Below are 72,089 nucleotides of genomic sequence, written 5' to 3'. Positions count from 1 at the left end.
TTGCTATAAAGACTGTGCTGGCATTGGCTTTTCCATACTATGAGATAACCACAAGTCCTGTAGTAAGTTTTTCTACTGAACCACTCTTGTTACTTAGAAAAGATGCTTTAAAAAGAAAAACAAATCAATTTAATCCAAAAATCAGTTACTCAGATCACCTCTGGGAGAAAATAAAATGAAAAGTGATTAGCTTGAATAAATCTTGGCCAAGCTTTTAAATTAAGTTGACATGAGATTACTTATATTTCTGTATTTGTTGAGAAACACACTAAAGGACATTGCTATAAACAACTTGCTGAAGCAGTTGGAGGCACTGAACCACCTGATGTCCAGGGCACTGCAACCTATACTGCAGACATTATCAACGTTGTAAAACAAAGGGCTATCTGCCCCACAACCCCTGGGTTGTGTACTTCTTGATTGGAAACAATGGTGACGAATCATGTCAATAGTAACTGAAATTTCCCACGCATCAGTGCAATTACAGTATTAGAAAATCCTTCCTAACATCCTAAGCTCTCCAAAGAGAGACGAACAGGTGCCATTTCCTCCAAGGTTTTGGCTTTGCTCAGTTTTTCCTGTGTCAGGTGGCTGGGAAGAAAAAAAAACCTGTTCAAAAGTTCTAATAAAGAAAAAAACCTATAAGAGAAACCACATGGGAGGTCAGCCTTTCCATAAGCAAACAAAGAAAAAGAGCATGGACCATCTCTCTCTGAAGCAGGAACGCTTCTTTGCAGTACGCTAAGAAGTGTTGAGCTCTACAGAACGAAGACTGCATGTGAGTAAAAGACTTGTGATCTGAATACCGCATAGCGTAAAATAAAGTACTTCGTATTTCTGTGTAACAACATAGGTTTTATGTTTACTTCTATGAAAGGCTCTGAGCTGCATCCAAACACGATGTATACAGAAAAAGCATGGATTTTTTTTTTTATTGTTGTGTGATGTTTTTACTATTCTAAGGCCCATGAAAATCAATAGTGCAATATACATTCATTTCAAATGAGATACTATATTGCCAAAATGAATATAACAAATATAAAATATACCGCTGCTTCTGCCCAAGTGCCTTAGTTAGTGTTGCTTTGGATCATAAAAGATATTTCAACTATTTAATATGCACTGTATATCTATAGGACATTTCACTGTAGACCCCGAATACTGGATGTTACTACAGCGTACTTGTAATGTCAATAACACACACTACATGAATTCCTAAAGTTTTAAATAGCAGAAGAAAATGTGAAATACTTTTGGACTATTACTCTCTAGCAAGGAAAAATAAAATACAACGTTCCATGTGGACCACATCCTACAGTTAAAGAAAAACATCAACCAGACTTCTGCTCCAATAAAACTCAATGGAAAGCACTCTAGTTGTATTTAGACAGCTCAGAACTTGCTAACTCTGAAGCTGGCTTAAAATCATGCAGCACCACATTCACATCTTGAAAAACTGAAATTTCAGAACTTTTCCAAAATGACAGAATGAATGATTTTTTGAAGCCAGTTTTAGCTATCTTGCCCTTTTCTACAATAATATTGACAATTTTTATTTAAAAAGAATATAATAATAATATAATAATAATAATAGGCTGTTCTGGATCTTTAAAGGTGTCACTACAGAAGATGCACTGTGAAGCAGCTCTGGTCTTACACTATCATCGATCTAATAGTCCATATGGATGTTGTATTATTTGACATATAAGCTGATATGCTCAAAGCGTGGACTCTAACAAAATCTTTATAAATCAGCAATTTGCTGTTTACAATTTCCTGTGGGGGAATAAACTAAAAAATTGAAATGAGGGTTGCCACTGCTATGCAAAATTTCAACCTGTTTATGATGGGAAATAGAGGAGGTTGTTAAACCCCAAACATAAAGCTTTGTAAATGCTCGCTAAAAATAATAGGCAGTAAAACAGCACATTAAAACGCTACAGTAAAATCTCTTGTTAAAGAGTCGTTACTCTGCGTGTAAAATGAGTGTTTTGAAATGCAGTCACTATTTTGATTATTCTAATTTCAAAAACAGACACCGTGATCTAAACTGATTTTGAATTCCAAATCATGGTCTTTACAAAATATGTAACATAGAAGGCCCCTGAACCCATCTAAGATGCTCTCGTATCTAAAAACGCCTCAGACTTTGATTTAACTGAACTTTAGAGTTAAAACTGTGCCCAGTTTTGTGTTCTGCAGCTCAAGATAGTCAGGGAACTTCTAGAGAAAGTCCAGCAGAGGGCCTCAAAGATGATGGGAACCTGGAGCATCTCATATGGAAGAAAGGTCTGAGAGACCTGCACAGCTGGAGAAGACAACTGAGAGGGGTTCTTATCAGTGCTTATAAAGATCTAAATGGTGGCCGAGAGCATGGGGTCAGGCTCTTCCTGGTTTTGTCTAGAGACAGGACAAGGGGTAACAGGCAGAAACTGGAACATGGGAAGTCCCATACTAGTGCAAGGAAGAACTTTGTTACTGTCAGAGTGATGAAGCACCAGAACAGGCTGCCCAGATAGGTTGCGGAATCTCCTTCTCTGGAGACATTCAAATCCAACTGGGCATCCAGGAACCTATCCCAGGTATCCAGGTGCTTCTGAAGGACTCCTGCAGCTATCTTCTCTTTCTCCAGCATTAAAAATAAACATAAAACCCACTGCTGACATGTCAAAAAGAAGATCAGTTAGGGCAGAAAGAGCCGTGTGCTTTCCGTGGGGTGTGTACCCTTATATAAATCCACTAGCATATGAAACAATATCTAAAATAACAAACATTGCTCTGTTTTAACCCATATCTTTGTGCTTCAAAAAGCACAGGGACGTTCCCAGTAAATTCTGCCATTTTCCAATCTGCACAGAAGTCATTTTTAAACAAGCAACATGCAATTTAAAGCAAAGAGTTTCTTAGTGCAACTTTATGCAAGAATTGAGCATATCATGAATACTGCTGAAAGATTGTTCACATTATTCATTTTACACCAGAATGTTCCCTTATTTTTCAAATCAATGAACTTGCTGGGTTTGGAAATGACTCCAGAAAGGAACTGTACCCTCTCATTTAACTCTACTCCCTTTAAGAGCATTTACACCAGGGAACGATCTCCTCAATAAGCATTTTTGTTTAGCTCATTTCCCTCCTTCCTATCTGTATGCATTAGACTGAAGCACTGCTTGTTCATAACTTGAGCCACCTCGTTTGTAGCTACATTAATGATGCAAAAGCATGGGATATAATGATCAGGATGCACGTGTAGCATAGACATCAAAGATTATCCAGTTAAAAAACACAGAAAATAAACAAAAAATTCCTTTGACCTTTGTGTCGAAGTTAGAGATGATCATTCTGCCCATTTATAATTTACAGCCTGAAGCAGCACAGCTCTCATTTCCTTTTCTCAGCAAGAAGAAAAATAAACTCTTGAGTAGTGATACAGAAAACAGGGAAATACTATTAATGCATTTTGACTTGTGCAGTCCAGGGCAATGCACTGGAAGCATCTTTTCATTACACCGTGTGAGAAATCATTTTATATCCATGAGAAAGCATGTTAAAGAGCTGCAATGGGAACACAGTGTGAAACTAGTAGTGTGTTACTACACATTTGCTGGCTTTACCATGCACGGATTTCCTCACTCCATAATCAGGTCATAATGCTATCTAGAAATTTTACATGCATTGCTTCCACAGTGTCTATGTTAGGAGCATATACCAGCAAACCATGCTCTGTTTATGGAGCTATGGATTAAGCTAAATCATAAACGGGTAGTTCTGGGATGGAGTATGCATGCAAAGGAGCTGATGTAGCTACTAAGCTCTTCATTAACTCCCTGTTTTATTTTATAAGTCTTCTGGGTGTTGGCAAGGATTCAGATTTTTGTGCCAGTGTTCTACCTATCAGTGCAAATCAGCATTATGATGCCTTCTCCGGCTCTCATCTTTAAAAGAGAACAAAGAACACAGTTCACAAAGAACACAGAACGGAAGCAGACATACTATGCCTGCAAAGAGAACTTCCCAATGGAAAAGGGAGTTAGAAGGCCAACAAGAGCCACCTAGCTCAGCTTCTTGCAGAAGAAAATCCAGAACCGCTGGCAGACTGAAGAATATCCCTACCACATCCACTCCATGTGCTCATGGTTTTAAGACCATAGAAGCACACTACGATGTGATACACAAAGAACGGAGGTCCACTGCATCTCCTATATTTTCCCATTAACACTAAATGCATTAAGTAAATAACTCACAAAGTCTCAGGAGTCAGGCTGAAAAAGACTGGTCTGAAGCTGGGAACAAACTGCACGTGGCCTCAGTTACAGCAACTTGACCATGTTTGATCAGCATCTCCTGCTGTGTAGGTGAAGGTCATAAGATGCCGCATTACCAAAGCCAGCTCCACCCTGCACTCATGTTTCAAAACCTTCTTTAAAAATAAAATGGAAAAAAAGTGACAGCCAAATCCCAACAGACCTAAAGTGCCATTTCACTATATAAAAATCTCCAGCTTGACTGTTTAGTTCTGGATTGAGGCATATTCCACTACAGAGTGCAGTAAGGACAGAAGCAGCAGCCAGGAATCGTGTCCTGAGGAGGAGCATCTCCTACAACACTCAGACTAACACAAATCCCAGGACTTGAGTTTGTATGAACAAACTTGTACCACCTCACAAAGCCATAACACATACTACTATGCAACCACTATTAGGAAACTGGGAGCAAGTGAGAAAAGGACTAAGGTAGAATGTATGCTCCCACCCTCCCAAAACACACACTAACAACATACAACACTGCATCAGCTTCCAGGGGACCACCTGCCACAGGGGTGATGTTGAGGCACATGGAACTGGATGACATGAACATAGATTACACCAGTCTGAAAGTAAGCTCACTTCCCACAATGCACGACTGCATTTGTTTGGATTCAATGCCAAAATTTAGAACAAATAGCGTTGGGAATCAGCTCCCCTAAAGAAAGCAAGTAGCAAAGACACTCATTACTTTACATAGCATATTTTTGGCTCACTGACTGAGTTTGAGGAGTTTCAATTTTCTTTACTATCACAGACTTCCCTGATCACAAATGAGTAATTTCATCGTTCTATGCCTCCAGCCTTCAGATCCAGAAACACTGCTCAGTGCTGCCCTAACTCTCTGGTGAGTGGTGAGAATATACTCGTTAACATGGTTTCACATACTTAGTAATGAGGTTTGTGTAAGGATGGAGAAACAGATTTCCTTTGAGTATTTTATACTGATTTTTTTTTAAATACAGATGGGAAGAGGGAAGCTGTAGGCAGTGGCTGATGCCACTCTTTCTCCTCCTCTCGGCCTTTTCCCAAATTACTCTCTCAGGCTCAAAGGTTGTTGCCAGTCTCAGGTTTCTGCGGAGTTCAGAATTTAATATTTTCTTGATCCATGTCATTTAACAGGCTTTTACAGCAAGAAAAAAAACAACAAAACCAAACAGTGTGTATATATGCATATGTATTTCCTTTGCTTATTTCTGCACATTTTACAGCTGTTCTGAAACAAAACAAACTCACACAGTAAGACAACATTATTTGACTTGCTTGAAACTAAGGCTTGCTAAACAAACTCCCATTAACCAAGCCTGTCCCAATCTTCCTGCACACCAAAGCAAGGTCTTGCTTCAACCCAGATCTCCCTTGCTTACATTTTATGTGGGCTTGAGGAGTCTGTGTAATCAAATTGAAGAATAATTGGGAAGTTAACACCCAGTTTCACATGGAGATGCAAAATACAAAGGATTTTAAGCCTCACGTACAGGTGAAATACTTCACATGCTGTGAAGCTGTCAGTTAAGGAGTGCTTTCTATAAGGAACATACTGTTGTGAGGATTTGCATGGGGAGTTAGCAACCAGCCCATTAGGCACTGATAGTATTTGGAAACCTAACTCTCACTGTCTCCTTCAGTAAACCTTGTCAGGATTGTCAAAGCCATATTAAGGAACCCTCCTCTCCAAACCCCCCTTACAACTATTTAGACACCCTTACCGCAAATGAACAATCCTTATCACAAAAGAACAATATCCATTGCTCTTTTCCATGCAGTAGCTATACTTTATTTTAAGCAGGATCTGTTTCTAGAGAATTGATAAAGCTTTTGAAGCTCAGGCAGTTATTAGCCTCACACTTGTGTATTTTCAGACTTCCAGACACTGTGATGCTTTTCAATTTATTACCTAATTATTAAGCACATGCAACTTGTGAGCAATGCCATTTGTTATTAACAGACCAGTTTCTTAGAGCTTAGTGGAATAACAAGCAAAACCTTATGAAAAGTTGTTACTGTGGAAGTAGTAACTTTTCATATTTAATATCAGTGAGGCCTTACTTTGGAGAAGGACCAAAGAAAAATGATTCAATTATGGGCTAATAGTGTGATATTTCTATTAAGCAGCCTGCGTTTTTAGTATCAGAAAAAAGAAAACTTTGAGGACTGTCTTGGTTTAAAAAAAAATAATTCATTTTCTGCCTAGCATCACATTTTTTAGACCATTATAATGAAAAGCCAGTTTCATAACAGAAATAACAGACATTTTTTTCCCTTCAAAAGTAACCAGTCAGCTCTCAGCTCCTGTGCTCTCAAGGGTGGGGAATTCAATGCAGCTATTGCCACAATTAGAGAGACTCTTGGGTGAAAAACCAAGGCTGTTCAGTCAATCAAGCACAAGGTGATTTAAGGCCGGTAGGTATTTGAAGACAGAGGTTGCAAATGCTCCTCTTGCATCGATTTTTTTCCCTTGTTAGTCTTTTAGGCTCGACACAAGTGGGAATACACCAATTTCAACATGTCCCTCTGCATTACCCCTCCAGGTTAGAAGGAAAGGAGATGGAGCACACTTCTGCAGCAAGAGACAAAGTGCAGAGGAAGAGGCACGGCTGCCACATCTCGAGTGCAATCAGGGCCAGGAGGACCAGCAATTCTGCACCAAACCTTGTGATAAGGGACGATAACCTCATTTACCATCAGGTGAAAGGAAAGCATGATGGAGCAACAGACAAAATTGTGGGCTGGGCAAAGTTCTTGCAAAAAAAAACCCAACAAAAACCAACCCCTCTAAGGATAATGAATTAAAAACTTAAATCAGCTTATGAATAACTATTAGCACAAAGTGCTCATATATCTCTGGCACTAGAGAAATATCAGATCTGTGAAAAGGGGAAATACAGCCGACAGTTTGCTAACACACTTAGTGGGGGTAAAAATCAAATATTCTCCCTAGCACCAGAAATTAAAAATCAAGCAGGGAGCCAACTCACATATAGATATATTAATAACATTCTCAGTGATTTTTATAAAGTATTGAATAGTTCCCAATTATATTATGGTGGTAGAAAAAGCATATTACATTCTTTCAGATTTCAGTAAATTTTTCTAGGCTGTTTCAAATAGATTAAATTAAACAAGAAGCAGAAGCAACATTCCCTCCAAGAAATACTTCTGTTAGTTCTGACTTAAAGGAGACTTGGATGATTTTCATTATTATGATGCATTTACTCTACAGCCTCCTCAATCCCTTAAATGAATCTTTGAGGACAATATCTAGATAGATTTCTAAATAATAAATGTACCTGACTGAACTATTATATGAAAATTTAAAGATCTGTGAAGATGCGCTTCCTTCAGTCCCTGTTGTTTTTGAATATAGCAATCACAATATTAATGCGAGGCCGTTATCATACTGGAATCCTTATTAGCTAAAATGCAAGAGTTATCACCTCTGCTCTTTGCCTGAAACAAAAAGCAATCTACATTAGATGAGGGGTTTTGTTCTAAATGTATGTCAGAGATTAAAACTAATTGAATTCAAAGTTCTAAGCATCAGAATAGTTGCAATAGAATCATATAGTTGTATTACAAAACATTTATCATCACTAAATGGGACTGAAAGACTCAAACTGATGTTATTGAGCTGAAGTCTAAGACAAGAAATTAAGGGAGCTCACAGATTGGATTCAGACTTGGAGAAAGAAGGGGACAAGAGAGGAATGTGCAACGTCCCTCCCAGTATCTCACTTCTCTTCAGGCACCAGAGTGAGCACAGGTATTTGCATGGAGTCACAGCCCATCCCGAGCCTGCTCATAAAATCATCACAGAATGACTTGGGTTGGAAGGAACCTCAAGGATCATGAAGCTCCAACTCCCTCCCTGCCCCACATGCAGGGCCACCAACATCCACATTTAATTCCAGCCCAGGCTGCCCAGAGCCCCATCCAACCTGGCCTTGAACAGCTCCAGGGATGGATGGGGCATCCACAGCCTGGTGGCTTTCCTTCCATTTTGCTGTATGACACCAATGTGAGTGCTGCCTCTCTGGAAGCTCATTCAGCTGGAAGGAAACCAGCTTGTTGCCTTTCCTTAGTGGCAGAACTAAGGCACAGCAGAAAAGCACATTTAGAACTACCTGTCTCAAAGAGGAGAATGGAGGCACAAAGAGCAAGCAGCTAACAACACTTATCTTTTGAAGTGGGAAAAAGAGATTACAGCAGCCATAGACTTCGAGAAGAGCCCCAGGACCTCTTCCTTGCCTAGTTAATGGGGATGCAAGAGTTGCCCTTAGGCTACATTCACCTTTCCACCAGCCTAAACCTGCTGGGTTCCTTTCATGTGTTCAAGCAGTTGTGTCTTACACCAAATGATGAGAAATGCTTCAGGCTTCAGATGGGAAATTGCCCCTGTGAGAAGCATAGACACCTCCCCTCTCACTTCCAAGGGTAGAGGTGGGAGGGGGCTGTGGCAGAGCAAAACAAGTGGTTTGTGTCCTGCCAGCACGGTCCAGAAGGAATGACCGAAAGTAAATTGGAATTGGCTCTGATCCATCACGTACATTGGTATTGGCAAATGAATACCATAAAGAACTAAAAGAATTTGACCAATATCAAGAAAAAGAACACTGTAAGAAGAATGCTTGAAAAGACATTTCTTCATATTGCTGGAGTTTTGGACAAATGAAAAAGCAAGTCATCAGGCCGAAGTTTAAATACACATAAAATCCCCAAATCTGCCTGTAAGATCTGTAGATGTCTACTGCCAAAACCACCAATGCTATAAGTACTGCTTGCAAGAATACATGACTCAGAGAGGCTAACTGCTTTTGTTTGCCTGTTTATCTCTGCTTATTTCAGCATTTTGATGCCTACAGTCAAAAGCAGATATCAGTTCAGCACCGTGCTTTTTAAAACCCCTGTACTTGAGAAATAGAAACGGAACCACGTCTGATTTTCCACATGCTCTGATTCTTAAGAATTCAAAACTTAAAGGTCTGTGTATCATGGGAGGACACAAAGGGAATGATAACAGCGCATCACTTTCACACACACTCCAGCTGCACTATAGGGGATGCATACTGGATATACAGCAACTTTACTTGTACATAATCCCTTGAATTTACAAGATTCACAGGCCCCCTCTTGCAGACCTTAAAACCTAAACAAGGCAGTATGACAACACATAAGCAAACACCTTCAAGGAGAAGAAAATGGGAGGATTATTTAAAATGAGAAAAGAAGCAAGACTGCTTGAAGATGAAGCTTAATTACAGGGGAGGATTTGAAGGAAGATAGAAAACGCTTGACAAAGAACAAGCTAAAAATCATGGCAGTGACATAAAAGGATGAACAGAGCAGAAAAGATGAAAGTGGGAATAGGTGATGTGAATGCACATTAACCTCTTTTTTGTCCCAAAGACTTATTCCAAAGTTAAAAAGTACTACTGGATATTTGCCATTCAGCTGGTGCATACGAGAACACACCCCTGCAGGCCCATCATGGGTCTAGACTGGCCTAATAAATCACTTGTCCCAAGACAATGCAATTAAGCCTAATTAGCTGATGCCTTTATTCCTAAACAGTCTTTTCCCAAGGGAGGTATTAACTTTTGGTTTCTAAATTAGCTCAAGGATCTAAATTGCTCTCATCTCCTTGGCAAAGAAACAGTTTGTTTCTACCTCAATACAGAGCACTTCACCCACCCTGGGGACACTTGTTGCGCTCCAAAAAGACGCTGCCTATACATCACTCCACAATTTGGATGCACTGGGACTACGACAGGCCCTTCTGCACACAGCAGCACACACACTATCATCTGTGACCCCTGACTTCCCATTGCACCGTGTTCAGTGCAGAGTCCTGGAAGTCTCAGCATTGCTTCTTCAGATCAACCTGGCCAGACCAAGGTGCTCTACCCAGTTTTCAGCAGTGTCAAGACATTCAGATCTGATAAGACTCCAAGGGCAACAATCAGAACATCAGCCCACTGCTCACAGAATCATTTTAACCAACTTTTCTGGCACTGTAGTTATAAAGCAACCTTCCCAACATTTCTGTTATTCTCCCTCACTCCTGACAATAATCACCTCATTCCAAAGCTATATTGCTCTCAACGACAAAGAAGCTTCAGCTACTTCATTTGGGGATTAAGCAGCTCCAGTTCTAAAAGGGATAATATGGTATCTCTCCAGAAATCGAGAGGATAACTAAAGGAAAACAACCAGATCTACCAACCTGAGAAGGAACTGAACAACTACTTTCAAAATAGAGCAAATGGGAAGAGAGTATCTGGCAGGTGGGTGCCAGGGAGAGGAGGGAAGGGGAGACCATCAGGCACTGACACAGCTTACGTTTATCCCATATCACTGCAACAGTTCACCTACTAAAAGGAAATGCAGGTCTACATAAAGAGACAGAGAGAAACCTTTTGTGTTCTGGTATCTTCAATTTTCATGAAGCCCAAAGAAAAGAGATCTAAGAGAAACAGTTGATTTTTCACCTCTACGTACGACGAACTCATCTGAGGCTATCTTGTCCTTCCCAAAGGTACTATGAAATGGTTCCTTTTATTTCTTCTTGCTTTCCTTTTTAACATTATAGCAAAAGCCAACGTGATTTGGACGTCAGCTGCTTCCTGCACACACAACACTTCTTCACATCACTTCAACTTTTTATTTTTAACCTCTACCTGCTGCTAGTCTGTGCTGAAGTCTTGATAAATCCTTTTGCTTTAAACACTAGGCCGTGTACAGTTCTCATTTAATCCTCTGCCAAGTCTTATCTATTATTCTCCTGACTGCTTTACATATATTTATTTCCCTTTCATCTTTCAAAATTGTGCCTTACTTTTTTCTTACAAGGATTCAGAGAGGACTTTTTTTCTGCTCCTATCTCAAGACTCCGCAAGTTCGTCCCCTCCCCATCCCTTATGTCAGCTGACAGCAGGGTTAAGCTCACCATGCATCCACAGCTGATAAGAATACCTGACTGCCGCTGTGCCATCCATTCTATCCAAGCTTGCAAACTTTTACATCTCAGTAAAGAATCATTAAGGTTGGAAAAGACCTCAAAAGATCAAGTCCAACCATCAACCCATCCCGACTATGCCCACTATGTCCCCAGTGCAGCTAACCTGCATGGCAAACTATCATTATACTTTTCATAAATGAAGAAGTTGAGGACTGGAAAAAAAAGGCTTCTCCAAGCTCAAAGTGCAGCTCAAGCTCATTTTCAGTATTAGTTTGTCACCTTAGTGCTGCCGGTTCCTTGGAAATCTCCCCTTTGCAACACAACAGAATTCAAATGGAAATTTGGTGGGGTGAGATCAGTATGCAGACAGTGGTCAATGCATCACCAGTGTTTCATAGCTCTGCCCAGGTCTACTGCCACAGAAATGGCTCTAGCACAATTAGCCAAGAGTATATTGCTCTGTGATATATGTGATATAGATAGAACAGGTACTAAAAAAGAGCCATTCAAGTAATAAAATAGACTTCAAGGAGCTGAGATCATGAGAGAATAGGGATATATGGGGCCCATATATGTCAGATTGATTAAATTTTAGTACTGTGGAAAGAAAGATAGTGGACTAGTGAAGGACTACCCAAAATATTCAGGTACAGATGTTAATTAGGGTGGTTACAACATGTAACTTTTAAACCCATGGCCTTGCTATGAGTCAGAGGACCATACCTAGCTAAGCTCGAGTGCAAGATAGTGTTTGCAGTGGCCCTGTCTTCTGTGGGAAGGCTACTATACAAATTACTACATATGCATATATGCATAAAGAAAGAGTACAAAATGCAGCAGTTTTCACTGTTTTCTAGTCCAAGAAGCAGACTCTGGATGGAGCAACATCTGTGGGGAATATACCAGCCATGGCTGCAACACCAACATCCATTTGCTTCCACTGTTCATATTAGCAAGAATGAGCATGAGGAAAAAAAGCACACAGAGAAATAAAGGAAACCATAAAAAACAACAACAAAACACCTCTATGTGCCTTTGATGAAAGGCAGCAGCTGGGCTTAGGAGTATCTATATAAAGAAATTTGGATTAAGTTGTTTAATTCCCACTAAGTACCTAAGTTCTTTTTGCCTCAAAGTAACAGAAAAAGGCACTTGGCAAACATTCTGGGTTTGCCTCTCTGAATTATGCTCAGAACATGTGTGTGTGTATATATATACATATATAATATTAAAATACAATACATAATTCCAATAGATAAATAATAACCTAGTCAATAACCTCCAGAAAATATAAAGTTTGAAACAAATCCATGGAAGTGGGTTAAGTGACATTGATAATACTGATCACAACCAAAAAAAAAACAGTATTTCAGGTGGTTTAAATGATGAAGGGCTATCAGGTGAAATGGAACTTAATTAGCCCTTATGTATGGATGTGGTGGAAGTAAAGAAACCGTTTAGTGCTTCTGTTTTGAATGAAGCTGTCTGGCCACTGGGTGTCATCCTTGATTCAGACGACAGCCAAAGACTTTTTTTAGATTCAACATAAAAACTGCAACTTCCAGAGCAGTTAAATTCCACTCTATTTGATTGTACAACATACAGCAAATTGCTCTGCATTTAAATCAGCTATAAAATTGAATACTTTGACAAAGACAAATTCTCCTTTGTCTCACTGTCTTATTTGGAAACCTGAAAAGGCTGGTTGGTGGGGAAAAAAACAACGCAACCAGGGTGTATTAGCTACAAACAGTTTGGAGAGTCATTATCAAATCTTAGGAAATATGAAATAACTATGATTAAATAATGCAGAAGGTTTATACAGGAAGCCTGGAATAATATTCTTAATTGAGTCCCAGGTTGAAAAAACTGCTTCATACAAGCATTTGTATTTGAGGCATTCAGCATTCAGATCCGATACACAAGTTAATGATTATGTATGAAGAAGCAGGTTCAGGAAAAACTAATTTAAGCCCTTCCCTATACTACCAAGCCAGTGCCCTCCCTGCAGTTCCAACATTTCATCAAGGAGGATGAAAGACTGAAAGTTCTTGAGGCTTTTTTCATTCTTTCCATTACTCTTCTGTGATTTCCACCTGGTCCACTTTTTCCACTGCTGCCCAGCATCCTCCCTGCACCCCACAGCCAAGGCTGGAGGCCAGGAGACCAAGCCTGCACCTGCTGACTAATGGTGGAGTAACAGACACCTTTCCAGCAGCACTATCCCAATATCTGGAATGTTTTGCCAGCATTCACACGTGAAGATCAAATCAGCTCACAGCAGGTCATATGTCATCCTAATGAGTTTTCTGTTATGGGTGACTGAGAAGAACTTACCAGCGTTATTTTGTTATCTCCTGGGAGTCTAGACAGTCTGAAACCAACACATAGCACAGCGAAGCTGTTTATTATAATATTATTTCTCTGAAACCTGATTTAGTTTGCCTTCCTCAAGCTAAAATAAAAGCAAATTCTCCAAGCATTAAAGCCAGAATGCGTTTACATTTGTCAATGCATTAAAAGTATTAATCCTACTGTTCTTAATATACATAAAGGGCAGACAATGTTTTAAATAACAAGTATTTTTTCTTTTTTTTAAATGCAGCTAACTTCAGTTCTGATAGCACAGCTTTTCCTGGATTATGAACTCTTTGAGAACACAGATCTCCATGTAATGCTTCCCAGCTTTACCAGTGAATATAATTTTAATGAAAACATGCCAGTATTAAAGAGCTATTAGACACAGAGCTGAAATTGCCTTTGATTTTGTTCACCAATCAGAGACTTGATTAAAAAAATCCATTTTTTAAAGGAAGATATTAAGCATTCTCTTTACATTAAGCAGTCTCACAGGCATGATTTGAGTTTCTTATATTATAAGCATTCTCTTTTATGATTACACTTAGTTTAGAACCAATAGGAGCCTTCTTCAAGAAAGAAATTATTGAAGATGTGAGCTCATACACTAATAATTTCAAAATATACCTAAATTAGCATAAAATAACCCTTCTAAGCTAAAAAGTCAGATAACCAGATTATCTAAGCATGCACTACCCTCTTCATTAAGGTAATAAGTCAGCAACAAATATTAGTCTAATAAGTCTTTGAAGCAGAGAATTTTTTTCTGCATCCATCCATACAAACATATCACAGGTCTATGACCAGGAATACTTTCACAGCTCCTTTTATTTAAGTACAGAAATACACTTACGCTGGTCGAATGCTCTGGGAATGCTTCTCGTGAATGTAGGCAGCAGCGAGGCCTCCTGCTCCAGAATTTAAATACTGGAAAGAATAAATCAACATGTAAGCATCTTCTGTGCTCGTTAACTGTAATGTACAGCTTTTCTTACCTCACCCTGCTCTATAAAACAGACTAATTTCAATATTTCTCATGGTTTTTAAAATGGAGATCTTAGCACTTGTCTCAAAGTGCTAACGTAGGTACAAGTAGATGTATTTTTTTCAGATTACTTCTAAAAATATTCTTGGGCTTACATCTGAGATCTGAAATCTAACAGACAAAGGGCTGAAGCAGACCCACATTTTAATGTATAGAGAAATAATTCATTTAACTTCATCTGTTGATTCTCAATCTCAAGAGAAAGTGAAGAAAGCTAAAAGAACCTTATTGTATGATCTGAATTTCTTTTTAAGTTGCTCTAACTTAGGGACAGATTACAATAATCCCATAGTGGCAGGACATTCTCAATGTGGAAAATAAGAAGAGAACCTTTGATTCCATGGCCACAGATCTGAGAGTGCATCAGGGCAGATGTTTAGCCACTGTTAGCATCTATCATCATCCACTAACACTAACAACAAAAATGGCTTTTTGTTTGCTTTTTGGAACCACTACTCAAAACCACCACTCAAGTCATTATGCATCAAAAGATGCTACAGCTGGTACAAAGATTCAGCCCAAGCTTTGGTGAATAACATCACAGGTCTATCTCATACTCGTATCTGTAAATGAGATTACAGAGGGCCTCAAATGAGGAATCTCTTTTACCTTGTAGGTGCACCAGCAGGCAAAATCCACTCCCCAGTCATGCAAACTGAGCTCTACGTTCCCAACAGCATGAGCCAGGTCAAATCCAACAAAGCAACCCTGCAGGAAAGATATTTAATATATCGTTTATCACAATAACCAACACCCTAAAATTGCTTTGAAAAAAGTATCTTTAGAGTTGTACATATTGCTCTCTATGCAGGCTTGATAACAAGTTCCACTGGTTATATATAGTTTTACTACAGACAAGGTATCCATGCTGCAGGTATCTACCAAAACTGTGAATTGTTTTATGGGCTTGTCTTCAAGGACACTTGGAGATAGTTTAGATTTCTATTTATTTTTCTCATGCAGTAAAGCATAAAATAGTGTTATTCAGAGATGAGCAGATAGTGAGCAGTTAGATTTTACTGTTTTCTTATGCTTAAAGTCCCCTCACTTTTCAAACCCTGATGTTGCTCTTTGGGGATCCAAATTAGTGAGACAGCATCCTATGCAACACATTGATTTTTAAGGATTTCTGTACTTGCAAACACATTGTCATTTCTCTGTTAAAAATGATGTACTTTAATTACCAAACCTTGTGTGGGGCACTATGCAAGGAAGGAGGAAAAGAAAGGTAATACAGATGTATAGGTAACAAATAGCAGTTTTACTCACAATACAGCCACTGGATGGCAGCATTTTTTTAACTAAGAAAGTCATCTTAACTTTGCTGTTTATTTAAGCACAGAGAAATAAAAGTGCCTTTTGTGCCTACACTACAAATAAAATGCTATTTTGCATTTTGCTTTAAAAACCACAAACAGCCAGCTTGAAAACAGCACGGTAGGCATAAGAGTGAGAGCCCAGGCTTCAGGAAAAAAAAACAGCATCCAATAATAAAACAAAGGATTTTTCTTTTTTTTTAAAGAATCTCTTGCTGTTTCTTGCATGAAGGGAGTCTGAACTGAATTATTTAAACAATACTTTGGTATATTTAATCCTCTGTAGAAGACAGATAACAATTTGAATGAGGCAGCATTTTAAGAAGATCCAAACAGGAATTCTAGTGGAGGAATTAGTGAAGTTATCAGCTGGAAAAGCCAACCCAAAATGATGGGAAGAAGAAAGCCCACCGCCATAGTATTTGCATAATACAAGCATCTGCTTTTAAACACAACCAGAGTTGCAATAAATGTTCCAACCTTCACACTGCAACTCGCCTTCATAGAGATGCCCAGGAGTAAATTAGGAGAAATCAACATAAGTTGAGAGGTTTATGCAGAGAGACTGAAGTGCAATGGAAGCCCATGGGAGTGCTCATATCCAGAGAGATAAAATGGTTTTGGTTCAGAAAACAAGGCACTAAAGCCAATCTGCTACTGAATGAGAAAGCTTAAGACATTAACCTGGCTTCAAAACATCCGCTGTCTGGATTTAAACGTTTACACGCAAATGAACTACACCAATCTTTTAAAACTGCTACAAGAAATTCATTGGTTTCAGTGAAAAACAAGCATACTGCAATATGCTCGGAGTCTTGGAGAACAAGCGTGGCAGCACATTAACAAAATTAATACAAAAGAACTTGTTGCTCATGAAAAAAGTCCATAAGAAATACAACTCTATGGTAAATTCTGTCTTTAATTCATTTGCTCCTTCCTTCCTTCCTCATAAGCAATAATTTCTACAATAAACTGAAGTACAAGATGAATAATAAAGAAAATAGAGTGAAAATAAGAGAAGATGGGGAGTCACCCAGAGAAGCTGTGGATACCCCATGCCTGGATGCACCCAATGCCAGTTTGGATGTAACCATGGGCAGCCTGATCTGGTTGGGGGAAACCAACACATGACAGGGGGTAGGAACTGGATGGGCTTTGAGGTCCCACTCTAATCCAAGCCATTCTATGATTCTGTGACACCAGGAGGTTGGACGCCTTTGGAATCATGGTACTACATTGACACCCCATAGCCAGAGTTACACCTCAGTGTGCCCAAGTGTTTCTGAGCACTGACACTGGCTGGTAGGCGTTGGCTTGCACCAATGCCATGCACCTGAAGCTCTCCAAGTAGACATCCACCAGCATGCCACCCATGGGACATATCTCTCAGGCAATTTAACCAACCCCCACTCTTTTGGAACGGCTTGGCAGATCCCACAGTGCACCATTACACTTCATGAGCCTGAGAACCCAGGTTCTGTGTCGATAGGTTTCCTGCATCACCTCGGAAAACCTGGGATCACTCATGTTTTGCTCAAGTTGTCATCCCCAAAAACGATGATGATGCTTGGCTTTCCTAGGAAGGCGTCTGGCACGAGCTGCATGAACAGCAAATGTTTTGCCACACAGATTTCATGGAAGAAGTAAAACAAACTGAAGCAGCTCTCCCTGCACACACCACGCAGAGCAGGGACTGCGTGGGAACGTCACTTCCCCAGGCGTGGGGAATGCAGAGCACCCCATCTGTTACGGGCAATGTAGAGGACTCAAGCACTCCCCTGCCTCTTCCATTTTATTTTAACATCTAAAAGTCATTTCTGCAACGTGTCTGGGTAGCTGCTGATAACCAGCAGGTAACAACTCAGCATGGACAATGACATTTGGAGAGACGGAGAGAAATGACAGCCTCACACAAGCAAAGCTGGGACATTTAGAGCGAGACGGGAAAAGAAATGAAGATGAAGGATCTTAAATCTCCTCCTACTGGGACTGGAGAGATTAAAATACTTTACATACTGTACAGAGACAGTGGAAAGTACAATGTAACTTATAAAATGAAAATCATATTTGAAAGGCAGACTCCTAGAAATCAGCCATTTCTTTGCTTGCAGAGGAGTAAAACAACTAAATCTCCTGCAACCTCTACAGCAAGCACAGAAATGTGGAACAAGAAAAACTGTTACATCCTCCTTCAGCCTGCTGATGGGTCTCTCGCACAATACGCTGTAATTTTGATTTATCTGAGGGACCTAAGATGGAAAAATAGCCTGAGGTAATTTTTCAAGCTTAATTTAGTTCATTTAATATTTAATGACTTAATGAAGCTGTCTATGTGCAGAGCTTTCACTCTGGGAAGAATCTTAACGTACGCAGAGAACTTAGGAAATTGGCTTAAAAAATGTAAAAGGAAATCGGTAACTTAATTCATAAATGATTGACCTCAAAGATCCCAGGACATTTTCCAGACCTCCAGAGCTTGTGGCTCAGACCTCTAGCTAAGCCCTTATGGGGTAAAGCACTGCAGGACTTTATTTCAATTGTCTATTACAATAATTAAGACCATCTGTAGGGCGTTTTTTTCCTCAGCCACACCAGTTGACTAGTGCTATTCCTCCATTCTTCCCCCTTTTCTCAAATAACACTATCTCATATTGTCTTCCCCCCTATTTCTTGTTGTCAGCTCTCCCCAGATTCATTGCTTGCTCTCATGAACATGGGACCATTCACTACTCTTCAATACCAGTAAGGAGAATCCAGTATTTTTGCTCTCAACTTCACTTCTTAGGCACATCCTTCTTTTAAATGCACATTTTAAAGGACTTCAGCTGTTTTATATTAATGTCATGTATGAAACAGTCATTCTAACCAATGCTGGTTTCATCAGGTCCAGAAGCTCTAGAAGAAATGGTCTTCAAGTCCTAAAAGCCTCATAAGTTTTAAGTTCTTATAACATTCCCTAACTGATCCATAAAAGAGGAAAAAAACCCAAAACAATAAAAGTACTTCTTCAAACAGCATATAGAAAAGCCTTTATGGAGAAAAAAATAGCTGCTTATCATAACTACCTGGAATCTGCCCTAGACGCTTGAAATCTCAGTAGCCTTACTGCCCAATATAGTCAAGATTTGTTCTAGTTGACACTGCATTTTCAAGTTCAACTTGTTTCAAAATTAAGGACCAGAAGCACTGGATTAAATCCAATCCAGGTTAATCATCTAAACTCAAATTTCTTAAGCAGAGAAGGTTGTTTCCTTTTCATCATATTTCCTCCTCCTGACGGCTGGGTCAGCAGTTGTTCCTTGCTCTCCTGTGGCCCAACATCAGTTCCTAAAATCAGTTCTGACCTTGGAACTGAAGAGAGGAGCCAATTGTATTCAAGGACCCAGCATTTTGCTTTTAGTAACCAGAACCTCCAAGATCAAGCAGCAGCAACTTACAGGAAAACCACTTACCACTATTAACACAGCAAACTCTCCATGAATTGCTGATTTAATAGCTGTTCAAGTAAATATTTGCAGTATGCTGATTGTTTAAGTGTGGTGAAACTGTATGTTAAAAAGTAGTTTTGTATAAACATATAAACATCACTTAGCCCAAAGGCAGAATCCATAAGGATGTGGAGCTGAATCTATCTGACAGTAGGGGAACAACAAGGGCTGCCTTATGCTTTGCTTTTAATCCTATCTAGGCACTCAAGCACTACTTTTCTTTAAACATGATGACATTCCAGGTTATGAATGTACTCACTTCCCAGTGCAACACACAATATCCATGAACAGGTTTATTACTTGCATGCACAAGTAATGTCTACATTCATTCAGAGGTATTCATAGGGACACAGCAGCTCACATTTTCCTCCTGCTTGAATTCATACTTGCACAGCCTTACGGAAATGTTAAGCTCATCCTGGTTATCCTCTCAAATAATATAACCATTGAGCTCATTTTTGCTCTGTATGAACTAACTATCAGTGACTATTTTCCCCCTGGAACACGTTTCAGTGTGTCACTTAGTTAGTTTATCGCTTTCACTGAAGCCACAGAGCTTCTGCTCCTTGAAATATATGCCCCATAGTCCACTGGGCATCTGTAAGAGAGAATGTAAAGAGATTTTTCCCAGATTGTTCATATTTACAGTGAAGAGAGACCTCAGATCTTTCAGACCCTTCACAGAGTGGATTCAGAGGCGTGGTACATATGTGGGTGCTGGCAGCTGAGCAAAGATTTCTGCTGCAACAGAGAGCATGAGTGAGCAGTGCACTGGCTAGCATCACCCCATCAATCACCTGTCTGCCCTTCAGATGTTACAGCCCAGCCTTCTGACTGCTTACCTTTAGAAAAACACAGGAAGAGGAAGGCACCACAAAGGTGTTGTTTATAGAGCTACTTGGAGCTGATGCACAGACCCATTTGCCCCTGCAGCTGATTGCCTTCATCTCTTTCTTCCTTGGCTCTCTACATCTGTGTCAGAAGTCGGTCTTGTTTTATATTATGTTCAGAACCAATTTTGTCATCAGGTGCTGTTCAGCCAGAACCCCTTCTTTCTATAACTCCCAGCCCCTGAAGCACCTGTTTCTTTCATACCTACTATGCTCTTTACCATCATTTTCCAGAGCACAGCTTACACCCTTGACCTCCAAAGAAAAGCCTATAGCAATGGAAGACACACCCTGATATAGTCAGGAACACCTCCAGAATTAAAACATCTATATATGGTTATAAGTAGTTAGCTGCTTTGCAAAAACCCAGTGATACTAAATAAATTCATCCATAAGTGGTTTAATCTTGAATGAGATAAAGGTACATCCACTAAAAGAGTCCCCCTATGGAAGCTATGATTACCTCATCTCCCCTTCCACTCCATTAAACCTCTTGGAATTCTATCCTTAAGGGGAAGCCTGGTAGAAGTCAAGTCATTCACAATCTCCATAATCTCTCCACATAACTTAAGACCCACCTATAAAAATCAGCTCCCTCAGCCCTCCTTCTTCCCACAGCACCCAGTTTCCAAATGATCTGTGCACAGCACGCTTTTACCTTTTATCAGGAGTCCCACAGATTTCCACATATGCTCCAGTTTATTGCACAACAAGAGGAAATCAAAAACATTTCACTATATACATATATATACACACACACATTTAGGTTGGGCTTGGAGCAATCCTACCTTTTTCTGGCCAGCTTTTGTTATTCTAGGGATGTCAAACAGCTGGCCTGTGTAGTACTGCACCCCACTGAACAGAATGACAGCAATAGAGTCCCCTTCCTCCTCAATCACAGCAAGAATATCTTCAATCCTCAAGGTCTCCTCCCCCTAAAACAAAGTTAAAGCACTTGTTTTACATCAACTTTGGCAGTAATGAAACTGTCATTTCTGATTTCATAATCTATATTTTACCATGAGCCATGCTGCTTGCATAAGGAGATCAAAAGCAAATCCTTAGCACAGCAATGATATACAAAGGTAGAGCCACGAAGTAGCCTATGAGTTACTTCAAATAAGAAAATTAGCAAACTTATCTTGAAAGTGCCAGTTTTTAAATGCCTATTCATTTCATATTTTAGCATGTTTCCTACGCTAATATTTCAGACAGCTTTAATTTACAAGCCAGCATATATAATTATTTTATATACCATCTGAAATTTGTGACATTCACGAGGCTTAAAAGTTGTCAAACAGTTTCATCCTATACTTTTCTGATATACTCCGTATCCCAGAGGAAACTATTATAAGTTTGCTATATTTCTGTTTCAAACACAATAAGTCTCGCATCATCAAAGCACAACAATCCCCAAACATGGGGTGGTCATTACATGTAAAAGAACTTGAACAAAAAGTCTCTCATTCTTGATTCTTTATAGGAAAGTAACTGCCCTGTCCTCCTTCTGTCTTCCTAGCAAGGGATTGTGGAAAACATACCAGCACCTAGGGATCAATTAGGCAGTGAAAAGCTAGAATTAAATTAGACTTGTTACTGAAAAAAAGCTGGGGCAAGACTGTTGAATTGCAAGCATTGCCAACTGCTGTTATCTCAACCATTCTTGCAAATCTATCAGCATTCAGTAGCGGGCTCTTTACTCACAAGATGATTCAGATTTCAGAAGCAAAAGGTCACCACCAGTTTATAGTTAGGTGGCAGAGTTCTTAATACTGCAACACTGAAGCAAGGCAGTCTTTCAAATTGCTCTGTGCTGCATATTATTCAAAGCAGACCTTTCCCTTACCCTGCACTGATAAAGGCACAATGTGGCTCGTGTTAAGGCAGTCTTTTACCTTAGGACACTGAGAGGACATTAGGGTTTCTCAATGAACTGTTCCATTTTTGCAGTTACCTTTTTGCAAATATGAAAAAATGGGGTTGGGTGGAGGAAGAGGGAAGTGGTCACATTTATAAGGCAAATGCACCAGTTGAATCAATTGTAAAAGTGATTACGATCACAAAACTGAAATTCTATCCAAACATACATTGAAGTTGTGTAAAATTTGTCCAAATAGTGTAAGCTATAGGGAACATGGGACTATAACTTCTATAGTCAGCTGCTAGAATATCTGCAAACATATGCCTTCTCTCATATGTTTCTGCCTTAGGATTAGCAAGGGGAGCTGGCATGCATCTCACCAACCTCCCGTGGCCGAATCAAGAGCATGCTTTTCTCCACATCAAGTCCATGAAATCGAAGCTGGGACTCCACAGCATACTGCAAGAGATTTTCATGTAGAGCACATTAGCCTAAGTACATGATAAAGCAACTAAAAGAAAAAAAAGCCAAGCACAGCAGAACTTCAGAAAAGCAATTCAGATGCTTGCCTTTCACTAAAATTAATGCTTGAAGCCTAATCTAACGTCTCAGAAAATGTTCTAGATTTCCTTTGGTTTGAATAGATCAGAATTTAATTCACATCAGATAGCAAAGATGAAGACAAAGCCTAAATTCTGTAGGATGAGCTCATGGAGCAGAACGAGGTCATAAACAAGGCAAAAGATGTGCTTTGCCACATACCAGCAAACCAAACCCGCACAGATAATGGTACAGTGAAATCAGAGCAGCATAATCTACAGCTTATTCTGCTAAACCTGGGCACACTACTTGGCACACATTAACTCCCAAGTTGTCACATATGCATTGCTGTCCCTGCAAACAGAGCTGGCTGGCACATATTCTTGCCCATGCTACCCTCACATGCTGCACAGGCAGGAGGAAATGAGAGCTCTAAATTCTTACACACCGACTTTTTAATCAATAAATAATGGTTTTGGAGATGGCATAAAAATTATCAAGTAATGCCATGAAATAGATTAAAAATCACACGACAAGAAGCAAAGTGACAGGAGTTGCACTGAGTATTACTGAAGCACCATTGAAATTTAAGAAGATGGAGTCCCGGTGTACAAGCGCACCTGGAAGAAATGCAAGATTAGCATGAAATTGCCTTTGTCTGGAATAAAGGCAATTTGAGGTTTATACGCTTGCGCTGCCATCTTCAAAACAAATAAACTTGGAAGTAGTTTGAGTCGTGTCTATCACACCTTAGAAATCAAATTTGTTACCAATTTCCATGAGTTTACGGAGCTGGTGATAAAGCAGCAGTGGGGCACAAACGCAAAGATTAATTTTCTGTAAGCTATGACGCATGGACAATTGTGTCTCATTTTATAGCAGACAAATTATGTTTGAACTAGTAATCCAAAGTACTAAGAACAAACATTTCCATCTCTGTCTGGGGATACATAAGTGTTAATGCTGTGAATTTGTATTGATTTGGTTTCATAAAGTAAAACAGCAACAAGAATTAATAAAACATTTACAACTCGAGTTGATTTAGGCCAGTAGTTTGCTTGATGTCTTTAAAAAGACTAATAAATCAATATGCCCATTCAATCTTTTCCTCTTGTAACATTTTTTATTCGAACAAAAGGAATAAATCTATGATCTGTAAAATATGCTTAGCTCAAAAGCTTCTGACAGATTTTTTTATTGTAACGTTACTTGGACAAGATGAGCTAATAAATATTCAAATCAGGCTCCTGATATTCTTTGGAAAAATATGATTAATAATACAAATATGGTAAAATATTAATTTCTTACATGGTCAGAGGGAAAGGCTTTGGCTTCTAGAAGAATTTTATAGCGTCTTGGAGTAGGCTTAAAGAAAGATAGCTGTTAGGAACAAAAAAAGAAGATATGTTGAAATGTACCTCAGCAGACATCCTCCCAGCATGTAACTTAATAAAGACTGCCTTACTTTCATGCAGACTATAGAGAATCCCCCCGAGAAATCACCAATGTTTCTCTGTCTATATAACATTTATCATAGCAGGAAAGCATTATAATACTGTATTTCATAGAGTCATAATGAAGGTCACAAGAGATCCAATAGTGAAAACTTCCTTTTACAAGAATCAGAAGCAAAGATCTGACTGTGGACAAGGAAGCCTGGATTTCACCCAGCCCCATCATCTCCCAAGTAAAAATAGCAAACAGCACAAAAGAACTGCATTCCTATCTCAGCTCTAAAACATTAATTATCAAATCACTGCCTCTGAAACAAGCCTGATGAAAGGACCAAGCCTTCTGCAAACCCCTCACCCATCTCAGCACCTGCACATGCCTTTCCTACTCATCATCACCAAGAGGAGGAGTAGGAACAGACTTAGGAGCCCTCTTGTTCATGACAACAGAGTAGAGGTGGTTCCACAGGGCTCAGTGTGGGATGTTTACCTGAGTTCTAGCATCACTGTGCCTAATTCTCAGCAAAGCAATTAGGTCAATTAGCTTACACATAGCCCCATCCAGGTGCCTTAATTTGTGAAATTTCAGAGATACATTACAGACAAGATCTAAATGCAAATACAGTTATTCTACACATGAACCACATGAAACCTCGTGTGATCATTCATTTGATCCAAACTTTGGAAACACTGAAGAACCATAGATACGACAGTTGAGGGAGCTACTTAAAAGGAAATCATGTTCAAGGCCACAGTGCCTTAAAACCAACAAATTTGTAAATTGCCTTAAAACCAACCAGTGCCTTAAAACCAACAAATTGCTTTGCAATTTGTAGTTATATAAAATCCAGGACTTAAATAATGATTTGAAATTTAATAGATGTTACTGCTCCATATTTACTCATTGGTCTTGTCTGTCTTTCGCTCTCAAATGTGGCATGGAATCCAGAGCTATTTAGGATGTTTAATTACCGTCAATTAATATTCTGATATCCTCTCTGATTACTGACACACAGCTCACACAAGAAAAGCTCAAACTTTATAAAGTCATTGAACAGAATCATTACAGTTAGAAAGGACCTCCATCTACCACCAATACTGCTCATGTCCTTGGAGTACTACATCTACCCTTCCCTTATGTACCTTCAGAGATGGTGACACTACCACTTTCCTGGGCAATCTGGTCCTTGAAATCATCTTTTTGACCAGCATTTCTGTTCAAGTAGAGCCAGGTCTTACACAGAAGCAAAGTTGCTCAAGATACTATTTCAAGAGCTTAAGGGAAAGTTAAGCTTTTGCCTGGTGTTGCCTTAGTGGGATCCCTACAAAAACAGTTTACTTACGCGAATAAAAGAAAAACATGCCTGTCAAGGCCATCCAAAAATAAAGGAAAAAATAACTGTCAACACATCAGATAAACATTCTGAAGACATACCATCAGAAGGTGCAAGTTCACAGTTAGTCCATTCATTATGGCGACCTCATGTCTTTGGGCACCTGAAATAAAAACATATATATATATATACTCCATGGGATTTTATTCACTATTTCAGAGAAACCTTGTGAAGTGTTGAGAAAGTAAAATAGGAAAAATGTTTTCAGTCAACGTTTCTCTAAAGACAGGAAAGTAAACAAATGTTTGAGGTGTCATCACAGCGGAGGAAAAAGATTTCTTGTCTGACTCACTACACCACACTAGCAGGAAAATATTTCTTTTCCAGGTCAGCCACAGAAAAACAAAAAGCAATGAAGTATTTCCATTTCCTGGCAAACCACTCGCAGATTTATTGCCTTTAATACTTCAGACAAAAATCAGGTCATAAGCCTATATGTAAAGCAAGATTTCAGACTTATTTTTGTTCATCTCTAATTAAAAAAACAAGCCAAAATGGCCTAATGAATATAACAGGTCATTATTAATGTGGCAACTTAACAGGAAGCAGCCATAGCTACATAGCTCTAGGGAGGGGGGTAACAGATGCCTTTTGGCCCCAGTTAATCACAGACAGAGCTAATGGAGTAACAACTAATTGTTATTACAGAGTATTAAGCAAGAAATTCTCAAACCTTTACCAACCACTGGTGAAAGGTTCCAGGCAGGATGAGGGACTCTAAGGCAAAGCACTGTGTCGAGATATGGAGGAAATTAATTCCTATTTCTTTCTGTTTTGCCTGATGTCTGTTGTTGAAAAGCAGTAATTCACCCTTGACAAATCAGTGCTTTGAGAGTTCTCTTCAGCTGGAAGGAAGATGGGCTTGTGCATGTTGCTGTAGTTATCACCCATCAGTGGAGTGTGCTGAAGGTGGAAAGAGGCTGAAGACAGGGAGAGATGAAGGCAAATGCAAGCAGGCAGGGAGGCCAGCAAACACTCTGATGGAGAAAGAAGAAAGGAAAACTTATTGGGGAAAAAGAAAGGGAGCTGCAAGAAAAGGAGAAGTGAATCCTGTGTTTCTCCTGTCCCGGTCTTAGTGTGTACAAAAAGTCCCTAACCAACACCAGAGAGACATTCCCAAATAGTATGGCTTCCTGAGCTACAACTACACCAACCTTGGAAAGAGACATAGCCATGGGCTGAGGTCGATAAAAGGAAATATAGTCAAAGAACATGGAAATCTGTGAATAAAAAGAGTATATTCATAAATCTTTGCCAGGCAGGTCTCAGCTTCAGCCACCACAGAAAAGCCACAAACCACCTTGATTGAGGGATTCAATGGCCTTCTTTGTGTTGCTGAAATCTGTAATTATTGAACAGCAAGACATGTTGATAGTTGCCAGTGACCCCAAAGGGCCAGTTCAGAGGATGAGCCAGCAGGGATAAAAGATGCCCTAACTTCCCTCCTCCAAACACGAGGAACTTGGGAGTTTGTGAGAAGAAATACAAGTGAACCTAACTCTTGAGCAGAAAACATAAGATTTTTTCCTCACTTAAACTGCTCTCCTCTGATTTTTCTTTCCTCTGATAGCATTGCATCCACAAGCTCGGTGCTGCTGGAAGAGGTCACCTTGTGCCCAATTCTATTGCAGATACAAAGACAGCTTGTCAGTGATTGCAGCTCAAAACAGTGTTATTTTCAGCCTTAATGTTTCTATGGAACTCTTGAGGCTGGGGAAAATAAATAAATAAATGGTGTTTTCCTTTTTACCTCTGCTCTTTCTAAGAAATCTGTGTTTTTCACAGCAAATTCTGCATAAGCAACCCTTTGCTCGCTGCACTGCTCCCATATCAAACCAATGGTTAATCTGTAGATCACTTTTAGCTGCGTGCTAGCATTCCAAATTAAATATGACACTACATTTGTCATGTAAGTCTTGGTCTTCCGTAAATTATATATTTATTAAAAGCTTTCCATTATTGAATTTCATGCCCACAAAACAAACCTCATCCGTGTCATTGGAAAACTGTTATCCCTTATAACCTGCTCTGCTTTCAGAAAACAACCTTTCCATGATCCAATTAACCTATTACAATATTCAAAGACCCGGCACACAGGAGACAAAATTATGTTTGCTTTCTTTCTTTCCTAACTTTATACCATATCTCCAAGACAGGCTAAAACCTGTATGTTCTGCTTGATAAATCTCCTCTTTAATAAAAGGAAGCAGCATTTGCAAAAGACAACTTCAGAGACAATTATGATTGTGTTAGGCAGACACTGCCATCTTTCTCCTCTCCGTCTGCAGCAGGAGATTGATCCACAGCAGAATAAGTAAAAAGCGTTCCGTGAAATGATTGAAAACAAAGACTAAAGGCTCCCATTTTAAAAGCGGTTTGCTTATTTCAAATACTCCTTATCACTCAAAGTCACTACAAATCTGCTCCGTGTTCAGTCTTCCCTCAACAGAGACCTGCCTGAGCACATCGTGGAGCAGCAGCCACACAGTTAATCTTGTTCCATCGGAAGGTGATCCTGCCAAGGTTGTAATGTTTTAATAAAGTCTGGTAGGTGCAGCTGAGATTAGCGGCACCGCGTTACGCTGCTTGGTGTGAGGGTGGAAAAAAAGGCTCTGGCCTCCGCTGACCTTGACTCTGCATTTCACAACATATTTACTACTGTAACTTTCATTGAACAAGAAAATGGGACCGCATTTAATAAGCAAGATGTTACAGCACTATAAACCATTAGATGGGCAGAGATATTTTACAGTCTTCAGCCCATTCCTGAATAAATATTTTTCACTCACTACCACTTAGAGTGAGAACTGACAATTCCTCTCCTTCCATAACATATTAAATATGGAATAAAAACAGCATAAAAATCTGTTTACGTTCTCGCATCAAAATCACTAAAAAGAAAAATTCAGAATTCACTCAGCTCATCTACTGCATCTTGCTGGAAGACACTACATAATAAATAACATTTTAGCATAACACATTTCCTGCATTTATTCTCTACCCTTTTAATGATACAGACAGTGTAACACCATTTTTTTTTAATGCATCTATTATTTGGAAAAGATTAATTTGTTTACCTTTTAAGGACTGCTTCCATAGGTTCTGAAAAATGCTATAAGGATATTATATAAATTAAAAATAACTATTGATGTGTGAACATGCAGATCAGATTTCAGCCTGAAACATATTCCATTTCTTAATTATACACATCTGAGAAACCTTTGGAGGACAAAATCCAGAATGATAACCTTGACTGCACTGCTGAGGAAAACAACAGGACTATGAAAGGCTTCCCACTGAAGTGTTTTAATACTAAAATAGGTCAACAGTAGGGTGACCTCAATCATCATCATTTCCATAGAAAGCTTTAAAACATTTATATTGCGCTCTAAAACGAAGCAAGCTGTTGTAATAAGTTCAGAGTAGTTTGGCCCATTTCCTCATTCTTGCACCCAAAATATTTTTTTAATTAAACAAATAAAATGCACTGAGTTGGCAGCCTCAACAGAACAGATGGCAAAGGGGAGAAGACCCCCACCTGACTCCTTGCTTACTGCAGTGACATTAAACTAAAACTGTGCCAAATCAGAGCTGGCACCTGCAGGACGTCAGTGCCCAGCCCACACCTGCACCCCACCAGGTGATCAGGAACCCTATTATGGAAACAGATCCATGGCAGATATTTACAGATCTGATGAGTAATGAGGTGTTTGCAGTGCCCTCCAGTTAATGAAGTTCAAGGTTTACAACTGAAAAGCCTTTTTTATGCATCAAGCTAGTTATGTGACTGGACATATACTTCCACCTGCCCACCAGTTCTAACTCAAAAGAACAAAAGCATCAACTTTCCAGGAAAGACTGGTCAAACTAAAGAAATCCCTTGGGAATACTAAGTACTACAGCAACAAGTTCCAAAACACAGGAAGACAGAAGAGTAGATCTACATTTTTGGCTTTCACTTCATTCTGCAAGTGGGATTGCTCCACACAGTACACTAATGCCCAGCATAGCCTCCCTAATATTTATACTATCTTGTCACTTACATCACAGATAAGCCAAGTATAAAAATATTTTCCTGCACTTGTTCCTCTCCAATAATAGTTTTCAACAATCTACTGATTTGGAAACTCTATAGAGAAGTCAAAGTTGGCATGTGTTCTCTTTATTTGCTTTAGGAATAAAATAAATTTATAAGTATGCTTGTCATTAAACATTCTTTAATGTCTCCCTTTCCTGCTGTTCAGAATCCATTAGCTTCACCTGAAGGAGAAAAACACACCTTTCTCATTGAGCACTTGTCTCGTGTAATTTTTTCTCCAAGTCTAGACAATACCTACCATATGAACAGTCAACAATGGTAATATTTTATCCTTACAGAAGGCACAAATGAACACATGATAATTTGGTTCCAGTGATCAATATTGACAATTAAGCTCAACAAATAAATTGGAATACTGAACAAATCTCAATAGAATCTCCTAACCTAACCTTGACAGACGCTGTAAGGATTGGGAAGAAAGCAGTTCTGAGACAGACTATGTCAGTAACATCTCTCCTCCCCCTTTTGATAGCAACAAATCTTAACAAAATCCCAGTGAAAGGTTATTTCAGCAACAGCACGCAGGCCAGAATAAGACGCAATAAAGGAAATTTGCATTCAGACTCAGATGACTGCTTTTGCAGCTGGCAAACTCACCAGGAGAAGTCTCCAGGGCTACTTTTCCAATCTCCAGAATAACCAGCTGCATTTACTGCCCATGTCCTGCAGCACTTGGACTCCTCAAGGAGTACAGTAGGGTAATGGGAACTTACAAATAGCAGGTCCTGCCCCAATTACCTGCTTCATTGACATAAGCAGTTCTCAAATACGAGCATGGATTTAGTGATGGGGAAAAGAGGAAAAGCAGAAAATGTCTAGGTAGAAATCATTTCTTCAAAGGGAAAGTTCACTGGTTCACTTCTAAGAGTGAGGAACAGAATCTGTAATGCCAAGTGCCCTTTAAAAGGACTTTGCGTGTTAGACCAATTGGTTTACGAGGCTCCTAGAAACCCTTTGCTGCAATTAGTTCCATGATATGCATATGCTCGTATATTATTCCCTACATTCATCTCTTAAATCACTTACAGCCTTAAAATAAAGTGTTACTCCATGTACTAAGCAATCGGATAAAACTACTTCAACATGAAAGAGTACAAGGAATTAAGTTCTGGTTACAGAGCTTCAGGGCTTCCCATCTTAAATTTGTTTCTGTTACTAGAGAAAGTTTTCCCAGCAGTTCATACCTACCCACCAGTTCAGCCATCAGGTCCACAAGACATTCATCCGCCAGTGCCCATGGGCGCTGCCCGTTGAAGTGGCCATGAACCCCTCTGCAAGGAAACATGAAAACACACTGCTGCCTTTCAGTCAATCCTAAGACATATACCTGGTTAGAGCAATTGGGATCATCTAAGTCCAACCATCAACCCACCACCACCATTCCCACTAACCACATCCCCAGTGCCATATACATCCCTTTTCAACATCCTTTTTCAACAGGGATGTTGACTCCAGAACCTCCATGGGAGGCCTGTTCAACTGTTCTTATCCACCAATTTCTGTCACACAAATCTCCCCTATGAACTCACCCTTCAGCATAAAGCTGCCCAAACAGCTGCATGTAAATTGCTTCTTTTCTCCCTGACAAATTATTCTGGATGTGCATTTTTGCTTTAACAGAGGGCATTTTAAACTTTATTTCACACACTGTTCCTGCCTACAGTGGATAACACCAGCACTATAGATCTGAATGCATCGCTATTCCAAAGAGACTTATCTGTTCAGTGCTGGATTAAGTACTTTAATTAATTATTTATTTATTTAGCTTTAAATGTGCCAGAATTAAACTTTTAAGGAAGTCATCATGCATATAAAGATAAAAAATTGTGAAGTTCCTTAAACGTAGAGGAGGCGGTGTTCAGATTTAAATGCAAATGAAGGCAGATTGAGAAAAGCAATAATGGTGCTAATCTGGGGGAACGTTGCTCTGGGCTTCCATCTCATTCCGTTTCACACTGGATGATTTTCACATTTGCAGAGCACCACAGGGTACCTGTGGAGTCAGAAATGCCAGGCTGCATGGGAACCGAGTATAAAGCAGCTTCAAAAAGGGACCGAGACAGTAGGAGACAGAGATGGAAAAATAAGCCTGAGAAGTTGTGATGAGAAAAAGGAATAGCAGCACGTAATAAACCTTTTAAAGAGGAACAAGCCTACAATATTCACTTAAAATCAAAAGACTTCTGGCAGATTAAGATGTGACAAAGGAGCGTGCATGAGAGATTACCAGCCAGACCCCCTTGCTTCGCCCTATTTAGAGGATTGTTTTCACCCACCCACCTCCATCCTTCCTGCCTCAGACAAAATTTTGCTCCACCTCCCACACAACCTGGATGTTTTTACAGTCAGATTTTCTGATTAACTTGTCTCTAACTCATAGGAGTATATCCAAAAGAACCACAGCCCTAAGCAAAGAAATACAAGCTGCCACAAAGCATAACATTTGTTATCAACATTTCTTGCCTTTTCTTTGTGAAATACCATTTGTTTTTTGACTAGTTAATGCTTAAATCTGTAGCTGAAGAAGGACACAGGCAATACTGAACATCTCTTACAGAGAAAATGCAGTCTCCCTACATTCAACAAGTCTAACTCCATCGAGATTAAGAGGAGGACCTCACTCCTTCATTTGGATAAGGTCACAGTTCACCAGCTGACTGCTTTTCTCAGTTTTGGAATTACTCTCTGATGAGATCTTGAGATGAGGAAGCGGGCAGTGTGAAATAGCGCTCATTTACAAGAACATTTCATAGATGAAGAATAAGGGCAGTAGCTGGGTAAGCAGAGAAACACTGTTCCTAGCTTCTCCAATCAGGATGTAATGCAGCTGCTTTCCCTAAAGACAGTGGTATGAGTTTCACAAGCAGCAAGACATTTATAACCAATTTCCCTTCTTATCCTTAAGTGTAACACAGTAATCAAGAAAGTTTGGCATAATACAGATTGTTTAAAAGAAAAAAAATGAGAAATAGATTTTCAGTGGCTCCCAGCCTGAAGGGATCTGTATTTCTGAAAGAGGATACTGAACATAATAAGATAGGAAAAAGAAACTCTAACTACCGATGGGATTCTCTCTCATTAGCTTTCTCTGATTTTATAGCCATTAGTGTCCTTCTAATGGGAATTTACTGATGAAAGCTCTCCCTACCAACATACAAGACTAACAAAAAAACCTCAGAATAAATTTCCAAGTTTTCATGAAGACAGATAATAGATTTCAGCCATGAGATTATTTTATTTCAAAAAGAAAACACAAAAAAATTGAGTACAGTGAAAGAGGGAAGAACCAGCATTAATTATTATTCATATTATAGCACATCTTACAGCTTGCCTTACTCTTGATGGCCGATATAAATGCCAAGAGACAAAAATTATTGCAGCTAAAATGGTAGTTAAAGGCATATTCTTTGGCGCTTTTTTTTTATTTTATTATTATTTTAATCACATGAAACACCATAGCCTTTGCTGATGGCACAATACATCCTATTCCACTTAGGTTGTAAAATTCTATGCTCTGCCTCAGAGAATTTATCTCTCTGTATATTACGCCACCCCTCTCTGAGCTCTGGTAGGCACTGGGGGTAATAATCTTTAAGGACAACTACAGCGCTTCTGGTGTTCCCTTCAGACACAGGTAACCTAACTTATTTTGCTTCCACTGCACTCTGGATAGCAAGAGAGATTTAAATCCAAGCACCTAAATTAATGGATACAAAACACATCCCATCAAATCATAATGCGTCCTACAAATAGATCCATTTCTTAAACTACTGAGAGAACTACTCGTTCTGCAAATTAATTTTTAGTCAGTTGCCATTTTCTTTGCAATTTGGGAAGAAATCTCAATGCCACATTTTATTTGCTGAGGCCTGGCGGATTTATAAGTCACTTGGGAAACTAAAAACACTCTTTCTGATATGATCCCAAGGTTCCAAAGGAGGTAACAATGGGGATTTACATTGACTGCCAGCTTCAGGAATCTTCTGCACTCGTTCAAATCTTGTTCAAATGGAAATTTCCTTCTTGCTCCTTTGCCAAAAAGGCTGCAAGCTGCTTAAGGAGCCAATGCAGACTCTTAACTTTCATGTTGGCTTTAAGCAAAGAAATGGTCAAAGGAAAGGACATATCCAAGGAAAAAGAACTGTATGGAGCAGTAGACTGAAGATAAAACTGAAAAAAGAAACCAAACCAAAACACTCCAAAACCAGAAAAACCAGAGCATTAAAGGAGACATTTACAGTCCTAACATACAGTGTGCTGAAGCATATAACGCAGAGATGACTCTTACAGAATGGCAGAGAAGTGGCTTTGTCCAAGCCACCCTCCTGTTTACAGGGCTGCTATGTCTTGCAGGGTGAGTTCAGCAGCACCAAAGACACCTTTTCATGCACTAAAAACAGCCTTTTGCTACTTCAGGTGCCATCTCATAAAGCCCTCATCAGACTCAGATATTTTTTCTATTGTACTCATACCAGAAGGTTGTTAACAGATTGCTTAAATGCTTCAAAGTGTATACAGTTAATTAGTTTCTACCCTGGGTGTATTAATTCTCAGTTTATATTTACCATACCAGTATGTTATTTCACACTCTGTTCCTTCCCCCCTAATGCTTATATCATGACACATCCAGCAATCCTTTTCACTTTCAGTCTTTATTTTGCCCAACTAAACAAGCTCAGTCCTCTAACTTCCATATCGGAGGCTCTCCCCTCCCTTACCAGCTCCTTGCAAAGCACAACTGACCTACAGCAGACTCCATCCTGATTTAACAACTCCACTTCAATGAGTTACTGCAGAGGGCAATGGGTTTTTTCTTTTACATTTGTGCATGTTTGCATGCAATTATTCTATAAAATGCACTAATTGCATAAACAACTTTGGCAGATGAAGAGGGAAAAAAAAAGACACTGTAAAGCATCTTCTGGCCTTCAACGAGCCAGACAAGTCACTGGAACCTTGGTCTTTTAGATTTCAAACAGTGGACAAGTAGACTCTTGGTGACTCCAAGCTAATCATGAAGGAGACAACCTTTATCTCTTTGTCTCTACTGAGGAAACCTCAGATTCAGCAGCAATCATAACAAAAAAACAACAACAACAAAGACCAAGTCTCAAATGCTCTTATTTTAATCTACACTAAGAACATCAGTGGCTTGAATCTGCAGTCTCTATATAGTAATACAAAAACAAGGAAGGAGGAACATGGAAAGTAGAAAATCCTAAATCAGAATTTACGTTGAATTCAGAAAAGCCAGCAAATAAAGCAGTAACCCTCCATTTGAATTGTGTGTGGGGGAAACAGCGCCAGTGTGAGAGGGAACATGAGAAAGAAGAAATCGTGAAAGCCTTTTCCTCTACAGGCCTTGTGCTAATGAGTTACGGCCATCAGCACCCAGAACCAACGCCTCCCATCCCAAGTGGCAGCTCCAAGGTAATAATCCCATTCACTCTTGCCACCAGCTAGAAGCAGTAAAATCACTTTAAATAGACAGTGCAGCAGCCATTTGAGATGAGTCCCATGACACAGCAACCGACTTGGTTTATCACATTTTCTAACAGAGACAGAACCTGAATTACTACTGACTTGAAGGATGTTTCTAATTCATGTGCCTCTATTTAGAGTCTTGATTCTTATTTTTACCCAAGCCACCGTCACTGAATTCCACACTGCCAACTCAGAAGCCACTGAGCAAGCTTCAGCTGCTGCCTTACACTGGATTTTGCTAAGCTGACCTTGGTGATGAGAACAGAAGCACTACCTGCGTTCGAGCTCCCTATCCCTTTGCAACCCCATCACTTGATCCTCTCTCCCTGTCACTATTTTCTTTGCACAAATTGCTCAGTTCAAATTTTGCTTGACCTCACCTTGACTGTCTCAGTTGCCTTAAGTACATCTGCAGCCAGCACTATTTTGGAATCTTTTTTTTCCTTCTTTCTCTTTGGTAAATTTATTTCACTTAAATCTTTGATGCATTCTGGGTTATCTGTTTGCCAAAAGTACAACTCAGATCCAAAGAGCCGTTTTAGGTTTGCTGCCTCTCTTCTGGTGGCTAGAAATCACATCCAGCCATATTTCCCCCTTGGATACAGCTACTGAAGGGGCTTTTGATCTTCTGCCTACATGCTGCCTAAACTTTTCTTCCCAAATTTTATAATCGTTGAGGGGGAAGAAAAATATATACGCTTCACTGTAGCAAAGACAACCATAGGGATGGAAGTGAACCAATAAAAAGGTGCACTGAGGGAGCTGAAATACATTTTCACTCCTAGTGCATCACTAACAGATAAGAGCACTATCTGCTTTTTAGTTGTTGAAAGAACTCAGGTGTTTCTCTGATAAAGTACGATAATCAGACAGCAATGGACAAGGTTGCAATTTCTTCAAATGACTGCAGAAACTGCAGTGCTGCGCTCAATGAATAACCAGCAGGAAAGAGGGCTTCCCAAAGTTCAACCCCATTCCCATTCATTCTCAACCTTCTTTTCACTTCTCAGAAAAGAAGTTGTAAATAAGAAACAGCAAACTATTTTTATTAGTTCACAGCATCCATCTATTAACAAGGCAAACAGCAGCTACAAACTTGTTCACATTTACATTATGCAGCTTCCACCTGCAGCATAAAGTTGGGTCAAGAAGAGCTGATGTCCTCCCCAGTAGCACCACTTGTGCTCTGTGCCACTTCAAGCGGTTAAAATATAAATTAGAAATATCACAAGTCCTGAAACTGAATCATACTCACCAGCAAACAGCACTAACCAAGTGAGTTTGTGCACCTTATGTATGAACTCATGCAGCAATTGGATGATGATGGTTAAACTGTGCAGACCTTCGGATGGGTCAAAGCAGAGCCATCACAGGCAGCACAGGTTATCACAACTGAAAGTTTCTCTTTGCCTCTTTCACCACTCACACCTTTAAAGGAGATTTAAACAGCTCTGGGGAAAATGCTGAATACGTTTTACTCCTGTGCTGGGGAGGGTTTAGCACACTATTCTTCTACCCAAGCATTTCTAAGACAAATCCCAAAATAAAGCAGAGTGCTCAACCGAAGCATAGGTTGGTGTTTCACATGATCTACTCACGTTCGAGCCCACTTGTCCAGTTCTTCATCCAGGTAAGTTTTAACTTTTTTTGGCTGAAGTCCCAGAGAATTGCCAACAAAGTATATGCAGCTCTCCTCTCCGTTCACCAGGGTCAGGTCAGCTGCATGGAAAGAGGCCACCAGCACTGATTTCATCAGGTTCATAATCAACAGTGAGTGCAAATGGAGCATTTCCCTGACCAGACCATCCACTTCTTCCATCATCAACATACCACTATTCTGAGCTGTGAAACTACTTCAATTGTACACTTATTAGAAGTTAAAGCTAGATAAATTTGTGTCTTTCATTAAGATCTCTCTGCATGATTAAATTGCTATTTAGGAAAATGTACTCATTTTATAGAATATTATAAGGCAGTCACAAAAGTTCTCGTCTTGTCAGCATATATTGTGGGCTGCACTTCATGTCATCCTCTGGTGAGGAGGAAATGTATGTTGACAAATTCTTTCAATGATTAGGAGAAAAGCAAGGCCTGGAAATTTATAAATAATAGCTCCCAGTGATGTTCTGAACAATCTAATTACCCCATGTCATCATCTATCAATCCAAACATTGTCTTTTTCTATTATTTCTCACATTAGACACCCTTGGAGGGACAGATGATCTTCTTGTAAGTAATCTGCATGCTTCTATACAAGTACTTAGAAAACCCTAAGTTAACGTTACCTGTATTTTTAGTAAACGAGGGAGTATGCTAAGATGCATGCTAGAGCTAAATAAGTCTGTGCTTCAGTCTGAAAATATTATTTTAGAGCTGCAGAAAAATAGATTAGATGTCTGGGAAGAGGTCTCTTACTACCTTTCACACTAACAATTACCAACTTCATTGAACTTCACCAGAAACACATATTTCAGAAGTATAGGCAACTTAGGTAATTTATTCCTTAAAGCTTTAGAAGCTTTTAAAAAGCATAAGTCAGAGAGCAATTTCAGCCTAATCTGTTTTACAGATACTATGACTGTTTTCCATCCATATTTTAATAGGAATGAAAGCAGAGAGGTATAAATATCATCCATGGCCCTAAATTGGTTCTATTAACAGTTCTCTTCCTATCAAGCAACACAACAATATGGTCTCATTGGGAACAGCAAGAAGGGTCTTTGCTCAAGAATTCAAGCTCTAAATCTCACTGCTACTCTTTATATTTCAATCAGGCATTAAAACAGGTAAGGAATTATAAACAAAGCAGCATTTCTTGCACCACCGTTCTCTTTAGACAAAACACCTCTTGGGTTGCCGCTGGAAAGAAGCTGCCGTTTCTTTCTTTACTTCTTTGACAGAATGTATTTTTCTGCTTTTACAGCTGTCACTTTTGATATCTATTTTCTGGCATGCTATGGCCTTTATATGAGGCTATACTCTTCCTTTTCACAAAAGGCTGTTTATTTCCTCCTCCCTGGCATCGTTAAAATACTCATTTTGGACCACCGCTGCTTCTCGAACTACTCTAGGGTTTTGTTTGCTTCATCATTGTGATCTCATTTACAATCAAGTCTAAGGCAAGTTATCTTTCAACAAATTACCCTTATTTCTCACAGTGCCAGCCCATTTTACTTCTGGCGGAGCTGTGGTTGACATAAATAGGTCTATGAGATATTCAAGTAAGAAGCAAGATCTATTGATGAGATAAAGACTGGTTAAAAAATAGATAATTACATAAATGTGTCCTTCAAACAGCACAAGGTACACGATCATTTACCTAAAGATACCTAAATTAGATACATTATCAATGATTCTTACATCTAAATGAATTCAAGTGGATTGGCCAGTGACCTACATCATTTTCCTGCATTCTATACCATTCAAACTTCAAAAGCAAGTATGTTTTCAGAAATATTCAACCCAAACAGACCAAAATAATGTCTTCATGAGCCAGAAAGGATGGATTAAATCTGCTTACAAATTACTTGAATCCCACCCCTTGTTGAAGGATGAAAATCACTTCTTCCATCTCTTCCTATTTCCCCACACACACATCCTCAACAAGCTCTCCAAACAAAGAGCTGCATTCATAAAACTAACACTACCTTTAACCATCTCTTCAGGGAAATACAGCTTAACACTTTCATTCCAGGACAACTTCTTATTCTCAAGAAAAGCAAATGATGTTCAGTTCCTTTATGAGATGACAAAACGCACACAACAGCCTTAATCAGACTGACAATTTGGTACCTGAATGCAATCCAGTCAATTCCTACCTCTCTCCACATGCAAGAAAAAGCATTAGAGACTACGCTGTCATCTCAGAGGGGAATGATATGTGAATGTTTCCCTAAATCTTCTCCTATCATCTCTTCTTATTTGCTCACCTGTGCCTTGTCCCTCAGGCTTGCCCATAAAACCTCAGATTTGCCAGGGAGTTAGACCGCTAGTTGTTTCTACCTGATCGATATAACAAATAAACATTATAGACAGCTGAGACAGTTTGTAAGCTGAAAACAAAATTAAGCTATATACTGACTTCCTAAACATTTTCACATATGTAATCTTACAGTCGTCTCTTATGGATGCTCTCATCTGCTTCATTTCAAAACCTCATTGTTGCACTTTATGTAAATATATAAAGAAAGTATTTGATGGCTAATCTCTATAATGACATTTATCTTAAGCACGCTATCTAGAATCCGCTCCCGTGCCAAGATAAATGTCACAAGAGATCTCTATGCTGCAGTGTAAATATATATATTTTTTCCCTTCACACCCCTACTGTGCTTCAGCAGGGAAGCAGCTTCTAACAGAGGCAGGGAAAAAGCAGGAGGGGAACCTGCAATTTGGGAACACAAAAATGATGGGTTCTCTATGCTGTTCAGCTGATACTATCAATAGGCTGCTTAGCGACACAAAAACACACTGTTAAAATTAACAAAAATATCATGCAAGAAACCTGTATGTTTTTTCTTTAATTTTTAATAAAAGCTTAATAAATGTTGGGGAAAAATGACCATGCATAGTCATAACCATCTATGCCATCCATGGTAATATCAGTTGAAAAGATTGCAAGTTTTGTTTCCCATGCATTTGACACATGAGGTGAAAATAAACTCAAATGGGACTTGCGAAGCAGAGCAGAGCCCAAGAGCACATGGCCTTTGAAGGTAGATGCTCACACCAGGTTTCCCTGCTCATCTGAGGCCAGAGACAACAGCAGCAGCAGCTACAAAACCCACTGGCAGCAGTGCCAAGCACAGCACCGGAGTATCCAAATGTGGAAATGCTTTATACTTTCTGTCAGGAGCACTGATAAGAAGCCAAAACCTCCCTCCTGGCTGGTTGCTTGCACAACAGGTCATCTCTTTACAACCTGGCCAGAATTCCCTCTGCACCCACATCCAGTCTCCTCAGAACAATCATCAGGAGCAAGTCTGAAAAAGGCAGAGACTCTTTTGCATGGCTACACTGGAACATGCAGTTATCTGTTTCTAGGCAATTCATGAGGAAAGCAATCCTCAAATAAAGGCTTCGTTATGAATTATTTGCTGAGAACAATTATTTGCTTTAAGGCACAGTCTTCATCCAACCTCAGGAAAAAAAAATCATCACTACTAGCAATAAGGAAGAAATGTGAATATAATATACATAATGTCCCTTTCATTAACTAAAATAATTGTAACTAGACAGATAACACCAAGCTGTATCAAAGTGAGGAAGTAACTGTGCTGAACTATGAAGTTGTAAGCGACATTGCCGTTTCAAACCATTAGCTAGAAAGGCTTCTGCCTATAATTTTCAATCAGTCACTATATTGTTCAAAGCAGCTGACTGACAGCATAAGCATCATGCAAGCACTGTATCCTCACATTTTATTCAGGAAGGGAATGAGAGCATAAAGCTTTCGGTGCTCGAATAAGTTGATGGATTGATTTAGCAACACCAGGGACATACTGTGCTCAGATATAACAGCAATTGCTCAATTATCTCATAAGTGACAATGATTTCCAGTGATTTGTGATAAACATATGCAAAAGATAAGAATCACCCACCCTCCCCCCACTCTTCCACTGTAATTATAATTCTCACTTGGAGGCAGATCCTTGACTTTTGGGATATGGAAACATTCACGAAGATGCTTTAACTTGTCTTCTTCATCTAAGTGAAAAGCGAGTTTCTTGTCTGCTGGGCTGCATCCCAGCCGCGAGGCAGCTTGCTCTATAAGGGTTGCTGGTAGCGCAGTAGAAGATGGATCCATTTTCAGGTCATTCAATTTCACCTTAGAAGGAGAAGTGCCACAGTTTAACTTCTGCAGAATGTATATTCACAAGTGGTTGATAAACAGCCACCAAAGCTGCAGCATTCAAGGCCTCACATTTTCTTGATTTAAAGCTTTTAAGTAGCGAAATGTGAACGAATAATGGTAAAATTGATCAATTCAAGTAAATACATAGCAGTGTATTTCTGTTTTTAAAGCTTTACCCCCTCAGCTCCATAGATACACTGCTGTTCCCCTTTTAAGCTATATCAGCAGCCTCCCAGTTCTCCCACCAGACCAACAGCAGTTACAAACACTGAAGCTTCATCCATCGTCTCTGGATCTGGAAACCAGAAGCAACATTGTTGTTATTACAGTCTGTGCTCCTAAAGATAGCAGGTGCATAGCTACACTCAAAGTTGTTTCCAGGCTGCAATGCTTAGACTCTCTCAGCTTTTCTTCCTTGCCAAATAGGAAGGGCCTGTTGTGCTAATAATACAGGGGTAGAGCAGGAAGTGTACAGATAAAAGACATAAGATGCTTTCAAAACCAAGACCTTAAAATATTCATGTCTAGCTACATCAGATATCCTGTGGTCTTACCTCCTTTGTACCAAGAAAGGAACAAAGCCCAAGTCAAGCAATAAGCACAAGAATGTATATTAGTGGGTTTTTGTTGCTGCTCTTTTCTTTAAATTAAGTTTTAATGCCACTCCCTGAATATCATCCAGAAGAGCTTCATCACCACATACAGTAAGGACAACTGTGGGTATTTCAATATAATCCCCCTAAATATAACAACTCCATTAATGCCAATTAATTCAAACCTCTTTATACTCTAGGTAAATGGCCAGCATGATGCCAGTTATCTGGTTTAATCATTTGATCTACAATCAGAATATTCCTCTCTAGACTTGATAAACTACACAGTATCTTCTTTTTCCCTCCATCACAGCAACACAGAGTGGGAAAAAAAAAAGCTTTCATTTAACTGATAATATTCATCTTAAGGAGCCTTTGGAGATAAGCAATTGTTGAACATGGGTTGTTCACACTTCCTCATCATCAGCAAATTTATCATCCTTACCCAGTCATCCTAATGACTTTGCAGCTATTAAAAAGGAGAGGAAAATTGGAAAAGTGATAGAAAGGTATTCGAGCATCCTTTTTGTCAGTGTTTTCTATGGCTTCTAGGAGGCGAACAGCTACAATGTGATGAGTTGCTGGGTCCAATACTAAAGGAGCAGGTGACATGGATGAAAACAGTACACACCAACTGATCACCTCCTGAAGACACAGTAGGAACCACTTCCCAGCTCCTCCACAGCTGTGCAGCAGATCCTGGATCCCAGTTCCTCTACTGTGGTACTGGTAGCATCTGCAGCCTTGTATAGGTCTGAGTAGTACTCTGGACCCTCTTGAATATTGTTCTGAGATCTTTATTTCCTCCAATAAATGCAGAATATCTAAAAAAGCAAGCTAGGATCACAGACATAGTACAGCCACCACCTGTACCAGCACCTTGTTATTGTGTAAAGACCTCCACTGAAGTGAAAGCTTTTCCACTTCTCCCCCTTACTAATTTAAGAAGGCATGGGCTTAACCAGCACTATTTTCAAGCAGTACAGGAGGCAGCACTTGGAAAGTAAAACTAGTTCCAAAGACTTATTTCTTCTATTTGCAATGCTATCAAGGATGTCTTAACCTGCAATTATTAGGAAAGAATGTCCAGTACACACGGAAGCAAGATATAATTGTATTCTTTTCCAACTTCCATTAGTTAGCTCACGCAGGCAATGTCAGCTAATTCCATTGCAATTTATGACCAGCAGATGGATAAGGGTGTTTGAAGGATAGTATGGCTTTTTACATACCAGATTCCTCTCATCTAGGCTGCAGATTCTTTGTTTTCCCAATACAAAGACATGACAGCATCCTTCCATCTGTCCCTCTTCCCCATTTCATTGTAAGGACACAGAGTTATTACAGTAGATTAATAGCTATCATAACCCAGGTCATCTAATGACCTGTGTGGAAAGCCTAAATGGGTTTTGTATCCAATTGAGGCTTGACCCAAAACCCAGTGAAGTCAGTAGGTGTCTCTAATAAAGAGACAAATTCCTGATCAGGCTTCTGGTTCCCTGTCATTGCAATAGTTTGCAGCATCTGATCAACAAGTTTTGTTTATTCTAATTCTTATATTAAATCTTGGCAGCAAATATAACATCCAATGCAAAGATCTAGAAGCTAAAAATGATTAAGCGTTCTGAGGTACCTGATTTAATACAAACATTATGAAATAAGATAGAGCTACTAAAAGAACAATCAATCAATCAGAATCCTACTGAGGAATGAAATCCCAGAATCGAACTCTGTGACCAGAATAAGAAAGCACTTTTGTTCTTCAGTTGGACATTCAAGAGAACATAAAGTCAGCTTTTTATTATTATTATTAGTTTTTACTCTGCTCTTTTGACATTTTCACTACTTCCCCTACCATAGGATGTAATTCTTCTGCAGCTTTTCTTTCTGTTCCCCATATCTACTCGAAATCTTGCTGTTCACTAGTTGCTCCCCCCTCCTCCCTCAAGGAAGTCTCTACTTCAGCCCTTACTTCTCCCACCCTTGTGGCACATGCAGGGACTCATTGCATAGAACTGACCAGTGAGTGCTGGCAGCGTTTAGCTTTCAAAAAGAGCACGTGAAACTGAAATTAAGTAAAGTCGCTACATATTTGATCAGCACAAGCACCAACTCATTTCATCTGCAATTTTTAACCCATAGAAAACAGTGGAAAGACCATAAAAGGCAACAGATGAGGAAGTCAGGCAAAGGACACAGACGTGATTATTTCTCTTTAGTCCTTTACGCAGAGCTTACTGACTAGACAGAAACAAGCATGAATATTAACGAGCTATCCTATCAAACTCTCACACAAAGGTCCTTTAGGCTTAATTATAAGAACAATCTCTCCTACTTTTAGATGCACTTACAGTATTTTTATAGTTCTGCTCTGCCTATGTTTGTATTTTGATACCCTCAATAAAAGAGCTGTACAGTCCCTCAGCCCCTTTAAACATTTCTCTTCAAGCATTCCAAGTTTTTACTCACAGTCTTTCTACCCAAGACAGTGCTGACATGAGCAGACAACGAATCCTTACTTAATAGCTCTGTCAATAGCCCCGGGGGACAGCTTATCGGGAAGGGGGGGTGGGGTGGGGAATAGCAGGTCCTGCACTTTCCGCCCTCCAATGGCTGCCCAACATGTTGCTAAACGTGGCTCAGCCCACAGACCTTTGAGTTTTTCAGGTGACCCTACAGGTGAACTCTGAGTATTGGGATCGTGCACCGACGTTAAGTGCAAGTTAGCAAAGCAGCTCCGTGCTGTCAAAACACGCCCAGTCTGAGCACCAATGGCATCGTGGATTGCAGCTGTTTGAAGCAAAGAAAACCTACAGCTATGTGCAGCCTAAAAGAGACGATCCTCCCTCCCATCTTTGCACAAAGAAAGTGAATACAGAACTGCAGAAGGCAGCGCCTAAAATACACAGCCCAAAGCAACGCGTTCTAGATTATTTCAGGTTAAATACACTTCAATGAATCTGTTTACATTACTGTTTACATTACAGGAATGCAGAGGGGGGAAAAAAAGAAACCTAAATGCTCACAGCACACCCAGCAACAGACAGCAGCAAATGCAACGTGTAATTAGAGAAGTTACAGAACAGAGTCACAGCTGCAGCAAGGGAACGTGACAGAGGAATTAGGATAAACTCAGTTGCTCAGAGCAATTTAAGCACACATCGACCTCAACATTGAGAAGTGACTGTGCTACAAACAATTTCACACGTAAAGCTCATATTTCCCCCCTCCACAGAAAAGTGAGGTTACCCTGAGATTGGCAGCTGTTCCTGGGAGAGGATGAGGTAACCCTTGTGCAAGTGCAAATGCAATGAGTTATGTTGGGAAAGAGCAGTAGTCACATGCCTGGCTCAGTCAGACTCTGACCTGAGTAGAGGCTGAGCATCCCCACCCCACCCCCACCGTAAACCGAAAGCAAGAGCTTGTGTGATTATGTGCATATATAATATATATATTGCTCTTTATCACAGTTGCAATATTAAAATCTCTGATTGAGGTCTTTCTCCCACAGAGGTGCAAGAACGGGGCCACAAACAACCATAACAAAAGTGGTTTTAAACTAAGCTGTTTCACTTTAGGGAAGGAGCAAATCGATACGTAACAGCCAGGAGTCAGTAAAGTGTACAAGAACATGGCAGGGTGAGCAATGGGAATTTACATGGAGCGTGGATTTGGCAGTGTGGGAAAACAGAAGAGTCAGAAGTGAAATTAGAGACAAATAGAGTTTATACCCCTCTTTGCTCTCCTGCAAAGATCACCTCAAAGTGTATATCACCTATGTATTCCTATTTCAGCTCAGTCCCCACTGCTTACACTAGAGCTACAGCCATTCCTACGTGTAGTTAGAGCATGTCAACTCAAAGCAGCCAGGAATTATTATTTCTACCTCATTCAGCACCAAAAAGTTAATAAATAAAATCAACATTAAGGAGAGATAAAAGAGTCAAAGTTGGATCTCAAATATACACTTAGTCCACAACTCCAGTATGGACTTGCATACACATAAGCCTGTGCTAATGCTGGTTTATTATCTGCACTTCCATTTTCAATAAACATCACTGTATATGACACTGAAACACTTGATCATCTCATATAAGGAAAAAAAATGGAGGCACTCAGTATAGACCCAAAATAAAGCTAACTTCAAACCATCAGTTCTTGTATTTGCTTCATACTGTCAAATGACTTGCCACTACTTGTCTTGCTTTATGCTTTATCAAGACCCTTGGACTGTTGCTCAAGACAATCTTTACCACCAGGAATTTGGGCTAAAAAGAAAAGCAGGATACAGGGACATTCCAGCTGTTGAAGTAATAAAGTAAACATCATTCAGTCCAGCATAGTATTTATGTCTTGTTTGGTTGGCCATTTAGATCACAACAACCTAAAATACAGTGCGACTTCTCAGCATGTCCTTGGAGATAAAGAGACAAGAACAACAAACTGCAAGGTTTCTTACTGCATTTCCTTTGAGGAAAGAGGACAAGAGATGAAGCCACTGTGAACTGTAGAAAGAACAGCGTGCAGATCTATCTCACTGTTACAGAGCGTCAATTCTCTAACGGGTGAGCTTAAACAGAAGAGGAGAACAGTCTTATCTGCAGAGCAAGGCTGCACAAGATAGAATTTCAGTGTGCTAAGAGAGAAAGAAGAAACGCCATGACAAGAGGGGGACAGCCTCAACACCAGTCTTCTAAAGGAGCTACTAGGGGATCAACAAGGAGTCTCATTCTGAGGTACTCAGCCATACTAAGATGCACAATGCCAGATGAGTCCATCAGCATGTCCATGCGTGCTGATACTGCTTCATCTCATCTTTCATGCTAATCACCTGTTATTCATCCGTAGCATCACTGGAATACATTCAAGTTTTTATAATGGGAGCCCTGTTCCTGAAGAAACTATTTAACTTTTTCCACATAAATATTCACATAAAATTCATTTGCTACCCTGAGAAAAGTTATGCTTTATTCTTAAGGTATGTAGCAGCAAATAAGTGAAGGTGTCCTGAAGCTCACTCATCTCATGATGGATGGCCTATTAGGACACCTGGCCAAACAGGTCAGCAAGCCCACAGCACTCTTACTATTAAGAAGATAAAGGGAATCCTTTTCTAGTTTAAGATAAAAGGGTTTGTCTTGACCAGAACAAGACAACCCAGAAAGCAGAAATACACCTCAATTTCTTGTCAAAAAAGGAACAGTAAAGCAAGGACAGCAGCCCACATTGCATTGCTCAGCACACAGCTACTGAGTAAAACTAATGACAAGTCGCACAGCTTTTTTCTAAAGCATGCCATCTGCCCACCTTACCTTTATGATTACATGTGAAGTTCACCATAGACCTAATAACAATAACTACATAAACAACAAAGATTAATAAATATACATACCTTTGGTCTGATATCTGCCCAGCTTGATGTGCCAGCTCCCTTATCCCTTTTGCTATCCCTCCATCTACACACCTGCTCTGCCCAAAAAGCTCCTGCTTCAGCTGAGGTCACATTCATACCCTGCTTGATTAGGACAGCTGGGTTTCGTTTCTTTAAGTGAGCACATGTGCTTGGCCTGCTTTAGTGGTGTGAGAACAGAATAAGCGCTATCTGTCCATGTTGTTTTGTCTTACAGACAATTGATCCTAAAACTGTGAATTTTTACATATTCTCACAGAAGAGTTAAGAGTGAAATTCTTCATTATTAGCTGCATTTTGGGATTTTAAGTGAGCTTCTGAAATTGTCATTTCACGTTTTCCCCTTTCAATTGGAATATCAGGCACATCTCCAAAAACACAAACAGATTCTTTTTCTTACTTGCTCCCAATATTGTTTTCCTTCACACTGAATATCAATTATCATTGCCATTTCTTTCTGACTCTTCATTATTTCTAGGAATTTATCCCTTGAGGTCTATTTTTAAATTGGAGCCTCAGTGGAAAAATAAATGAATATAAATAAGAAATTGTTTACTTTTCTGCAATAACATTGAGAGAACAATATACCACCACTACACTAATAATGGTAATAGTTAGAGGAGGACAATAAGGAAATTGGGGTCAAGTGACTTCCACACAGAGAAAACCAAAAACATTAACTCCCCCTGGCTTAGATAATTCCATGGTAGCTGCAACAGCAAGAAAATGCACTGTGAACAGATGAATCTTCCACAGATCTCCCCAAGTCAGCTGCTGCTAATAAAAGGCTTCTGTACTGCTGATGCCTTCATCACTTTTCCAGGCAGAATGCACATACACAGATGTTTTAAAACCCTCTTGCTATAAGCAAGTGTTTATCACTGTCTATCTTAACGAAGTTTTGCAAGAGATCAGCTCGCTATTTCTCCTACCCCCCTCCCTCCCCCGGTCAAATATTTGTTGTTAATGTTTGCTTTGGGCAGCATGGATTGTCAAAGTCATTTTTACCAAAGGCAGGGGTTGGAAGGGGCTGCAATTGGTCCTTCGTAAGGGGCATTACTATGGCAAAAATGGGCATTTGAGAGACTGAAAGGAAAACAGGGCACCTGGCACCCACTATTTTATGGCAGCTGCTTGGTATGTATCACATAACGCCATTAAAAATAAAAGTCAGTGCTTTAGGGATGGGGATTTACAGCCACCCTTTCTCCAGGGTCCTTTCAAGGCAGGTAGAGGTGTCTGTCATAGACAGAGCCTCCAGGCACAAGTAGATCTGCAGCTCCCCACACACCAAATGAGCAGCTGTGTGTCTGGACACAACAGGACAACTGCCAACTTCTTCATCTACTCACAGCACATTTCCTGCCTGTGGTCAAAGAGCTTCTGAGAAGAAGGAAACCAGAGTTCGACTTCAGGCCAGATGCAACGGGATAGCAACAGCAAGACTTGAATGAGAGGCATTCCATAATAGCAGAGCTTTTGTGTTTTTTTTTTTTAATGTTTGTGTACCATGTCTTTATGATGCTCTTTGTACCACTACAGGTTGACTAATCGTTAGGGACATTAATTTAACCGAGCTAGACAAACAACACTGCTGCAGTTCCCTCCTCCTCTGCCCCCTGTTTGCAGCTTCATAAAAGCGAATGTACTTCACACTTTCGATTTTATTTTCAAGCTCTTGCAGCAGTTACCATCTGGAGTAAGATTTGGGGAGGGGAGAAGAAGACAGGTCAGAAAATGACAAGCTGAAATGTGCAAAAAAACACATGGAGTGCCACATGGTGCTGATGAACCAGAAGCACCCAGCAGACCTGAGCACTCCAACTGCTGCAAAGTTGGAGCTGCAAAGCTGGAGCTGCAAAGCTGGCTGTGCCTGATTGCATCGATGGGCTGCTTTTCAGAATGGCCTCAGAGCAGCAGGGAAAGCAGTAGTACGTAAAAAGTAGTAGCAGGCAGCAAGGTGGGGAGTGACATGTAGGGATGCCACAACAGCAGGTAGTGGCTTGGGAAGGGGATGCATGCCTGCATATTCTTCAGTGAGAATCTCGTTCTGCAACTTTGGATTAACCATATTAGTAAGCCCAGCAGGTATGATGGGTATCACAGGTAAGAACCAAACTCAGGCTAGAAGAGCAAAGGTACATGCTTATAGAATCATAATCATACAATGAAAAATGAACTTTCTGCATCCGCACACTCCCTCATTCCATCCCTGTCCCCACTATTGAGCCTTCAGCCCTCCCTGACTGCTGCAGATTTAATCCTCCTTTGATTCCCTAATAAAATGCTTACATAGCAAATCAGACCACAAACTGGCCAAGGTCTGGACGAAGCTGTGCCAATAGCTGACTTCCTACCGATATTTATAATCCCCTGCTCACCCCTTGCTTGAACCTTGGGGTGCAGGCAATGACTCAGCAGTCGCAGGGCTTATATTAGTATTCTCAGGGCATATCCAGAGCATTTTAAGCCGGCTGCCTCCCCTGTGCAGTGATCAGACCTATCAGTCTGTGGTGAATTGCTCTGAGGAAGGTTACAGGTCTCCACAGGGACCGCTCATGATCTTTGAAAAGTGCATTTCCCTCTAGCAAGTCATAAATGCTCAGGAGAATTGCTAAAGATCACTCAAAATAGATTACTGAATACTTTGATGCCTCGCTCTCATTCCGTGTTATCATATGCTTTAAGTATATTAAAAGGTTCCCTAAATACCAAGTGCATTTGTGTGGCATAGAATTTATCCTTTCCAAAGCCAGAAGAAAATAACTTTGGATCATTATAGGATGTGTAACACTTCTTTTTTCTGCAGTTCTGCAGAATGGATTATAAACTTGACAGAGTTGTGTTGTGGGTGGCTTTTTTTTCCTTCCCCACCTCTGAGGACTGTTGTAATAGACTTTAGTTAACTTCTTTGGATTGTTTTTTTCCTTGCTAACAGTCCCCAGTCAAATTGAAAAATAAGAACCTTCTGGATCGTGTCTTGATAAGGTCAGATTGTAGAATTTTTCTTTCCAGCAATTTAGCCAGACTTTCTCCTTCCAGAATACATTTACTCGGTAATAAACATCTCCAGACAGCCGGGCTGTACAGACTGGAAACAATTAAACCAAAATTGGGGAAAGCAGCACATGAATAAAGTATTTTGCTTTAATGAAATTGGGCTGCAAAATTCAGGAGTAAAGGAAGTAAAAGCATTTTCAAATTGTATTAATTAGATATATTTGTAAAAATCTGTGCTTATGCAAGTACCTTACCCATTTTTTCATATCAAGCTAAGAAGAAAACAGGCAGGGTAATTGCAAGCCTACCACTGTAATGATGTGGTCAGACATCAGGCACACACTGATATTTGGGTACGTAACTTAATATCTAGAAGAAAAAAAAAGTGGAAGTTTAGCCCATTTTCTTAAGCTCTATAACATGCAACCTGTCCAAAACAGGTTAAAAAGGTTTGTTGTTTTTTTTCTTGCTGAAGTAGAAGGAGTTTAAAAAACAGCTTGTTCCAGAAATGAGGTAACAACTTATTCTTAGAAGAAGCCTCATCTCTCAATTAGTAAAACAATTAAGTGAATGTGCTCAGCTCTCCCTGCTTCCTAAAAATCCAAGTAAAATCTGTGTGAAACAACACAGGTTTTTTTCTGTTATCACAGCTATTTCACCAGATCCTAAATCCTTTAGTTTTCCAATTTCTGCATAAATGCCTTTAGCACTTAGACGTAACATATTCCTTCCACATCTATCACTTGTTTACTTACAGGAAGAGAACAAAAAGCACCTGTGCTATTATTTTTAATTAAGTTATCCTCCTACACTTCCTCTGTCCAACATCCTCCAATAGTTTTTATATCATTCTAAAATAATTTAGAATTGAATAAATGATACACCACGGTTGTGACAGCTCTCAGTGTAGCTTTCTCAGGAGACCCACAACTCGTACAAAACTAAACTTGGTTTTATAAAGCACTATTTCAATTTGGAAAGTTCACAGCATTTTCAAGAGGAATTAATGAACGTGGCTAATAGCTGGATCTGAGTTGTAAGGCATTAGTAGGACACAATCATGAGGAAAGGCGATATATAACCTTTAGAGGGGACAATTAGAGATCAATTATTAGAGCTAGAGAATGAGCATTTGAAAGCAACTTCTTCATTAATCAAAGATTATGCTCAATTAGATGTTTATTGTTCCCAGGTGCTACTGTATTTCTTTGTGACAAACAAAGAGAGAAAGAGAGAAGGAGACAAGAGCGAAACGAGAGAAAGCACGCTATCCACAGAAAGAAAGAAAGGAAAGAAAAAAGAAGAAAGAAGAAGAAAGAAGAAAGAAGAAGAATAAGAAGAAGCAAAGAATAAAGAAACGAAAGAAGAAGAAATCGATAAACGAGAGAATAGAGGAGAGAAGAAGACGAGAAAGAAAGGAGAGAGGAAAAAGAAAAGAGAAGAATGAGAGAGAGAGAGAGAGAGAGAGAAGAGAGAGATAGAGAGAGAGAAAGCAGAGAGAGAGAGAATGAGAGAGAAGCAGAGTCCTTCATCTGAATATGGTTTTAAAGATAAAATACAAAATATCTTAAAGAACATGTAGCACAGCCAAAGTAACAGAACTCAGAAAATGACACTGAAGGTGCTGCAGCTGCTGGGCTTTATTATATCAAGACTGGTGAGGATTTATTAACTATTTGGGTGTGTGGCTGCACTGAAAAAAAAAAGGTGTTTTAGTATCAGTGGCAAGAGGGGAAAATGTGTGAATATCTTACACATTGTTATGATTTGTGGTAGAATGGTAGGATATAATGCAAGCTTTAGATCAAACCTGTAGCATCCGAGAAAATACCCAGAACCAGGAGGAGGCATCAGGAACAGGCACAGAAAGGGAGGTGGTCATTTGGAAATGGCTTTTCTATATTTTCTATAGGGGATGTCAGGGTGATCCTCACTGATAATAGAAGGTAAAATGTCACAGATACAGAAAAACCTGTGGGGATACTCTTGGGTGGTCTTGAACTTGTCTTCATAGAGACCTGAATTTAGAGTCCCAAAACTCTATTAGCCATGTTAGCAGCACAAAGCAAAGAATTTGACCCTTTCTGCACCAAATTATGATACGAGAAGGATGCCATGTGTACTTTCATCCTTTTTTTTAATCGTGTCATGTTTATTTTATGTTTTAAATTCTGACATTCTGCCAAACATGAGGTATGATGATGGATGGCTATTTGTGCAGTGCGCTGTTTGCTGCAATTAAAGTCAGTTCTAGTAAAAAACTTGGTCTATGTTTTTCTTATATCCTGGGGGAAAAGTTATTTTCACACAGTACTCTTTAATGTTTGAGTTTATACTGGTGTGAGTCTATAGCAATATGAGGTGCTGTTTACATATACTGAAAGATTCAACTAACAGCAGTATCTGACATAATAATTAAACAGACATTACCAGAGATCATAATCAGAAGACGTGTCTAGGGCTATGTCATGCAAACATACATGAACATTCAAAGTCACAACCAGGTCTGAGGAAGGAGGACAGTGTCCATGGAATATCTCACACCTTATCGATTCCTGGCTGCCTCATCTGCCCTTTGAATCAGTCACTAATTGCCTTGGTGAGAGCAGATATCTGGATGCTCAAGGTCAGTGTCAGTCAACCAACCATGCCAAACTCTGCTCCGTTTGTTAATTATTTATGACTCCTTGCAGCACAAGTCACACACACCATGGTGCCCTGCACTTCATTCGCCATTCCATACTTCTTTATAGGTAAGATACATCTCTCAGATTGAAGAAAGGAGCTAAAAGGTTGCTGTTCCCCACTCATTTTAAGTTGGTGCAAGGCTTGGCTTCTGCTGACAGATCTGATCACTATATAAAGTGTGCATTAATGTTCCCTACTTTTTTTTTGCTGACACTAGCACTTCTATAACCAAATCATGAGCTGAAGCCATATATACTGAATAGGCGAATTAATTTTCCACCGTATATCTGCAAAGGTGCTAGAACTCATGTGGGGAAAATAGTAAGAATAAATAGCTGGTCCAAAGTAGGGTCGTTCAGACTTCGGTTCTCAGTGGCATTGTAGCCTAAATCAACCACTACACCACCTAGGGAGGCAGCTACTGTGTTATGTATCTCCATTTCCTGAAGGTGCAGTTTAACAACGTGCCGCTAAAGCAGACATAAATAAGTGGACCAGCAAAGAGCAAGTTAATCGTAGTAAGATGTCCACATATTTGAAAGCAGTTAAACAAGCAAGTTCATTTATTTTCAAGTAATAAATTCATATGTTTGTAAACTAGAAAAGCAAAATCCCAAGATGCTTCATGGGTCATAGCTCAGTGAAAGGAGCCACAAGCGATGAGACAAATCAAAGGCACACACCATCCTAGGTGTTTTCTAGTGGCAAATAACAGGGAGATCTCAAGAATATTGTATAGGCTCAGTGCTTACAGATGAAAACAAACAGACATTGAGCTGAATTACGTGGTGGTCTCCTCTGAAATCTGAAAGAGGGTTTGGCAGTGGGTATCATTCAGTTCCTTGATACAGACTTATCATCTGTGGCAGAAGAGCCACCTCGCAGAGCTGCCCATTGACTTCAGCCAGAGGATGAGCAGGAACTGGGAGATTCACTCGCAAGATTTCTGCTATTTTATCTGCGTGGAAAAATGATTGGTCTCAGGTTTTAAGAAAGTATGATTTACTTTTAAATTACACCAAAAAAATACACCAATTCTACCATCTATTGGCATGAAAACTGCTTATCGATTTGAAGAAAATACTAGTAATATTTTACATAAATCTACTGTGATGAAACTAGAGTTTATAGTGTTGAAGACTTTTGTGAGGAGTCATTAAAGGAAGGAAATGAGTTTTATGATACGAAAGGATAAAACGGGTTTTTAAAATGTTTCACAAAAAAAAAATTAAATGCAGAAGTTTATTTTTTTAAAATAAATCTCTTCCTTCTTAAGAAATACAAATATATATATATTGTTTTTTCTAGCTCATTTTAATTCATTCTAAATTCATTACGTCTGTATAGAAATGCAGGGGGGGCAGTGGGGGGCCTGCAGAAAGCAAAATCATTTGTAGGAATGTGATGTGTCAAACAAAATTACTCTAAGAAACAATTCAAGTATAAATGGCAGCACCGTGTCTGTGCTGCTGCGTATCAGTGGTAGCTCCAAGCCCATTCAGTTGTAGAGCCATCGAATAACCCAAGATGGAAGGGACCCAATAAGGATCGTTGATTCCAATCCCTAACCCCACAGAGCACCCACCTAAAAATCAGATCATGGTACTGAGAGCACCGTCCAAATGCTCCCTGAGCAGTAGCAGCTTGGGGCAGTGCTTACTGCCCTGGGCAGCTGTTCCATGCCCATCTCTCTCTGATGCAGAACCCTAACCCCTGCCCAACCCTCCCTCACACAGCTCTATGCTGTTCCCTATTGCTGTCACCAGAAAGCAGAGCTCAGCACTGCCCATCTGCTCCTTATGAGGTGCTGTAGGCCACCATAAGGCCTCCAAGGGAGCTTTTTGCCTCTTTGTTAATCCTGGTTTATCAAACTTGATGATGCCAAAAGCATGTCTGACACAAAGCAGAGATAGGAATCTGCAGGTGTTTGGGCTTCTGAGGCCAAATTGTGTCTCCTGCTGGCTCAGGTGCTTGTGGCTTCTCACCCTACACATCTAAAGTGCAAGATTACCTGGGATTGACGTTGTCTTTGAAAGGGAATCCAGAGAATAAACACTGTCAAACAGAATTATTGTCTTAGTTGCCATGCTTCTACTCAAGTTTAAGACAAAGGCACAGCTCTGCATGCAGTTAAATGCTTTTTTGCACAAGGGGAGATGAACTGGGCTTGGAGGGTTCCGTACGCACACACACAGAAGGGGAACTATAGAAACTCCTTCTCCTGTCTTGTTTTTAATCTCAGAAATATGGTTTCCTAACCTTATTTTAATGAAGCAAAAGCGTAATGTGCTTTCTACCACCATAAGCTGAATAAATTTGTGCCAGGCAGAGAATTTGAGAACTGAATGACAGAGCCCATAAAAATGATGTTACCTGACAGAGGCACTAGCAGCACTTTTCTGACAGAAAACAAGTCCCACTTGACTTTGGAGAAGAAAAGTTCCCAACAACTTTTAATCTAAGGGCTCATCCCCATGTACATTTCCACATTCTTTACATGCCTGATAGCTCTTCACATTCCTTCTCCTATAAAGCAGGGGGGAAAAATGAGGCTGTGAATTTAATCAGTTAAATTAGAGATAAACCTTTTGCAGTTGGGACCATCTTTTCATTATGGAGGTTCAGAGTCTGATAGAAAAGGGTCCCAATACTTTCCTGAGTTAGGGGAGGTTTAGGTTGGATGTTAGGAGGAAGATTTTCAAACAGATGGTGGTGATGCACTGGAACAGGTTGCCTAAGGAGACTATGGATGCCCCATCCCTGGAGGCATTCAAGGCCAGGCTGGATGTGGCTCTGAGCAGTCTGGTCTGGTGGTTGGTGACCCTGCACACAGCAGGGGGTTGAATCTCGATGTTTCTTTTATGGTCCTTTTCAACGCATGCCACTCTATGCTTCTATGTGTGCTTCTTGTGCACACATCAAACTCTAGAGGGCCCTCCATCAGAAACCTGCAGTGGTTCCGCGCACAAGGTAATTGGACGTAGGATCTATGTATTAGACTTGAATAAAAATGGTAGTGCTAATTAAGGAGAGATTGATAATTAAGGAGAACGATCATGATGAGAACAGCCGTGTGTGTTCATAAAACTAAGGGTTTTATTTCCAAATCGGTGCTTTAACACCAAGCCTCAGTAAGAAGGGATGTTCAGACGTTAGATTAATTAACAACACGTTGTGAAAAATTACACACACTTTTTCCTCTGTCTTTAGAAGGACAAATGTGATTAGCAGAGAACACATCCACCTGCATAAGAACATTTTCTAATTATTCTTGTGGCCATAAATGACCTGTGGCAGCTCATAACATGGTGAAGACTGAAGATGAACAGTATATGCCAATGGGAAAATAACACAAATTCTTCCCCATTTCCCATGATATGAAATTTCTTGCTTTCTTATTAAAGATAAATTAAATCAAACACGCACTTTTATAACTGGTTTAAGATCCTCTCTTATCTTGGCTGCATGCACCCAGACCATCCCCTGTGCCAGCACTGATATTCACTTGGGTGATTTTTTTTCCCCTTTTTCTTTCTCTTTTTTTTTTATGTGGGAGAAGGGTAGAGGTTAGACACAGACAGAACTGGGGATGAAGGGAAGATATATTCTATATATTCTAATAGAATATATCTAATAGAATATATCTTAGACTTAGACCTGTTCTTACTAGCTGCAAAATTGCAGCCCGATCCATCTGCAACTTTGGTAGCATATTAGTTACAGGGACTTATGGGCAGCGCAATTAGGATATATGCAATCTTTCATGTTATGTTTATAACTATTAACTGCAGAATAAACATCATACAATATAACAAATGGGTTCTATCTGAAAATGGGAGAGGCAAACTTGTTAGATAAGATGAAAGACTTTGCATTTCACTCAAAACAAGTCTTACAGCTTAGTCATAAATACCTAGAAGCCTTGTTTTCTAATAGAAATGCCGTATAAGTTAATATATAACACTTATGTCTGGCACACACAGCACTTGAAAATCCAGTGCATCCTCAAGATCATGACTGGAAGATGCAATCTTAATTTTTGAGTAAAGTTTTCCTTCAGGATCCAAGCTCAAATGAGCCTTAGCTGAGAATTAAGTCAGTCACCAACTCAGTTTATTATGGCAAACACAAAATAAATTGTGTTACACAAGTACCGCCACCAAATTATGGTAGATAGTTCTGAGGTAGCAATGTAAAATATCTACGAATTTTTCAGTATACTGATATTGAGGAATGGCTATTTCACAATTGGTTTTGTCCAAGAAACAGATTTGTCCTATTTACAGATGGAAATCTTAAATTTCCCCCCATCCTTTTTGTTGTTTTGTTGTCATAGAAGTGTATCTTTTTTCTCCTCTTCATTTTCACCATAATTCTGCTACACTGAGATAAGTTTTAACAAGTTAGCAGCCCTTTAGAGAAGAAAAAGAAAACATCAAAAAATTCTAGGCTATTATTAAAGTAACACTAGATGCTTTAATAATCATTTTTGATCAGGTTACACTTGTTATAAATAAAATCATATGCCAGAATAACCCTAAATTAAAAATAGCAAAATCACAGTCAGCAAGAAAATTAGATGTCTTACCAAACTTTGTATTGCAACTTTTAAACTCCCGAGAAGGTTTTACTGGAAGTGATACTTAACCTTTATATGTCATGATCTTGGAATGGCAAGGTCTATGCTTCTATAGCCAGGCCAATTACCTTCAATTAAGCGATAAATGTGCAAGGCTTTCTCGGCCAGTACAAATTCCTTAACTTTATTCTATACCCTTAAAGATACACCAAGAGTTAAAAAACAGAATCACCTTCCAGGAAGACTTTAATGAAACACTCTTGTATGTAACTTCACCTTTTAATATCTTTCATTTAGATAAGCTTTTACAGAAGCCTTAAAGAATAAAACTGCTCGGCCACCCTAATTTAAAATAGAAGGCATATTGCCATGGTGCCTTACAGGGATGTCTTAACTATCCACCACGTATATTTCTTCTGGACAATGACCATATAAAAGATTAACATGTTGAGTGTGTTCATTGTAAAACATGAAATTTATCGGTGCAGTTCATTTTTTAAAAATTTACTATAAAAGATTATAATCCCCAACCCTGCAGGAATAATGGCAATATATCTGCAACACGACTTACTCACATGTTTGCTTTGCTATGGAAGAGATATATGAAATAAACCTAACTTGGATACACGCTGAGATTTCTTAGAGGTGCATCAAAACTATTATTTAATTTTTCTCAGAAGTAACATATTCTACTGAAGTGCCTTTATAACATGAAAACCTTGATAGCAAAGGTATGAACTGGTGGCTGCACAGACTACTCTGACATTACTGGTGCACAATGGGAGAAATCAAAATAGGTAGGAGAAAAGTGACATATAGCGCTCTCTTGGAGTTTCACTGAGCGTGTATGGGCTGCTTATGTCACGTATTGCTTTATAACATAACCCCTACCTGTGCCGAAGTTTTAGAACCCACAGAAATGCTGTTATGCTTTCCCCGACCCTAAAAACATCAACAAAATTGTAGTGTGTAGGGATAGAAAGTAAGGCAGGGAAAAATAAGAATAGTAAATGATTTACAAAATGTATCAGTGCGTTTGCTACCATCTGATGTGCTCTTTCAGCCAAATAAAAAGACGTGTTTCCAAAAATGAGTCTTGCAAACGATAATGAAATAGAAGATCACAGTAAGCACATCCTTCTCCTATGAAATGATGACACCAATCATTTCTACCACTTCTATTTCTGCCTCGTGTGTGGCCACTATTCTATTTTTAATGCATTTTTCTATAAAATTATAGGGACACATCAGTCCTGCTACATCAACACATTCACCACTGTAAACTGTGGTTCACCTGTGTGATGCTCGGTGCACAGAGACACAAAGCAAAGCTACCAAAGGCTTTGAGAGGTGAAGCTCCCAGAGCGCAGCATCAGAGAAAGACATGGAGGCCTCAGAGAAACACATAGAAGCTATTTGATTGTAAATGGCCCCCAATAAGGAGGCTTAGGATATCCTTCTTGACATTAAAAGAGAAAAAGGAGAAGCAAAGCTCAGGGTGAGTCCAGCCTCCAAGAAATATCACCAGCTGTTGGCAGAAGGAAAAGATCCAAAACCACAGTCCACAAACCCATGGTGGCAGCTCCCTGCTGGGATTCATGTTGCTCACATTCTCTCTGAACCATCCCCTAAGCTGTCTAAATTAACAGGCCCACGGGTGAGTTTCACCCAAGCCACACTGAGAAGTCTTGCCTGCCAAACTGGCAGGCAGCAAAGTTTTGATATCCAAAATATTTAATTCTATTTATGCCTGTAAGCCCACTGCTGTTTCACTCATTGTTTTCTGTCTTTTGCATTGCTATCTGCCTGTGAAATAAGTGCATGTGGACTGGCGCTGAAAAATCTGCATTTAATCGCTCAAAACAGGCAGAAAGGGCTCAAAAGTGCCAGAGAGCTGGGCAGAGGATGACACAGCTTGTTGGATATGGTCACTTGCCACCTTTTCCTGCCCTCTAACTGACTGGCAAAAGAAAGCTTACTGGCTTGGCATCATGCGAAGGAACCACTGATAACAGCTACCAGGCCACCTCAGGAAAAAAAAAAAGACTTCCTTATTTACACAACAAAAAATATTCCAATAGGCCCTAAATGTATTCAAGCACTCTGAGCGTCATTCTTAAATAATTATTAAATAAAGCTCCGAGGCTGTAAATCATCACTATCCTTTATTCAAACAATCCCCTTTTGCTGACATGGTGTATATTTGGCCTCAAGGTTCTGAAGCATACATGTACATTTTACATCTTGTATCTTCATGCAGGTGTATTCTGATCATCCCACAGAACTAGATTTTGACTTTAAAAGAATTTGTGTTTGTTAATTGGATTCTCCCGAGCCTAAAAAACTTGCTTTTCCTCTAAATGTCAGAACGCCGTCAGCAAAGTAATACTCAGAAGATGCTGCTGGATCACTCCCTTAATGTGTCACAATTCATACCCAAAGAGATACATATATTATGATGCAGCCATAGACAATTGGAAAAGGAAGGGCTAATGTCCACACAATGGCTTTCATGCCCCTCTCCTCCCACCTCTGCCCCATACCCACTGTGGTGGTGAACCTGCCAGACAGGTTACTGGAAACTTTTCACAGAGTTTCAAAGCATCTGTTGAACACATTTGATAGCCACACAGCTCTCAGTGCCTTTGAATCCTTCCAACAAATTGCTTTGCCTTTCTCTTAGTAGAGATGAAAAGGATTCAACTAAGAATCTGTCTCACACCTCCTCTTTCCTGTTGCCCTCTCTTTCTCTGGACTTAAAAAGCAAAGTAAATGCTGGAGCACAGGTGTGACGGTGTGACAGAAGTGTGGTCTTTACTTCCGATGGGAGGAACTCAAGGAGCTTCCTCTGGCAATGCTGAAGATCAATCACAGCAGCTAAAGAAGGAGACCGTTTCTCAGATTTGCTCTTATTTGGCTCTAGCCGTTGTTAACAAGATTCCTGCTGAAATAACAGTACCACCAGTCTGGAGACTGCCAGTTCTCCCAACAACAAGCTCTGTTATTTTGTAAATTCAGTCTTTTACTCTCATCTTTTATGGTGAAATGAGTGCGTTGACATCAAAATCCAACCCAGACCCAGCACTAACTTTCCTGGTCTGCGTGACACATGCTTAGATTCAACTCCTGACAGCAGCACTGCTCCATCAGTGTCACAATAATAGAAAGTGCTGTATGCTGACATCTTATATGCTTCTGCTTCCTTTCATAAACCAGCATTACCACTCATCTGTTTCCAAGACAATCCATGTGAGGAATTATAAAACAACCTAGCGGGAAGAATGGGGGACTCAGCTTGTGTTAGTGCAAGGTTGGAAGAGGGGCAGCAACCACAATCCTGGGGCAAACAACCTGACTTGAAACTACACCCTCATATATGCCCTGTGGTATCCAGTGGTAAAAATTCCTGACAAAGCATTGTAACTTCTTTCCTAGAGTTGAGCCATCACTGCTGCCCAAAGCAAGCTTCCTTCCTCCCAAGGCTGAACAGAAGGCAAGCAAATGCTGTATTAAGAGACATGGTTTAGTGGGGAGATACTGGTGGTAGGTGCGCAGTTGGACTGGATGATACTGGAGGTCTTTTCATAGAATCATAGAATCACCAGGGTTGGAAAAGAATAGAAATAAAGCTGCATGGACAAGCAAGTGCTAATTACTGTGTGTATATCTATTAATTCCACTTCAGTTTTCCACTTGGTTTATTTTTCTTTGTCCTGCTTTGACCAAGCTCATAATTGATTTCACTTCATGTAAGATGCCTGTGACATGATGCACTGAGCCTATACTTTTAAGAACATTAACATAAATAAGGGTATGAAACTTTCAGCACATACCTAAGGCTATCAAATTAGGGTTAGTTTCAGCAACTCAAGCACAACATTTTACTTCTATGATGAGTATCTATATCGCTTTCAGGGTGAAAATTCTTATAGAAGACCTCCATGTGTAACAGATAATAATGGGAATTTGCCGCTGATAGTATTTATAAATTCCAAGGACATTCTTGAATTGGCAGCATAAGGCCAATAGTATTATGTCACTCAAATTGAGGTCCTCTCTGACAACACAGCATTTTCCTCCAATATTACTGACAGATGTCTACAGAGCACGTCACCTCTTACATTCAGTGGTCTGTAGCTGACACTCGTCTTATTTTATATGGCAGAACATTAATCCACAATCATTTAAGGCAGTTTTTCTCTTCAATAGCTTTGAAGCAGATAAAGTCATTTGTAACACAAGTCAGACAATTTTTTTACACTGCAGTGACACATCCCACATTTTTCTCATCTGCAAGAGTTTCTCTCACAGTAGGAACAAAACACCTATTTAATGTCATCCAGGGTGGAAGTCACGAACCATTGTGTTCAGTTTACAAAGAAACACAACAAGATTCTAACATCTAAAATAAAGGCACTCTATGACGCACTGTATCCGGATTAACATTTTCCAATTCAAAGGATTGACAACGAAGGAAAAATAAATAAAATTAGCAGTTGTAATGATTTTATGAGGACTTTATTAATAAAAAATAAAAAAGGAGAAGCACAAAGAGCTGACTGTGTTCATTGACTTCACAGAGACAACTAGTTGGGTTCTGATACACGAGGCGCAGACTAGCTCTTCAGTATTTGCATAGCAAGCCTGCTGATTTCCATGATTAGTCAATGAAATGCATGAAGCCTCAATCTTGACAGTGAACACAATGTTTCTGGGAAAATGTCAGGTTTTGTGGTTGAAGATTAAATTTACTCTGATTTTCAGTGTACCCAAACATTACCTTGGATGCCATTGTTAAATGTCATTCCAGTCTATAGAAGGAAATATACAGATGCAAATATACAATGCTTAGGTTATAAGAGAATTCTTCTCCCCAGTTTCAGCAACAGAATCCCTATCCGGAACTTCAGTGCATACAACCTAATGTTTAATATTAAAAAAATAAATAGATATCACTGGAGGGACAGACTTCTCATGAATGTTCAACAGAATGGAAAATATATGCCTTTCTTCTATACATAATCCTTAATTTTCAGATTTAGAGTCTACTCTCTCCCAAGTTTAAATCTTTCTCTGCAAGATCTTTCAATACAAAATCTGGTGGAGACCTCAGCAATGTAAAAATAAATATATGCTCTGTTTTGGAGCTTTGTTCTGACTAATTTTATGTCGATACCATTAACAAAACAATGACTTTGTTTGGAAAGACCTTACTGTACAACCTCCAAATGATCTTCGCTGTGCTCTAAGCCATCTTTATGACTGTTGAGTAAAAGCAATCAGGCCACATTTTCCACTCACACTTAATGTAAATCAAAAATAAATCATGTGAAGCCAGCAGGCACGACCCAGTGAAAACAGTTTCCCAGCTGCTAAGTATGGGCTTAGTCAGGAAAGATTTGTTGGATTCCATGGTTTAAAACTAAATGAAAGTAAGAGTGGATTTATCCTTGCTCCTGGTTTATTCCACATGCCTGGGATTGGGGCTTTTATAACACACATTATCATTTTGTTCTCCTCTGAATATATACAGTATGCTAATTGCTGTAAGTAGAAGAAATCTTATTCAGACCCTGATATTCACTGGCAGCCTTATCATCCTCTTTTCTACACTTATCACACACAATTGAGGCAATTTACTCACAAACTGCAGAGCTATACAGAGAAATAATGTATTCCCCCATATTACCATGCTTCTGGATTCACTTCTCCAGGGATTAAGCTAAAATTCCAAAGCCCCCAAGTCAAAAACCTGACATTAGTTTCCACCACATTTTTCCAGCCTCTCATTTCAGACTGTGCCTCAGACGGACAGGAGAAAAACTACAGGACATCATGCTATTTCTTGATGTCTTATTTGTCTGTTTGCAAAATATGATAATCACAAGCAATCTATTATGACCTGATTTACCTTGTGGCTACTCTGAATACACGAGTTCATATGTCTGAGAGGAGATAAATAAGTCTGTCTGGGCTGGGTAAGGGTAGAGTTTATAGAGTTTCCTCATACAGTGATGGATGAATATACATTCATCCTCATAAAGACAAAGTGCATGCAAACATCAAGATCAAATTTAATTTCTTCTCTATCAAATAAGTCAGAGCATAATGTATTCTTCAAGCAATTGGTATTATCTACTCAGGCACTGATATTTCTGATCTAAACTCTGTTAGCTTGGTCTTTGGAAGACTTTTCTCTGTGATTAGATAGGAGATGTAATGTGGTCAAATGAATGCTTGTATCAGTTTATGTACACAATTGCTGATGTCTAGGAATTGATACAGGGAAAATCAGATCCCTTCTGGTCTGTATCCTGACATCTGAAGAGAGAACAGTGATTTCTTAAATGAAATAACATCAAGATAGAGAAAACAGGATTGTCTTTACCGGCTCTATCTTCAATAAAATTATTCAGTCCAAAAAGACGCGCAATAACAAACCCTAAATGTTAAATACTTTTCCCTGGAATCTGCTGAATCACTGATTAAGAAGGCTGTAAATTGGATTAAACTCAGGTAGCTCTTTCTACTATGGAGCTCATTGGGAAATTAAAAAATAGTGGTTTTTTTTTTGTTTTTTTTTTTTTAATTCAGAAATGTCTCTTCCAAAACTTAAGTTTCCTTTTAATAAAGCAGATACATCAAAGGATCAAGGTCTTATTCGATCTAACATCTAAATTACTTAAAGGGGTGTAAAACAGAAGCAAAATGCTATTTAGATACCTGTAGGGCTGGGCAGCCATGGACTTATCAGGGAGCTCCTGGCCAATTTTCATCATCTAGGCCCAGCTCCCAGGGCTCCACAACTGAAGATCTGATGGGAATGTCAACGGCTGGTGCTAGACTGAGATTCAGAGCAGTTCACACAACTCTTGAGGGTATAAGAGCTCAGTCCCTACATATGTAAGTGTATTTATAATCTGTTTATATAAGTGTAATTATAATCAGTGCAATTGCACCTACCATAGCTCCATTAATGTTCTCCCTATGCTGAATTCTCACCTGTAAACACTTGGGATCCTTTCATCCTACCTCATGTAGAACCAAGCTCATGCTTCCACCTCCATCAGCCCCTTCCCTGTGTAAGCCTGCCTTGGTCTAAAAGCAACTTACGTAGTGTCTAGCATCTGCCTTTATGAATATATGTTTGTTTTGCTTGTTAAAGAGTTACATTTTCCAGTAAAAAGTGATAATTTTAATACATTTCTTTGTATGATTAATTATTTCTTTTATTTTTAAGCTAGCTATAGCAGCAGAAAGCAATAGAGAGGTTTCAGATCTCTTCGAATCCTGGTATCAGGAATCATTCAAACAAGTAAACTCAAAACAGCTGCAGTAATTGGCTAAAATTGCCATTTTTAATGACACAAATTATACTGGAGTGATGTTTAATGAAAGCTACAATTCCCAGCTTCTATAAGCAAAATTTAAAACGTTCTCCCAAATTGTATTGACCTCTCTCATTTAATACCCTGCTAATCTTTGAAAATTGAAAACAAATGCTTCAATTAAGAGACAATTAATTGACAATTAATTCAACAATAAGCAGATGGCCAGAAAGATCATTCTGCTATTAAATGAATTAAATGTGAGAGGGAGCATTTGACCTTCCATATATAACACCTCCCCCACCCCAATCTTGAGAAACAAAACAAAAAATACCCACCACGCTTTGCTTAAGGAATAGAAAAAGAGAAATCATGGATTTTCTTGTGTCCTGCTGTGCAGAGCTATAACTTTGAAAAATGAAAATAAAAAGCTTATTTACATCAGTATTTTGGTCTAGGGGATAGGAAATGTGAATTAGGATAGGAATAAAGAGAAATAACATGCACAAGTGCAGGAGGATTTACAATACCTCTTGCACCCCAAGGCCCAATATAAGAAAATAAAGCCGCCATTATCATCAGAACTGCAGAAGATCTCACAAAGGGCTTGTCTGCATAGGGAGGTCAGCACAGAACAAGAGCTGTTTTGAATTTAAAGTGCAACTGCAACTTCACCCTCCTCTCTGCTTAAGCACGATGGCTGCTTTCCCATAGTTACAAACAACCAGGCTCATGATAGGAATGCCCTCTCTGATCACTGTGTGTTAACCAAAACTAGAGGGAGTCGCTGCAAACACAAAGAAGAGGTCAAGCACAAAGTGCTCGAGACAGAGCTGAACAGGTTGCTGAGCTGAATTGAGTCTCCCACTTCTCAGTCCTACGCCCCAAGTGATGGACTGCACAGACTCTTTACATTCAGCTTCCTACCCCTTCCCCAAATATGTACCCATGCATGAGAACCAGTCTGTGGGTTTGTTATTACATCTTAGTACACATTGTTTTTTAGTGGGGATATGGAGAACGGCTCAAATCTTGAAGTCCTGAAGTTCAAGACTTCACTCTTCATCTCTCAAAAGATCAAAGCCAGATTGCAAGTAACATTAGGGTATTTTTTAGGTAATTCCATAAAATGGTCCTTCAGGCCATTACTATGGACCTATTTTCTCTCAGAGAACTGCCATATATGTAGAAACAATTTTGTGCTGAACATGTAACACGACACATAGAACAGAGAAGACAGCCCATGCAGAAGACTTATACTTATGTATCGCAAAGAAATACATTAAGAAATAAAAGCTAACCTATTTTTGCACAAATAAGTTATGTAAGATAAATGGATGAGTAAAGATAAGGTTGGCCATGCTGAAAGCTTCTGGCATGTAACCTAACCTTATTGATAAAGCAGTATTTGCTATTATTTATGGGGGAGGGGAACAAACAAAGCTATATGAAAATGCTTAATATAATTAGCAACTGAGACACGTAAATTAAGCATTCCAGTCATCTTGCACATATCACTGCATGAGCTCTTTTACTGTTTCATTTGTTATTGTGTTTTATGCAGTCTGGCTATGACTTCAGCAGTAATTTATACTGCATAAACCTTGACACTTTGTGTGGCAGAAGCAGTGAGCCTGGCTTTTTAGGACTCTGACACAGTAAAAACAGGCCAAGTTCCTTCTGCTTGGAGTTGTCTGTGTTTTGTTAATATTCATCAGATATTCCTGCTCTTTATTTCAATGTATATCTCTTAATCCCACTATGAGAACAACCAAGCCCAAAAGCTGGAGCAGCAAGACTGTTAAGTACATTCATGAATACTTTACTCATAATGCTCATCTTTCATATGTCAATATAATAATAATGTTATTTTTCCTATAGCATTAATAATACATTCGTACTTGAAAAAAGGCTTCCTGAGATATTCTGAAAATTAAATGACCAGATAGAAGTTGCCTTGTGAAATCAAACATATTCTGACGTTAGAAGACATTAGTGGAATTGGAAATAAACTTGAAAAGCATCAGAACAACTATCAAAAGCATCAATGTTTGATTGCTACTCAGTTTTCTCTTTCTCAGTCATAGGGCTTGAAACTATTCCATAACAACAAACTGTAAATTGACTTCTGATGTGCAGAATCATAGGGAATAGATTTATACATCTCCGTATCCTTACACTTGAATAATGAAGGTTTCATGAAGCACATCTTTAGGTTAGTTTTCAAAGAGAGATATCTTGTAATTGATCGCTGATTTCTTTTGCTTTTTGCCAAGTCCAGCCAGAAGAGTGCAAGTGTAGTTTACCGTATTAGCTATCTCTTTAAGGTGGTTTTAAACTGCATAAAAATGTGTTGGTTTCACTTTCATTCCTTCCTTAGGCTACAAGAGGCCCAGCAGGTTTGAGCCTGTCTCTTCATCTGGAATAGCTCAGTCCATTCCCTATCAACATACTGCAGTCTGCTGAGGCTGCATACTTATCCACAGATGTTACATACTAATCAAAGGAGGAAAAAAAAATATATAACACCCCAAAATGTGCTGAGTTCATCTTCACATCTCATCGGAATATTAAAATATTTTAACTGTTTTCCAGTACAAATAAGTGTACAAGACTATCTGTGTAATTACATTCCTTAGGCTTTGGTTCCACAACCAAACCGCTTATCTAATGGCACCAAGATTAAGGGTTTACCTAATACAACACCCCATCGGTCCATAGGAACCATTACCCTGAACAATCTGCTGAGTGTTCTTCAACACTACGCCAAGATCAAGGAGGTAGACTTTTAAACTGTAAAATTCAAGTTCAGAATATGGTTAGAGTTATCAATCACATTATTTCAAATAAGGCTTGTGTCTACTTTTTCCATTATTAATGGTCAGTACTGATGATGGATAAAGGCAACATCATATTTCACCTCAACATTCAGATGGAGATCTCAAGGGAACTGCTCAGTGATAAGTTATATTTCTTTGCAAAAGATAAAAGAAAAAAAATAGCGATTTTTCTAGCCTTTTGCCCTAATTTTCCTTTGTTGTTACTGGAACATTGGTTTAACTGTTGTGTGCAGCCCTTCATTGAGCGTTGGCAGTTTATCACCAGCCGCAAGGCAGGATATGGGTTAGCAGGGTATTAGCAATGTGTTGCCTTCACTTGAGACCAAAAACATAGTCAGCTAATGAAAGATATGCTAGACTTAAGTAGTTATTTATAAATCCTCAGCATTGTATTATAAACCTTGCAACAAGCAGGTACACTCCTGCAGCTCTCTGATCTGCAGTAAGGCACTTTAGGGATGCATCGCGGATAATGTTTCCTTTAGATACAACTCTGTCCCTTTGCTAATCTCCTGTCAGCCGAATTCTCCTTGCTCTTCTCAGTTTTGCACCGTGCTTCATTTTAGAAATCCTTAATTGGAGATCAAGGCAGGTTTCAAAGGTCTGACAACGCTGATGAGTCAGCAGTTCAGCTAACAATTGCCAAAGTTTTGGGGGGTTTTGTTGCTTTTTATTTAATAAATCAGAGACCCAGCAAATGTTGGCTCTACAGCTTACTCTCAGGGTCTTTGAAATGCAAATAGGTAAGTCCTGTAGACTGAAACTCAATCTGACTTACTTAGAAATGTCAGAACAAACAAGGTTTTGCAAGCTCAACGCCCTATTTAACAAACCTTTTTAAAAGATCACGGTGGAAAGCATGGGGTTAGTCACTTGAAAGTCTTTAAAGGTTGCTCTGTTTAATCATTGTTACCATACCTTCTTCAGCAAGATTTTGAACAAACAAGTACAGACACATTCTTAGGCAAAATGCAGTTTGCATCCAGTTTACTAAAGACAGTTTCCTCATTTTATACAGCGTGGTGTCAGAGCAAAGATGAAGAACTCTGCAGTGGCTCTGGATGCAGTAATCGTGTGGTTGACATCACCAATATTTTTCCACAAGTGAAGGATCAGGTCCTCAGATTATGGGTTTATTTAGCCATGATTTCAGCAATTCATGTTGAGCTTCACTGGCGCACATGAAAAGTGATTTTAGTTCCAGTTAAGCTTCACTTCTATGAGGAGAGGTGAGCAAACGCATTAGAATCCACTGAACTGGGTACTTCTCCAACAAGCTGTTTCTTCTCATGCAGTAATTAGCAGGAGCTAATTCAACACAAGAATTAAAAGTATGGCATTCAAAGAAAAATTTCATGCAACCATGAAATCTATGATTCATCAGCTTTAAAATACAAAGCCTAAGTGAACAGTCATTTCCAGTGATAGAAGATCATCATCAGATCTCCTCCTTTTCCAATTTGTTTAAATACAATGTGTGTTTGTCTTTTTCCCTTGCAGACATGGGACCAACTTCCTTCTTCCAAGCTCCTGCATATCACAAGACATTTCTTTCCTAAGATGATAAAATGCCCAAGCAACTGCTCATAATTTACTCAAGTACTTTTAGAAGGCAAATAGTCCACACTGTATTACAAAGGCTTTTTTCCTAACACTGTTGAAAACCCCTATTCAAATGACAAGAGCAACTCACTGCTTTATCCTGAGGTGAAGACTTAGATTAGTGTTTTGCTGCTGTGATACACAGATGAGCTCAGCAAAGGTCTTTAAGAAATCAGACCTTCTCAGACCTAATTTTAACCACCAGTGAGCAGTCTGAGTCATCATTCTTTCTTACCAGTCAATGCCTGTGAGCTCAGCCATTTCACCTCACCCAGTAAGTTACTTCAAATTAGTGATGTCAAGAATACAAATAACATTTGATTTCATCCATTGCTGTTCCACCTGCTCCAATGGTTTCTAAAATTGAGCATCCCCTAGAACAGTAAAGGGAAATTTATCCACTTGTTTGAGTCTGAACAGCACCATCATACTAGCATGACTGCTGCATTCAAGTTCCAACCACTGTATCTTCCTCATTATTTGGCAGCTTGAAAAAAATACCTGACAAACCAGTGCATGCCAACCTATGGCTGTCTATTCACCCTCAGCCTTCTGTATATATTTCAAAAACATACAAAAGTAAAACAAAACAGATTATAGAAATAAGGAAAGATTAAACTGTGAGGTATGTGCCCAGAATAGAGTGGTTAAATCAAATTAGCACAGGGACTTTGGCGGGCTGCAGGGATGCAATAATTCATGTGAAAAATAGCCTCATGTTAGAATAACAAAGGAGACTTAATTCCTATATTATTGCAGTTTGGAGAGGGGATAGGGAGTGTGAAAACGCTATTTCTATAGAGGCCTATACTAAGGGTTCATCCTTAGCATGCATTTTCTTAGGCCCAATCCTTAACCTCAACGCTTTTCTCTTCCCAGAGGGCCTACTGCTGTGCTGAACCCCAGTGCCTCTCCATCCCAGCAGACACAAGGCTCCCCTCTCTCCAGCAGCTTGCTTGGCTGAGTCACGCCTTCAGCAAGGAAAGCAAAACAGCCACAAATATAGTGCAAACAAACAGGGGCTGCCACAGACGTGTTTTGGAAGAGCTTATTCCTGTGTGGGAAGTGCTGCAGTGCGATAAAGAAATTTTCTATCTGCGTAAGCATAATATGTTGGGATGGTGCCAGGAGTGCCAAAGAGGGAGAAATTCTCATCCCTAGTTAATCTGGGTAGGAAAATGTTGTGGAGGTCAAAATTTGATTTAATTAACATTGCTCATTACTTACAGAGCGTGCCTGAGCATAACACTGAAATGGAATGAAGAATATCCTACTTTCTTTGCTTGAACTGATATAATCAACTGAAATAGCAGCCTTCATCTGTGCTCAGAAGGAACTCAAGTGGTTGTACAGAACCACGACCTGAGGCATGAGCAGAAAACAAGCACACCTTGAAAACATCTATCTGCCCTCTGCATGGATGGACAATGATTCAAAGCGCCAGGTGGAATTCTTGGTTACTACCATGTAATTTTAATGAACAGAATGATAGTCTGATGAAATCTAAGAAATTTATGTTAATCAGGGTCAATCAGTAAATACAGGCATTCAAATACGATGTTATCCTCTGTGGCAGAAGATAGTAACTTTTATTTGCCTTAGCATAGCGGAGTCACTGAACTGATAAATAAGTAATACTAAGTAGCACTGAGACTACTGTCAACGTTATGTGCCAAAAAGGAGCAACAGACGACATCTGCCAGGAAGGCAGACAAAAACACCTTGCATAGCATGGTTCAGAAACAAAAATTCACTGTCCTGTGAACTAATGAGCAAGTACAGGAAACACATAACCAGACGGAAAGGAAAATACCACCTTTCCTCATTTCAGATGATTGGCCACACTCTGGATCAAGACGTGAGCCCACATGACCATGATCAGGCCACAGCTGCCAGGATTTCACACAAGCACAGCTCTTCCACAAGAGTGAATAAGCTGTTCTTTTCAGCTTTCTGTCCATCCTAAAACATGTTGCATCCAATTGGAGACATTGGGACACAAGGCAGCTGGGCTGCCAAGGAGAACGTGTGAAAGACTTAAATTTTCTGTAGACAGGTTAGAGGAGGAAAATGATAGAACATCAAAAATGAAGAACATCAAATAGAGATACACAGGTAAGTGGTATCCTGACAGCACACTCAGTAGATCTCTCTTCGATAAACCTGGCCAATACTATGATGAGCTAAGAGAACACTCAGAGAAAGCAAAAGGGTTTACAAAATGGATGGGATGGGCAATTAGCAGCAGCAGATAATTGAATCCTTGTGGTTAAGAAGAACCACTGAATTCAATAGGAGATGCACGTACATCTTAAGTCAACACTTGGTTTTGAATGACAATAGATAAAGTAGATAATATATAAAATAGATAAAACATAAAGATATAACATAGATAAAATACAAGCCTTTAAAGAGACTGGGTTCAAATCCAAGTTCAGTTGGGTTACTTCACACCCATGTGAGGAGAAAGCAATCTGTTCCTACATTATAGCGTAATCAATTGTTCAAGAATTTTGACATCCTCTAGACCAATAATTAAAGCATGTCAAGAATTTTAGACAGCTTAACACTCTCCCATAGGGAAATGAAGAAATTCACACAGAAAGAGTTATTCTAAACCTGACCCAAGTGGTTTTTGGAACACAGACCTCAGGCACACACTGGCAGACAGAAGTAAATATTTCCTTCCCAAACCCCATCAGTGTTATAGGTTGAGTTCTACTGCCTTGAGTTCCCCTCACTACATGTAAACAAAACCCAGATAAAGTCTCAATGGCATCTCAAGACAGTAATTATCAATCAAGCTGTAACGAACCTGTAGAGTGATGCAACACAATCAACACAGAGCTGTTAGCAGCTCTTCATTGGTTTATAGGAGAATATTCTCTCTGGTGGGCATGCATAAGGTGAATATTTCCAACACGAAATGAGACTGCTTTATTGACATCGGCATAGCTAAACCATTGAGTACTTCGATACATTGAAATAGCAAAGAGCTACCTCTGAT

At 39.4% G+C, this 72,089-nt stretch overlaps 1 protein-coding gene across 6 annotated transcripts; it reads right to left on the bottom strand.

Moving 5' to 3' along the window:
• Positions 1-14,436: 14,436 nt before the first annotated feature.
• On the bottom strand, positions 14,437-47,082 carry KYNU (kynureninase). 6 transcript variants are annotated; one of them, XM_015869118.2, is made up of 11 exons: positions 44,105-44,165; positions 42,267-42,459; positions 40,826-41,015; positions 36,787-36,907; positions 30,893-30,975; positions 25,647-25,708; positions 24,069-24,140; positions 22,605-22,679; positions 21,148-21,294; positions 15,275-15,373; positions 14,437-14,547 (listed from the first exon to the last, which is right to left on the bottom strand). In XM_015869118.2, the coding sequence occupies exons 3-11, from the start codon at positions 40,992-40,994 to the stop codon at positions 14,470-14,472; spliced, it is 906 nt and encodes a 301-aa protein (XP_015724604.1). In that variant the 5' UTR covers positions 40,995-41,015; positions 42,267-42,459; positions 44,105-44,165; the 3' UTR covers positions 14,437-14,469. The 6 variants fall into 6 exon arrangements, with proteins under 6 accessions (XP_015724604.1, XP_015724605.1, XP_015724603.1 ...); XM_015869119.2 differs by lacking the exons at positions 42,267-42,459; positions 44,105-44,165 and adding an exon at positions 47,028-47,082; XM_015869117.1 differs by lacking the exons at positions 42,267-42,459; positions 44,105-44,165 and adding an exon at positions 44,885-44,995.
• Positions 47,083-72,089: the final 25,007 nt, after the last annotated feature.

This window comes from Coturnix japonica, chromosome 7, assembly GCF_001577835.2.
Source record: "Coturnix japonica isolate 7356 chromosome 7, Coturnix japonica 2.1, whole genome shotgun sequence".
In the NCBI taxonomy this organism is placed as follows: domain Eukaryota; kingdom Metazoa; phylum Chordata; class Aves; order Galliformes; family Phasianidae; genus Coturnix; species Coturnix japonica.
This window is presented reverse-complemented; position numbering and strand designations above follow the sequence as displayed.

Coding starts and splice junctions, on each gene's coding strand:
- KYNU (XM_015869119.2), bottom strand. CDS start 40,994: ATGGATCCATCTTCTACTGCGCTACCAGCAACCCTTATAGAGCAAGCT. Junction 30,976..36,786: donor CTGGACAAGTGGGCTCGAAC/GTGAGTAGATCA, acceptor GTTTCCTTGCAG/AGGGGTTCATGGCCACTTCA. Junction 25,709..30,892: donor CCTGATGGCTGAACTGGTGG/GTAGGTATGAAC, acceptor TTTTTATTTCAG/GTGCCCAAAGACATGAGGTC.